Source organism: Pholis gunnellus (genome assembly GCF_910591455.1).
Source record: "Pholis gunnellus genome assembly, chromosome: 10".
Classification (NCBI taxonomy): domain Eukaryota; kingdom Metazoa; phylum Chordata; class Actinopteri; order Perciformes; family Pholidae; genus Pholis; species Pholis gunnellus.
Genome location: NC_136537.1, coordinates 855,567 through 927,655, shown reverse-complemented (window position 1 = coordinate 927,655; position 72,089 = coordinate 855,567).

Sequence of the window (72,089 nt, the reverse complement as noted above, 5' to 3'; positions counted from 1 at the left end):
CAACTTTTCATTTGAAGAAGAATAAATGTTTAATTTATAAAATGAAACACATGCTCAGTGTTCAATTATTTTTTAACATTAAAATATCTGAAGAACTGTCTCTATGGTAAATACGATGATATATCAGCCTGTCTAGTGTGGACACGTGGGCCACAGCAGAGTGCATATGTTGGTCTTCCTGCGAGTGTGTGTGAGAAGGAACAAACAATGTAAATAGGTGCGATGGCAATGATAAATTCTTGTCATAATCTGGGCTTACCTCGGGGTCGACTTTCTTCTTCCTCCAGATAGAGAAACTCTGTGGAGTTCCTTATCACACAGCCAGAGATAACAGGGCTCCAGTACAAAGCAATGATCCTGTCTGTTTGCTGACAAGTGAAGCAGCTTCAATCCTGGTGGAGGAATCCCACCTTGTTCTGGGACTGAGAGCAGACGATAGAGACAATATAGAGAGTATATACAGAGCTCATTTACATGAAGAGTTTGACAGATGAGGAGAGAACGGCGAATACACCCAACTTTGAGTCAAAGCAGCGAGCAGGGATTCACTGCATCTACTGTACCTGCACATCCTTCTCATCCTCTAACTCTATCTTACTCTCCCATCAGTTCACAGACAATAGCGTCAAATAATGAAGTCGTTTGCAGCAAGCAGCAGCCTTTTCTCTACATCCATGTTTGCTTTGTTTCTTCCGGTTTCATTTTCTCACAACTTATTTCTCAGCAGCTTCACACTGGCACAAGAACGACTTTGAACTGCAACATTACACGATAGGATTAACGTTTGCACAAATACATTTAACAAAAGATATATTTAGGCCAGAGTATTGTGTTTTGGTAAAAAAAACAACAACCTGACTGACATTGATTTCAACAAATGATTGTTTTTCATGAGAAATTACGTTGTCAGTTGTTATTAACAGTGACCTTCAGGTTACATAAAAACATGAAAGTCTCTATCTAGAGCCAGAAGACCTGCTGCCTTTGTAGATAGGACTCAGGCCAAGTCCACACTACTCCGTTAAAAACGATCTCCGTCCACACAGCGTTTCAGCATCGTTTTCGAATTGATCTCCGTCCACACTAAATCTACACCTGAAAACGAATATGACGTGACTCTTCATGTGTGGGCATGCGTGTGGTGGGTGTCGATGTACACAGGAAGTAGATTGGTTGCTTAGTTAAAAAAAATACTAAATATACTAAATAAAAAAATAGTAATAAAGTAGTCTTTAATAATGAAAGGTCGTGTTTGATACTTAAGATCTTCACTAAAATCTTCCTCTGTAAACTCAAACAGACGGTTTGTGGAAAGTTTTATTTTTCAGGCTTAACGTTAGTGACAGAGCTGCAGGTCTTGCTCTATATCTCTCTCATATATCAAATTCACTTTAAAATCAACACTTACACATAAAAGTTTATTAGATTATGGGTCCATAAGTGGTCAACACACGTCTCTCACTCGTTCCCTCTGTTTCATTGTTGTCTGTTCTCACTCGTAGCTCTGCTGGTGGCCTAATCGCTCCAATAACAGCTGCTTCCTCCGTAATAATGCAGACTTTACTGCTAGTAAAGACAACACAGTCAGCCTCGCCTGTAATCAGTTGTCCATGTTGAATTAACCTGGTAGTCGATCGGTAATCAATGTTGCTGTTTATGATTTCCGGGAAACGGTCACGTGATAGGGGCGTGACGAATCAGGGAAGGACACGTCGTGACTGCTAAGAACCAATCAAAGAGCGAACGCGGGTGTGCGCGTCATCGTTTCCAAACTTATCCGTTTTCGACCGTCCACACGAATACGCAACCCCTGTGTTTTCAAACTCCTCCGTTTTCAGTGCTCGAAAACACCGGCGTAGTGTGGACGCTCAGTGTAAACGTAGCAGAACATGTGCGTTTTCAAATGGAAACGGAGTAGTGTGGACATGGCCTCATTCTAATCTATCGAAAACACAATTCAAGTGATTATACACTAAAGAAGAATTATGCATATATTCCATTTCTAACAATATATCCCCCGGAATCCTACACTGTGGAAAACATTTCTTTTTTGCAATTTAATATTTTGTATCTTCATTTTGTCTTTATACACTGTAAATTGTAATACGTTGACTTTACTTAAATCAAATGAGGAAACGCCTCACAATCTTCAAGTGAAGTTACTCATTCATTTTAAGTTGTTAAAGCTGAAAATAACTCTGCTTGCAGTAAACCTGAGCTTACTCACAAACATGAATACGGTTGACCATAAAATGTCAGTTCAGAAATCTTAAAGATCTGAGTTATGTTAAGTCAGCAGTCAAAAAATATCAGTTAACACTTTCATGTAAGCTGAACTACAAAGTGTAAGCTGTTGAAACAAAGAGAGAACAATTATTAAGGGAAAACTGAAAGAGTTTATTTGTTTTGTAAGACATGAAGAAACAAAAGTATTTTTGAGTTTTGGTTCTTTTTTCAAGCATGTTGTCAAAGTTACACTCAAATGCTCGACATACTGTCAAATTACTATGTAAACCATTGAAAAGAAAATGCATTTAGTTGGGATGCAGATTATTCTTCAATATAATGTACTATTGTTAGTCTTTTTTAACAATATCAGTTATATAACATTAAATATAACTTATAAAGATACACGTTCATCAAACTGTCACTGAAAACATTTGAGGCGAGAAAGAGGCGATGCAGAAACATCGCCTTGTGTTAAAGACCTCTGCTCTGATTTGTGGTTTTCTTCGGGCAGGTGGAATTTTGTAAATGCTTTTAGGAGCACTAAAAGCAGGCAGAGGAGACAGAATATCTGTCTCATGTACGACTGTCAGCATATAGGGACAGAAGATATGACAGTTATTTTTATTAAAGCTACCATAAAAAGTTGCAGCTGCATGAGTGAATGTAACAGTCTGAACAAGGCTGGACTTCAAGTGTACTTCTATTTACTGGGGTCGGTACAGATTGGCCAGCTGACTGTGAGGAGTGTTCACATTTGAAAGAAAATGATTAGATCAAAGCGTAAACACCAGTAGTATATAGGGCCTCCCTCCGCGCGTGCACGTGGGGGCCCCGTATCAGATTGCGCGTGCACGTGAACATGCGTGCGTGTAGGTAATTTTGTTCTCGAATTTACATAATTGGGGTGAAAACTGAACTTTTTGGCGCATGCATGATAGTGCATGTGTCCGTATATGTGTGAATAGGTATGTGTGTGTGTGTGTGTGTGTGTGTGTGTGAAATGTATTGCATATAAATTGGGGGATGTGCCCCCTGCATTAGTCACAGGCCTAAAAACTGAACTTTTTGCGCATACATGAGAGAACAGGTGCCCGTAGGTGTGTGCGTGTGTGTGCATGTGTGTGTGTGTGTGTGCCAACAGTACACTGTCGCGCTACCCTAGTCAACAGGGAACTTGTGTTTCTGGTTTTAAAAATACTAAAATGGAATAGCAAATTTACTTTTAAGGTCTTTAACCAGTATATTACTTCAAATGTGCTTTTGAATTTTTTAAAGAAATTGCCAAGAGGGGACTTGCATCTTTGAGCGATGTCTTCCTATCAAAGAGGGGACTTCACTATATAGTGGAGCTGCATGCACCTATTATTTCACCTAAGGAGTCTTTTTTTAACCACAAAAACTGTTTCTTTCAAAAATGGATAGTTAAACTTTAATGTTATTAGTATTTAGACATTTCTCTGTGATACCAATATTATAAAAATAATCATGGCAACTTTAAATGAGAATTATGTTTTAACTACAATCAGAAGTAAATTGGATGCATGCACTTATATCACAGACTGCAGTATTAGTAACACATTTACTTTATCTAATCTTTAACCATATAAAACTTTTTGAAGTTACATTTTAAAGGTTGATCACAAGTGTACATTACGTGTAATTTTCTCCATGGGGAATTCATATTCTGCTGGGGAATTGTTAGTCATTTTTATGTTTGGAATGGTAAATTATGCCCTTTAAAGGGGTTCCCTTCCTCCTGTGGATTAGATTTCATTTTGTAATGGCTTTTAATAACCCAAACGTAGGCAGATTTTATGATCTCAAAGTGTCAAATCAGCATGAATGTATGTTAACACCTTAGTGTTCAGCTACAGTACCATTTTACATGAGTGACAGAGGATTAGAGGTGACATAAAGTTGTCTTCTTAACCATGACATGAGAAGCTTCAAATCAATTTTACTCTGCTGTCTGTGTCCCGACTAAAATTTGATCATATAAAACATTTTGAAGTTACATTTAAAAATTGATCACAAGAGGAAGTGTAATTTTCTTCGTAGAGAATTCATATTCTGCTGTGGAATTGTGGGTCATTTTTCTGACCTGTTTGGAATGGTAAATTATGAATTCATAAATTAATTTATGAATATAGCAAGGTCAGATTAAACATACTGATTCACTCTTTTTTTAATACGGATAATTTGCTGTGCTAATTTGCTTCTTATTCATCCATAATTGCATATCGATGTTGCTTCTGTCAGTCTTAACTGTGCAAGAGGGGACCTACTAGTCAAATCTAAATCGTGTATATTATAAATGCTCTGGACAACACACATGTGGATACAATCTTGCATTGCTGGAATTTATCTTGCAGAGAAAAAATATTCTATATTGATGTGAATCAATTAATTGTCAGAAATGTTTCCATAACATGTACAGTTTAAATGAAATAGGAGTTAACATTCTAATGACGGAGTTTTTATTTTATTTATTCATTATTTGTCAGTTGCGATGGATAAAGACTGTGTATGCATACACACAGACATGCATTCAGTTACCAGCAGTCTGCAAGCATTCTTGCCTATTTCAAAATGTCTGTGTGCAAGTAAACGATTCAATAAAGGTTCTCTGGCAAATTATTTGTTGCTATCCGCAGAGACAGAGCAGTAACCATTATCTTTACGAAAGCAAAAGGTGATCAAACGCAGTTTTTTTGTCAAACTGTGTCACATGACAACACAAAGATTGTCTGTTTCTGTACTAGTGTAGGAGTGTGAGCGTCACTCCATACCATTTAACAGTGGACCAGTGTCATTATGTTCAGGTTAAGAGGGGACTTCAGTCATTCTGTACCAGCCAAGCGGGAACCATTGTTTCTGTTTTAGAGCACAGAACTCCATACATAAAGTCCTCTTTAAAGGTCTGCATCTTGTTGTGCTGGTTCTGAGAGAGGCTGTTGGTAACTCCATCATTACACTGAATAGTTCAATGCCCATTTCCATACAAGTTAAACTGTACATGCTGTAGAAGCATTTCAGTTGAAAAAAATAGGATGTAAATACCCATAATGACCAACTTCTGCTGAGGATCAATGTGAAATGAATGTAGCATTGGTTGTGTGACTTCTACTTCATGCAAACGCTATTAGATAGCCTAAAATATGTTACACCATCTCTATTCTCCAATAAATATCAATCTTTATGACATAGATTGTAGCCGACAGAAAAATAATTTGAGCATTTTTTTGACTATTTCAAAATGTCTACATGCAGGTAAATTATTCACTTGAGGTCCTCTGACAAATTATTTATTTATTTCTGTACCAGTGTCATTTTGTCCAGGCAAAGAGGGGACTTTATTTTTTCTATTTTGGAGCACAAAGTACAAAACAAAACATGAAGTCCTCTTTTCCTCTGCATTTTGTTATGCTGGTTCTGAACGAGGCTGTAGGTAAGTGTATTGAAGGACAGATGATAGCAGCTTGTAAGGCTGTAAGGGCAGGAAACAGTAATTATCATATTCAAAGCCAGATTTATATTGGCTGAATGTAAGTAACTGCCCATTCACAACAATGGCTTATCATTCTGATTTCAAACCCTGGGCAATAGCATTTAAAAATATATAATTTCCCTTCGGAGTTAAATGAACATCGTCACTTAAAAATAGCTCAGATTTGTCAAACACTATGTTTGGATGCTGTACTGTCCTCCCATTACTTATTTTTGTCTAGGATGAACAACATGAAGTGTTGACTTGACTTTTCTGAAAAAAAAAGAAATATAATAACTGGTGACTAAGGCTGCCAATAACTGTAAGTGTACATTTTTTTTAACTTAATTTGTATGGATTGTATGGATAACTTCATCATCACCATCTTGTAGAAATTGTTCTCTCAAAAATTGCAAAAACTGTAACTTCAAAAAGGCACCTGAGACTTTTGAATAGATATACAGTCAGGGCCATAAGTATTTGGACCATGACACAATTTTTCTAATTTTGACTCTTTACAGACTCCAATGGATTTGAAATGAAGCAGTCAATATGTGGTTGAAGGGTAGACTTTCAGCTTTAATTCAATGGATACATTTAAAATATCACATGAACCTATTAGCAATTACGACCATTCTTATACAGTACGCCACATTTTCAGAGGCTCAAAAGTAATTGCACAATTGTCTGACAAACGGTTTCATGGCCAGCTGTGGTCGGTTCTGTCACTATTTCATGACAAATGTTGCAAAGCATATTTACACTATTAATAAGGGTGAAAGAAGTCCTCACCACTGAGTTAAATGATTAAATCCCTGAGTGGCATGTAACAAAATGTGAAAATATTAATATATAGATATATCATAAGTGTTTATATACAAGTGATATATAAGTTTATATATGTAATGTATGAGGTATTATGCCATCACAGGGACTAACATTAAGAGCCAGTAAAAAGTTACAACGGGCCAGTGACGTTAAATGACATTACAATCAGCCAGTTGCTAAACCTCAAAAAGTAAAATAAAAATGTCATTTAAATCATGTTACAGACGTTGCTTCACTCGCCGATACTTCAGTCTGCTCTGCCTGTATCTGTCTCTCTAGTTTAGCGGTGGCTGGTTTGAACTCGGAGATGCAAGTGACGGCTAACGCTAGCTAACATTAGCTGCCCTTTTCTCAGTCAAACAGGCTAGTTTAGTCAAATACTGTCCTCCCGTACTGCTCGGCTGGTCCGAGATGCACGGTTAAGTGACGTTAGCTAACGTTAGTTAGCTAAACCGCGGTATTCAAATACTGGCCTCCTGTGCTTATTGGCTGGTCCAGGAGTAGCGCTCGATGTTTCTGCATTAAGCTTGCCGTCACTCGCATCTCTGTGGCATTTCTTTAGTTTTTTTTTTTGTTGCATGTCATTCTGGTCATTGTGTGTAAACCCGGTATTTCTGCACAGTTCCAGATAAAGATCAGGCTACACTATTTGTTCTGAGGTAACACCCCCAAACTTCAGGCAACAGGTTTTGTCACGCTAAGTAAGTTATTCAAGACATGTATACCGTGGCAAATAAAAAAGCACGTTATTGTTAGAACCTGCATGGTAAATCCTAAATAGCTAGTAATTTACAGTGGTGTGAGACACACGTGAGCTTTATAAATGAAATGTTCAGATATGCCACTAACAAACTGTTTATGTCAGTCCATTATACCAATGATTCCTAACCTGGGTGTCAGGACATCACAGGTTGTTGCAAGGGAATCACAAGGTGTTGTGGGAAGAGTGCTAAAGTAAGAAATATCAAAGAACAGCACAAAAAAATATTGTTTGAAGAAAAGAAAAGACAAACAATGATGAATAGTAATTGGAATATGGCATAGCATTTGCATCAATCTATCTCTAAGAAGCTGGTTTTTAGTGTTGGTGTAGCCTTCCTGAAAAGGTAGCCAACCAGAAAAATATTTTTGCACTCATTTAAAGGTTAAGAACTAAACATTATATAATTCGTTTTTATAAAGAAGAAAAATTTGTGGGGAAAAATGTGGTTGTAATAGCATTCATAACGGAGTCTTTCCTTTTCACATTTTCTTTTCTTTTTTTTCCATAGGGCTACTTGATCACAACTGCGGCTTTGGGCATTTATCGCGAATGAGGTGGACTTGCAAACTTTGTACTTTTTTCTATGGAAATCGTAAGAGAATCATTGAACATTACCAAAGTAGCCACAGACATTACAGAATAAATAGTCCATTACCCTGCATATACAAAGATTGTGCACAGTATTTCAGATCGAAAAGATCTCTGCAGGTCCACTTGATAGATCATGGGGTCATAGAAGGGGGTAGTGGACTTGTTGGCTTTTCAAGTAAAATGCTTATTGTGTGACTTTAAAGAGGCAGTTGGCCTAAAGCAATATATTGCTCATCTTGGGACGCATCTGAGGAATAGGGAAACGGTTACTTGTCCTTTTAGTCAGTGTTCTTTCAAATAAAATATTTACTATAGTTTTACATCACATAAATGTTGTTTTCAACCCCTTTCTACTTTAAAAGACTTTAAGACAGAGATAACGGTCCAAGAATGTGAAATTAAGGAATTGTCAGAATGTGCAATAGCTGAATCGCATTCAGATATGCCTGACAATGTTTTGAATGTCTTACTTGAGGTTAATTCTGATAATGAACCAGAGCACTATGACACCACTGAAAAAATTCAGGAAAGGCTTGCGTCGTTACTTATGCGAATGCAAGCAGTCTTGCATGTTTCCAAATTAGCAACTCAGGAAATAGTCAGGGAGTTTCATGACATTGGTGTATTGATTGGTGAACTAAACAGGTATACAGTAAAAAATGTACTAAGGCAGCACATTTGTAACATTGATGAAAACACTATAGCTTTAGTAACAGATGCCTTACACAGCCTCAGTCCACTTAGCTCCATTTCCCAGAGTGGGTGTCTTGGGTCAGACCAAAAAAAAAAGGTTGTCCTATTTCAAAGAAAAAATTGGTGTCATAGACCCCAGTTGAATATGTTTTGGATTTGCCATCAAAGAAAACCATTGTTTATGTCCCTGTTCTAAAAACTCGGCAAGGATTGTTAAATAGGGGTGATATTATTGACAAAGTTTTAGAACAAGCAAATACAGGATCACAACATGATCATTACAACACTTCATTTGATGGGTCATATTTCAAGGAGAACCCCACTTCTGTCTGGGGAAGAGCAAAGTATTTCTTTAGCTTTATATATTGATGACTTTGAAGTCTGTAACCCTTGAGGCCCCTCAAGGAAAAAACATAAACTGTGTGCAATATACTGGGTAATAACAAATGTCCCTGTTAAGTACAGGTCATCATTGTCAAGCATATACCTTGCGTACTCCTCCGCGAATCGCCACCTTACCGTGGTGGAGGAGTTTGAGTGGCTCAGTGATCCTGGGAGCTATGTTGTCCGGGGCAGTAGCCCCTGGTAGGGTCTCCCAAGGCAAACAGGTCTCAGGGGAGAGCCCAGACTAAGAGCGGTTCAAAACAACCCTGATGATAAGCAGCCCACGGACTTCAGCCACCTCGCCCGGACCAGGGAAACCGGGGCACCCTCCCGGAGCCAGACCCAGGAGGGGAGCTCGTCGGCGAGCGTCTGGTGGCCGGGCCTTCGCCCATGGGGCCCGGTCGGGCTCAGCCCGAAGAAACAACATGGAGCAGCCACCCTGTGGACCCACCACCCGCAGGGACAAGCATCGGGGTCGGGTGCAATGCAGACCGGGCGGCAGGTCAGGCCGGAGGCCTGGGCGAGCCGATCGCCGGCAGCATAGACTAGCTCTAGGGACGTGGAACGTCACCTCGCTAGCGGGGAAAGAGCCGGAGCTGGTGCAGGAGGTGGAGCGATACCAGCTAGATATAGTTGGACTCACCTCCACACACAGTACTGGCTCTGGAACCAAGCTCCTGGAGAGGGGTTGGACTTTGTCCTTTTCCGGAGTTGCCCAAGGTGAGAGGCGCCGGGCGGGAGTGGGGATACTCACGAGCCCCCGGCTGAGCGCCGCTGTGTTGGAGTTCTCCCCGGAGAACGAGAGGGTCGCCTCCATGCGCCTACGGGTTGCGGGGAGCAAGGCTCTGACTGTGGTTTGTGCTTATGCACCAAACAGCAGTTCAGAGTATCCGGCCTTCTTGGAGTCGGTGGGAGGGGTCCCGGAAAGGGCACCGCCTGCCGACTCCATAGTTCTCCTGGGGGACTTCAACGCTCACGTGGGCAATGACGGAGAAACCTGGCGGGGGGTGATTGGGAGGAACGGCTTGCCCGATCTGAACCCGAGTGGTGTCTTGTTATTGGACTTCTGTGCTAGCTACGGTTTGGCCATAACGAACACCATGTTCGAACATAAGGTGGTTCATAAGTGTACCTGGTACCAGAACACCTTAGGCCGGAGATCAATGATCGACTTTGTAATCGTATCATCTGATCTGCGGCCGTATGTCTTGGACACTCGGGTGAAGAGAGGAGCAGAGCTGTCAACTGATCACCACCTGGTGGTGAGTTGGATCAGATGGCAGGGGAACCGGTTGGAAAGACCCGGCAAGCCCAAACGTATAGTGAGGGTGAACTGGGAACGTCTGGCGGAGGACCCTGTCCGGGAGGTCTTTAACTCCCACCTCCGGAAGAACTTCTCACACATCCCGAGGGAGGCTGGGAACATGGAATCCGAATGGACCATGTTCAAAGCCTCTATTGTGGACGCGGCCGCTAGGAGCTGTGGCCGGAAGGTCATCGGTGCCTGTCGTGGCGGCAACCCGAGAACCCGGTGGTGGACACCGGAGGTGAGGGAAGCCGTCAAGCTGAAGAAGGAGGCCTTCAGGGCCTGTTTGGCCCAGGGGTCTCCTGAAGCAGCTGAGAGGTACCGGCAGGCCAGAAGGACTGCAGCTGCGGTGGTCGCGGGTGCTAAAACTCGGGCATGGGAGGAGTTCGGGGAGGCCATGGAGAAGGACTTTCGGTTGGCCTCAAAGAGGTTCTGGCAAACCATCCGACGCCTCAGGAAGGGAAAGCAGGGCCTACCCCAGGCTGTTCTCAGCAGGGGGGGGGAACTGTTGACCCGGACGGGGGACATTGTCGGGCGGTGGAAAGAACACTTTGAGGAACTCCTAAACCCGACCAACATGTCCTCTGCAGAGGAGGCAGCGCCTGAAGACCTGGGGGGCTCACCCATATCCCTGGCAGAGGTCGCTAAGGTAGTCAAAAAGCTCCTTGGTGGCAAGGCGCCGGGGGTGGATGAGATCCGACCTGAGATGCTGAAGGCGCTGGACACTGTTGGGCTGTCTTGGCTGACACGCCTCTTCAGTGTCGCATGGGGGTCGGGATCAGTGCCCATGGACTGGCAGACCGGGGTGGTGGTTCCCATTTTCAAAAAGGGGGCCGGGGAGTGTGCTCGAATTATCGGGGTATCACACTACTCAGCCTCCCGGGGAAAGCTTATGCCAGGGTGCTGGAAAGGAGGCTCCGACCGTTTGTCGAACCTCGGATTCAAGAGGAGCAGTGCGGATTCCGTCCCGGCCGTGGAACAGTGGACCAGCTCTTTACCCTCGCAAGACTACTGGAGGGGTTCTGGGAGTTTGCCCAACCAGTCTACATGTGTTTTGTGGACTTGGAGAAGGCTTTCGACCGGGTCCCTCGGGGGTTCTTGTGGGGGGTGCTGCGGGAGTATGGGGTGCCGGACCCGTTACAACGGGCGATCCGGTCTCTGTACGACTGCAGTAGGAGCTGTGTCCGCATTCTCGGCAATAAGTCAGACACGTTCCCGGTGGGTGTTGGCCTCCGCCAGGGCTGCCCTTTGTCACCGGTCCTGTTCGTGACTTTCATGGACAGGATTTCTAGGCGCAGCCGGGCGGTGGAGAACGTCAGGTTCGGGGGTCTCGGGATCACCTCTCTACTATATGCAGACGATGTGGTCCTGTTGGCCTCCTCGGATCGTGACCTCCAGCATTCATTGGGGCGGTTTGCAGCTGAGTGTGAAGCGGCGGGGATGAGAGTTAGCACCTCCAAATCCGAGGCCATGGTGCTCTGCCGGAAACCGGTGGATTGCTCCCTCCAGGTGGGGACGGAGTGCCTACCTCAAGTGAAGGAGTTTAAGTATCTCGGGGTCTTGTTCACGAGTGAGGGTAAGATGGAGCGGGAGATCGACAGGCGGATCGGTGCGGCTGCAGCAGTAAAGCAGGCGCTGCACCGGACCGTCTTGGTGAAGAGAGAGCTGAGCCGGAAGGCAAAGCTCTCCATTTACTGGTCGGTCTACGTTCCTACCCTCACCTATGGTCACGAACTTTGGGTCGTGACCGAAAGGACAAGGTCGTGGGTACAAGTGGCCGAAATGAGTTTCCTCCGTAGGGTGGCCGGGCTCAGCCTTAGAGATAGGGTAAGGAGCTCGGACATCAGGAGGGAACTTGGAGTCGAGCCGCTACTCCTTCGCATCGAAAGGAGTCAGCTGAGGTGGTTCGGGCATCTGATTAGGATGCCTCCTGGACGCCTCCCACTGGAGGTTTTCCGGGCACGTCCAACTGGGAGGAGACCCCGGGGAAGACCCAGAACATGCTGGAGGGATTATATCTCCCAGCTGGCCTGGGAACGCCTCGGGATCCCCCAGTATGAGCTGGAAAATGTTGCGGGCGAGAGGGAAGTCTGGGTCAGCCTGCTTGGCCTGCTGCCACCGCGACCCGACCCCGGATAAGCGGAGGAAAATGAATGAAAAAAAAAATGAAATACCTTGCTGTCTTGTGTAAATGTGTTGATGCTAAGACATTTGGATATAAGAGAATTATAGAACCACTTTTGAAAGATCTCCAACTGCTTGAAAACCAAGGGATTTACATTAGTAGGATGGGAACCAGTGTTAGGGGTACAGTGTTGTATGTATCATCTGATAATTTGGGGGCACATTCATTTGCTGGTTTTCAGGAGTCTTTTAATGTTGACAAGTTTTGTCGGTTTTGTTTGGCCAGTCGTAGTGATATTCAGAGTTGTTCTGTACAAAGTCATTCATTTTTATTGAGAACCAAAGAGTCCTTTAATGAGAACCTTTCCAGGCTCAAGGACAATGACAAATTGACAAATGTTGACGGACTGAAAAGGGACTGTGTTTTGAACGCACATACTTTCACTGTATAACAGGGTTTCCGCATGACTTTTTGCATGATCCTTTTGAAGGTATTGTTCCTTTGGAGCTCTCTTTGTGTTTGAAAAGATTTATTAGAAAGAATTACTTCACATGAGATTATTTGAACACTGCCATACAGCGATTCCCCTATACATTTTATGACAGAACTAACTGTCCACAGAAACTTCCAGAAAAAGTACTTGTGAGTCAAACTATTGGAGGCAACGGCCATGAAAACTGGACTCTGTTGAGGTTGCTACCTCTGCTAATAGTTAATGTTGTACCTGAAAATGATGATGCATGGGCTGTAATTCTGGAACTTAAAGACATTGTGGAGCTTTTGGCGTCATCCACCTTTACAGATGAAAGCTTGTGTTACCTTGATGCCAAAATAACTGATCACAGGAAACTTTTACAGGATGTGTTTCCTGACCTGAAACTCAAACCTAAACACCATTTTCTGGAACACTGCCCTCATTTGATCCGCTGCTTTGGGCCACTTGTTGAGTTTTGGACAATACGTTTTGAAGCTAAACATAGCTTTTTCAAGAAAGTGGTTTGTGATGTAAATAATTTCAAAAACATTCTCTTGACTCTGTCCCTCAGCCACCAGCTTATGTTGGCATACTACTTGGACACACCCAGCCTATTTAAACCAACAGTGGAAGTAACAGGAGTATCAAATATTTCCCTAGACATTCTGACCTCCTCTGTCAAGCAAGTGATTGAGAAGAAATGTAGAACTCTAAGCAGTGTATCGCTGGCCACAACCACATACATACATGGAACAAAAATACACCAAGGGACTGTTTGTGTCAATTGGAAACACAAGTGGACTCCTGGATTTTTGTAAAATTGTCCATGTGTTGCTTGTATGCAACAAGCTATTTTTTGTTGTTGAACCTTTCTCAGCTTGCTATGTGGAGCACCTCAGATGTTGCGAAGTCTGCACAAAAAAAAAATGAGTCCAATGAGGGTGACTGACTCTGTCATCCCAAGGACAATTTCCTACCGGTCACTCCCCTGCACATCCCTTCATATTTAAATACACTTGTCACTTTCACATTACACTTACATTGCACTTGTTTAAAGGACTGTTATCTGTTTGTCTGTGCACTTTATTTTATATTCTATTGTACATTTTAATGTGTTTCTATTTCTTGCACTGTGTTGATTGTTTAATGTTATTGTCTAATGTTATGCACCACCCACCATGACAAATTCCTTGTATGTGAAACATACATTGGCAATAAACTGTTCTGATTCTGATTAGTTAGGTACTCTGAAGCCACAGGGCACCAACCCAACTCTGTAGACAACAAAGGACTGGCACAGATTCACACCCCTCACCCACTCCAAACCACTCAATTTCTCAGAGACAGCATTCCCCACCTTTCAACCTTAAAAGTTAGGAGCTGTGAAGCACAAGTATGCTCACTCCACTTCTTCAGTGTTGAGGATTTTTCATGTCCACATCATGAATTGAAGACCCATGAAAACATTTGCATCTCTTCCTAAAAAGCTGTGTAACCATGTAATAAAGTCACATTGCGTACAGTATGGCTTTATTACATAGGCCATGCACAAGGTCATTGTATGAAATGTACACAGAGAGATGAACAAATTATAAATTCCCCTTGGGATGGTTACGTCAATTCAGATTGTTGGTACAACTATTTTGTAAAAATACTGATTGTTTCATATACATTCACAAAGTCACCCCAAGTTATCATGCTTTTCATCACTTATTGTATAAATTATCATTTTAAATCAACTTGTCATAGGTCAAGACAGTGTATCATGTCTAATATATTCTTAGATAATTTAAAAAAAAAATGTGAACCAGAAGGCTGAAATGAACTGCACATTTGTGTCTCAATAGCACTCAATCACTGTGTAGATAGCTGCTCAGGATTGTGTATCCATGTTGGGCTCCTCACAGAAGGTTCAGGGGAGTTTTGGTGCCTTTTGGAAGTGTTGGCCACTTTGACATGTTTTGCAGGACGAAAACCAACTGTGAGACTTTTCTACTTCTACTCTTACTCGAGAGGTAAGTTGTTGTAGGGTATTTACAATTCAATTTGTTGGTAACACTATTTAAAAAAAATACTGATTGATGCATATCCTAAACTAAGTTATCATGCTTTTACACACTTCATTTATATACAATCATTTGTAATACATGTATTATAGGACAAGAAAGTGTATCATGTGTAATATATTCTTAAATGTTTCACAGAAAAACTATAATTGAGGATATATGACGATAATATAACTATAATTATAACTATATTATAACTGTTACATGTTGCCATGAAAGGTGCAGCCCAACAATAGTTTAAAGACATAGTTTGACACTGTGGTAAATGCACCTATTAGCTTTCTTGTCAGGGGTTAGATATGAAAACCAATGCCACTCTCATATTTGTAGACTCCAAACCAGCAGGTGTCAGGATCCCTGTTGGACCGTGTGGGTTAACCTCTGTTTTCCCCCAATCTCCTCTCCTCATTTGGCTGTCATTTCCCTGTGTGTTGTGTTGTGCCATGTGCTCGGGGATTTTTCCTCTGCCTCCAGTCACTCCCATGGCCACACCCCTGACTGGTGCACGGCTGCACCCACTCAGCCAATTACCTCTCGCAGGCTGACACACCAGACTCTAATTACACTAATCCTTTCCCCTGCCACTATAATAACCCTGGTCCTGCAGTCTGGGGTTGTCAGTTCGTCCCGTCTTTCACCCGCTTCAACCCCGTATCGCCTGCTGTCTCGAGCGTCCGCTCTCCGGTGTCCTACGGTCCGGGAATCCCCCGTGCCCCTGTTGTGTCCCAACAGTTCTTCTCGCGGACGCTCTGCCTGCCTACGGTGTCTGCTGATCCGGGAATCCCCCGTGTCCTCCGGTGTCGTGCAACGGGACACACACCGTCAATCTGCCTGCCCTCCGGTGTCGGACCACAGGTACCACACCGTCGATCCGGCCTGCACGCTGTGTCGGACCACGGGCTCCACACAGCCTTTCTTGTCTGTAATCAGCTGTGTTAAATAAAGACTGTTTTCCTGACTCTATCTCCTGTGGTCTTGCAATTGAGTCCTAGTCCTTGCATTCCCGTGACAGCAGGCTGATGAAGTAAATCAAAACAAAACCAAAAAGTATGATGGCTCTGCTCTGGTGGCCTAGGTGTTTAATAACTGTGGACAGAGCCAGGTTAGCTGTGTCCACATGCTTCCACTCTTTATATTCAGCTAAGATTAGGCTGTTGTTGTGTATAGAGATTGACCTAATCATGTGACTCTCAGCAAGAAAGTTTTACATGATGAATACTCTGCTAAAATACATCGTGTACAGAGTTATGTTTGATTATGTAGATTTAGATACAGTAATTGTTTCCAAAGCAAGCCTTTTCTTAATCCAAACCCTTAAAGTAACAATGCATATCGTCATCAAGTGTTATAATTGCTGAGATTATTAGTGTTGGTTGTTAATTGTATGTGGTGACAGTTGCAACATTTATTAAACTTGTATCATACTGATTTAATTAATTCCCTTTCATAATGTATTAACCAGGTTATGGGGTAATTGCCAGCGAAACCCTTGAGCAGGGAGAATTCTAGCTTGAGTGTGTTGGAATACACATCACTGGATTGGAAGGAGAGGCCCTGTTCAAAGAAGACTCTGATGCAGATCCAGCATTTCTGTATTTCTACTCCTTTCGGGGACAGACTCTGGTAAGTACAATTGCATGAATGTTCTAACTATATATATATATATATATATATATATATATATATATATATATATATATATACATACATATATATACACTTCAACTTCATTTAATATTATTTCTAAACTTTAATACAAGTAATTTCCCTATGCAGTGTTGATGGCAGTAAGAACATGGAGGATTCATCAATGATGATCACATCAAGCCAAACAGCAAAATTTAAATAGTATGTAGTGCAGTGAAGTTACTCTTTGTTTTTGTTTTTTTATCATCTGTTTTAATCATATCATATATACAGATACTCATAAACATAATATTATTTGACATTAATACAGAATGACTCCGTTATACTGACTGTAATTCAGATTGTCGTGCTTATGTGACCAACAGATTCAGGATGAACAGAAAAGCCCACACCTGTGTGCATTACCGATCACACAAATAAACCCAGGAGAAGAAATTGTCTATTACTACGGAGACCCTAACAGCCAATGGAGACATGTATTTATATCTATATATTAGAGCTGTGAAAAATAACGCGTTATGATTAAATTACAGGATTAATTCGTTATTTTTTTTTAATGCATTTAACGTATGCGCAGAATGAGCTTCCAATATACCACAATTGACCGTTCGCCCCCTTAGTTACTGTTGCTACGTCGACAAAACTCCCAGGACTGTCAACCCAAAAGCATGGCGAGGACGGGGACCAGCGCTATATCTGTCAGTGTCAGTGATACTTTTTGGAGTAATATCTCCGCGATATTCTCCGGATCAAGGCAAAAGGGACTGCAATATGCAGTGGAAGGATATATCCAAAACATTAAGATCACGAAGGTGACACAACAATAATCGAAGCAAAAGCATACAGGTCTCAATCAAAACATCTCTAATGCAGTCAGACGTTAGCTGCTATCCAAACAAACACATGTAATTGTCTCATGTTTGTCCTTTCTGGTGTTGAAGATATGTCCCATCAGCGTTGCCGTAGAGAGGGGGCAATTCCCGCCTCTAGGAAAAGGGGCGTGAACGGGAAGACGTTATCGTTTCACCGTAGCACTACCAGCCTAAAGTACCATCTCAACGCGACGCATGCGTTGGTCGGTGAGGGGAGTTTAAGTGGAATGCGCCAAACCACCCTCACTGAACAACGTAGTTCCCTCACTAAGTCTGCCTGTGACAAGTTGACTAGCACAGTTGCCAAATGGATTGCAAAAAGCTGTAGACCGATTAATATTGTTGAGGACGAGGGGAAGTTTTGCGAGTGGCAACGGGGGACTCGAGCATCAAAGCACCGCAAAGACGCACAATAATGACAAAAGTCGGTAATATGTGATTAATCATGATTAATCCACAGAAACCTGTGATTAATTTGATTAAAATTTGTAATCATTTCACAGCCCTACTATATATTAATATTTTCACATTTTGTTACATGCCACTCAGGGATTTAATCATTTAACTCAGTGGTGAGGACTTCTTTCACCCTTATTAATAGTGTAAATATGCTTTGCAACATTTGTCATGAAATAGTGACAGAACCGACCACAGCTGGCCATGAAACCGTTTGTCAGACAATTGTGCAATTACTTTTGAGCCTCTGAAAATGTGGCGTACTGTATAAGAATGGTCGTAATTGCTAATAGGTTCATGTGATATTTTAAATGTATCCATTGAATTAAAGCTGAAAGTCTACCCTTCAACCACATATTGACTGCTTCATTTCAAATCCATTGGAGTCTGTAAAGAGTCAAAATTAGAAAAATTGTGTCATGGTCCAAATACTTATGGCCCTGACTGTATATCTATTCAAAAGTCTCAGGTGCCATTTTGAAGTTACAGTTTTTGCAATTTTTGAGAGAACAATTTCTACAAGATGGTGATGATGAAGTTATCCATACAATCCATACAAATTAAGTTAAAAAAAATGTACACTTACAGTTATTGGCAGCCTTAGTCACCAGTTATTATATTTCTTTTTTTTTCAGAAAAGTCAAGTCAACACTTCATGTTGTTCATCCTAGACAAAAATAAGTAATGGGAGGACAGTACAGCATCCAAACATAGTGTTTGACAAATCTGAGCTATTTTTAAGTGACGATGTTCATTTAACTCCGAAGGGAAATTATATATTTTTAAATGCTATTGCCCAGGGTTTGAAATCAGAATGATAAGCCATTGTTGTGAATGGGCAGTTACTTACATTCAGCCAATATAAATCTGGCTTTGAATATGATAATTACTGTTTCCTGCCCTTACAGCCTTACAAGCTGCTATCATCTGTCCTTCAATACACTTACCTACAGCCTCGTTCAGAACCAGCATAACAAAATGCAGAGGAAAAGAGGACTTCATGTTTTGTTTTGTACTTTGTGCTCCAAAATAGAAAAAATAAAGTCCCCTCTTTGCCTGGACAAAATGACACTGGTACAGAAATAAATAAATAATTTGTCAGAGGACCTCAAGTGAATAATTTACCTGCATGTAGACATTTTGAAATAGTCAAAAAAATGCTCAAATTATTTTTCTGTCGGCTACAATCTATGTCATAAAGATTGATATTTATTGGAGAATAGAGATGGTGTAACATATTTTAGGCTATCTAATAGCGTTTGCATGAAGTAGAAGTCACACAACCAATGCTACATTCATTTCACATTGATCCTCAGCAGAAGTTGGTCATTATGGGTATTTACATCCTATTTTTTTCAACTGAAATGCTTCTACAGCATGTACAGTTTAACTTGTATGGAAATGGGCATTGAACTATTCAGTGTAATGATGGAGTTACCAACAGCCTCTCTCAGAACCAGCACAACAAGATGCAGACCTTTAAAGAGGACTTTATGTATGGAGTTCTGTGCTCTAAAACAGAAACAATGGTTCCCGCTTGGCTGGTACAGAATGACTGAAGTCCCCTCTTAACCTGAACATAATGACACTGGTCCACTGTTAAATGGTATGGAGTGACGCTCACACTCCTACACTAGTACAGAAACAGACAATCTTTGTGTTGTCATGTGACACAGTTTGACAAAAAAACTGCGTTTGATCACCTTTTGCTTTCGTAAAGATAATGGTTACTGCTCTGTCTCTGCGGATAGCAACAAATAATTTGCCAGAGAACCTTTATTGAATCGTTTACTTGCACACAGACATTTTGAAATAGGCAAGAATGCTTGCAGACTGCTGGTAACTGAATGCATGTCTGTGTGTATGCATACACAGTCTTTATCCATCGCAACTGACAAATAATGAATAAATAAAATAAAAACTCCGTCATTAGAATGTTAACTCCTATTTCATTTAAACTGTACATGTTATGGAAACATTTCTGACAATTAATTGATTCACATCAATATAGAATATTTTTTCTCTGCAAGATAAATTCCAGCAATGCAAGATTGTATCCACATGTGTGTTGTCCAGAGCATTTATAATATACACGATTTAGATTTGACTAGTAGGTCCCCTCTTGCACAGTTAAGACTGACAGAAGCAACATCGATATGCAATTATGGATGAATAAGAAGCAAATTAGCACAGCAAATTATCCGTATTAAAAAAAGAGTGAATCAGTATGTTTAATCTGACCTTGCTATATTCATAAATTAATTTATGAATTCATAATTTACCATTCCAAACAGGTCAGAAAAATGACCCACAATTCCACAGCAGAATATGAATTCTCTACGAAGAAAATTACACTTCCTCTTGTGATCAATTTTTAAATGTAACTTCAAAATGTTTTATATGATCAAATTTTAGTCGGGACACAGACAGCAGAGTAAAATTGATTTGAAGCTTCTCATGTCATGGTTAAGAAGACAACTTTATGTCACCTCTAATCCTCTGTCACTCATGTAAAATGGTACTGTAGCTGAACACTAAGGTGTTAACATACATTCATGCTGATTTGACACTTTGAGATCATAAAATCTGCCTACGTTTGGGTTATTAAAAGCCATTACAAAATGAAATCTAATCCACAGGAGGAAGGGAACCCCTTTAAAGGGCATAATTTACCATTCCAAACATAAAAATGACTAACAATTCCCCAGCAGAATATGAATTCCCCATGGAGAAAATTACACGTAATGTACACTTGTGATCAACCTTTAAAATGTAACTTCAAAAAGTTTTATATGGTTAAAGATTAGATAAAGTAAATGTGTTACTAATACTGCAGTCTGTGATATAAGTGCATGCATCCAATTTACTTCTGATTGTAGTTAAAACATAATTCTCATTTAAAGTTGCCATGATTATTTTTATAATATTGGTATCACAGAGAAATGTCTAAATACTAATAACATTAAAGTTTAACTATCCATTTTTGAAAGAAACAGTTTTTGTGGTTAAAAAAAGACTCCTTAGGTGAAATAATAGGTGCATGCAGCTCCACTATATAGTGAAGTCCCCTCTTTGATAGGAAGACATCGCTCAAAGATGCAAGTCCCCTCTTGGCAATTTCTTTAAAAAATTCAAAAGCACATTTGAAGTAATATACTGGTTAAAGACCTTAAAAGTAAATTTGCTATTCCATTTTAGTATTTTTAAAACCAGAAACACAAGTTCCCTGTTGACTAGGGTAGCGCGACAGTGTACTGTTGGCACACACACACACACACACATGCACACACACACACACGCACACACCTACGGGCACCTGTTCTCTCATGTATGCGCAAAAAGTTCAGTTTTTAGGCCTGTGACTAATGCAGGGGGCACATCCCCCAATTTATATGCAATACATTTCACACACACCTATTCACACATATACGGACACATGCACTCTCATGCATGCGCCAAAAAGTTCCGTTTTCACCCCAATTATGCAAATTCGAGAACAAAATTAATTAAAAAAATAAAAATGTGCACGCGACACACGCACGCATGTTCACGTGCACGCGCAATCTGATACGGGGCCCCCACGTGCACGCGCGGAGGGAGCCCCTATATACTACTAACACCTAACCAGTTAAAACAAACTCAGGGCTGTTAGGTCAGTTAGTCTGTTTTGTTTTTTTTTGGGCTGGTGTGAAAGCTGTGAATTGAACCCTGATCCAGACACAACCGAACCAAGATCACCAGAAAGGGTGGGTCTTGGTCTGGTCTAAGCGGACTCTGGTGAGTTTGTTTGTGGTGTGAAACAACCACAGGACTTTTTCATGAACGCAATTATGGGATTTTGGCATGATTTCAAAAAGCTAAATTATAAATCCATCTTCTGTCAGTTCAGGAAGCCATCTACAATTTGATCATTACGAGGCCATATACATGCCCTATTTATGCAAATCATTTGGTAACCATGGTAACACATATGCGCAGGTATTTTCCTTGAATAACATAAAAAATAAAAAGCTGCTAAAACTGCTGCGCTTGTATCCGACTCAGTTCATGAAACCCATTCAAGAATGTGTAACAGTAATCCTACAGTAATCTTTCTGGATCATTACTGTACAGACGCCTAATGCACGTGTCTCTGCGCTCCGCCACCTTCACACCAGTCATCTGGGAGAGCGTAAAGGGACTTTGTACAGTCCTCTCTACCTGTTAGTCATTACTCATAAGATGCAGGTCACTTGTAGTCTAATACTAATAATGCTCATAATCAGTTATTTCTTCATAAATATCCACAACAGAAGCAATACAGTGCTGCATAAACTTCTGTCAGACACTGGAACTGGATTTCCCCTCGTGAGTCCTGATGATGCAAAGTGACAATCACCAAAACCGTCAAATAAACAAGTTGTCCTCTTGGTTCATATGTAAAAAGTCTGTGTGAATAGGAACCGGACCAGAATTGAAATGCAACAATGTATCTTTCGTCAAGACCAAAATGAACCCAACTACACAATTGGAAAGTGTCAGCCATCTACCTACCTAACTACCTACTTATACCTACCTACTTACTTACCAATCTACTTATCTACTTACACACTTACCTACCTATCTACCTACTTACCTACCTACTTAACTACCTACCTACTTACCAACATACCTACCTACTTAACTACCTACCAACCTACCTACCTATTTAACTACCTACCTACCAACCAACCTATTTAACGACCTACCTACCAACCTACCTACCTATTTAACTACCTACCAACCTACTTAACTACCTACCTACCAACCAACCTATTTAACGACCTACCTACCAACCTACCTACCTATTTAACTACCTACCAACCTACTTAACTACCTACCTACCAACCAACCTATTTAACGACCTACCTACCAACCTACCAACCTATTTAACGACCTACCTACCTACCTACCTACCAACCAACCAACCTATTTAACAACCTACCTACCTATTTAACTACCTACCAACCAACCTATTTAACGACCTACCTACCTACCTATTTAACTACCTACCTACCTACCAACCTATTTAACGACCTACCTACCTACCTACCTACCTATTTAACTACCTACCTACCTACCAACCTATTTAACGACCTACCTACCAACCTATTTAACGACCTACCTACCAACCTACCTATTTAACTACCTACCAACCAACCTATTTAACGACCTACCTACCAACCTACCTACATATTTAACTACCTACCTACCAACCAACCTATTTAACGACCTACCTACCTATTTAACTACCTACCAACCAACCTATTTAACGACCTACCTACCTACCTATTTAACTACCTACCTACCTACCAACCTATTTAACGACCTACCTACCAACCTACCTACCTATTTAACTACCTACCTACCAACCAACCTATTTAACTACCTACCAACCAACCTATTTAACGACCTACCTACCTACCTACCTATTTAACTACCTACCTACCTACCAACCTATTTAACGACCTACCTACCAAACTACCTACCTATTTAACTACCTACCTACCTATTTAACTACCTACCAACCAACCTATTTAACTACCTACCTACCAACCAACCTATTTAACGACCTACCTACCTATTTAACTACCTACCAACCAACCTATTTAACGACCTACCTACCTACCTATTTAACGACCTACCTACCAACCAACCTATTTAACAACCTACCTACCTATTTAACTACCTACCAACCAACCTATTTAACGACCTACCTACCTATTTAACTACCTACCTACCTACCAACCTATTTAACGACCTACCTACCTACCAACCTACCTATTTAACTACCTACCAACCAACCTATTTAACGACCTACCTACCAACCTACCTACATATTTAACTACCTACCTACAAACCAACCTATTTAACGACCTACCTACCTATTTAACTACCTACCAACCAACTTATTTAACGACCTACCTACCTACCTATTTAACTACCTACCTACCTATTTAACGACCTACCTACCTACCAACCTATTTAACGACCTACCTACCAACCTACCTACCTATATAACTACCTACCTACCAACCAACCTATTTAACTACCTACCAACCAACCTATTTAACGACCTACCTACCTACCTATTTAACTACCTACCTACCTACCTACCTATTTAACAACCTATCTACCTATTTAACGACCTACCTACCTACCAACCTATTTAACGACCTACCTACCAACCTACCTACCTATATAACTACCTACCTACCAACCAACCTATTTAACTACCTACCAACCAACCTATTTAACGACCTACCTACCTACCTATTTAACTACCTACCTACCTACCAACCTATTTAACGACCTACCTACCAAACTACCTACCTATTTAACTACCTACCAACCAACCTATTTAACGACCTACCTACCTATTTAACTACCTACCAACCAACCTATTTAACGACCTACCTACCAACCTACCTACCTATTTAACGACCTACCTACCAACCAACCTATTTAACGACCTACCTACCTATTTAACTACCTACCAACCAACCTATTTAACGACCTACCTACCAACCAACCTATTTAACGACCTACCTACCTACCTATTTAACTACCTACCAACCTACCTACCTATTTAACGACTTACCTAACTACCTACCTACCTATTTAACGACTTACCTAACTACCTACCTACTTACATACCTACTTCCCAACCTACCTATTTAAAGACCTACCTACCTACCTATTTAACGACTTACCTAACTACCTACCTACTTACATACCTACTTCCCAACCTACCTATTTAACGACCTACCTACCTACCTATTTAACGACTTACCTAACTACCTACCTACTTACCTACCTACCTACTTACCAACCTACCTATTTAACGACCTACCCAACTACCTACCAACCTATTTAACGACCTACCTACCTACCTATTTAACGACTTACCTAACTACCTACCTACTTACCTACCTACAGTGGGTACGGAAAGTATTCAGACCCCTTTAAAGGTTTCACTCTTTGTTTCATTGCAGCCATTTGCTAAAATCAAAAAAGTTCATTTTATTTCTCATTAATGTACACTCAGCACCCCATCTTGACAGAAAAAAACAGAAATGTAGAAATTTTTGCAAATGTATTAAAAAAGAAAAACTGAAATATCACATGGTCATAAGTATTCAGACCCTTTGCTCAGTATTGAGTAGAAGCACCCTTTTGAGCTAGTACAGCCATGAGTCTTCTTGGGAATGATGCAACACGTTTTTCACACCTGGATTTGGGGATCCTCTGCCATTCTTCCTTGCAGATCCTCTCCAGTTCCGTCAGGTTGGATGGTGAACGTTGGTGGACAGTCTCTCCAGAGATGCTCAATTGGGTTTAGGTCAGGGCTCTGGCTGGGCCAGTCAAGAATGGTCACAGAGTTGTTCCGAAGCCACTCCTTTGTTATTTTAGCTGTGTGCTTAGGGTCATTGTCTTGTTGGAAGGTGAACCTTCGGCCCAGTCTGAGGTCCAGAGCACTCTGGAAGAGGTTTTCTTCCAGGATATCTCTGTACTTGGCCGCATTCATCTTTCCTTCAATTGCAACCAGTCGTCCTGTCTCTGCAGCTGAAAAACACCCCCATAGCATGATGCTGTCACCACCATGTTTCACTGTTGGGATTGTATTGGGCAGGTGATGAGCAGTGCCTGGTTTTCTCCACACATACCGCTTAGAATTAACGCCAAAAAGTTCAATCTTGGTCTCATCAGACCAGAGAATCTTATTTCTCATAGTCTGGGAGTCCTTCATGTGTTTTTTGGCAAACTCTATGCAGGCTTTCATATGTCTTAGGGCCACTCTGCCATAAAGCCCCGACTGGTGGAGGGCTGCAGTGATAGTTGACTTTGTGGAACTTTCTCTCATCTCCCTACTGCATCTCTGGAGCTCAGCCACAGTGATCTTTGGGTTCTTCTTTACCTCTCTCACCAAGGCTCTTCTCCCACGATTGCTCAGTTTGGCTGGACGGCCAGGTCTAGGAAGACTTCTGGTCGTCCCAAACTTCTTCCATTTAAGGATTATGGAGGCCACTGTGCTCTTAGGAACCTTGAGTGCTGCAGAAATTCTTTTGTAACCTTGGCCAGATCTGTGCCTTGCCACAATTCTGTCTCTGAGCTCCTTGGGCAGTTCCTTCGACCTCATGATTCTCATTTGCTCTGACATGCACTGTGAGCTGTAAGGTCTTATATAGACAGGTGTGTGCCTTTCCTAATCAAGTCCAATCAGTTTAATTAAACACAGCTGGACTCCAATGAAGGAGTAGAACCATCTCAAGGAGGATCAGAAGAAATGGACAGCATGTGAGTTAAATATGAGTGTCACAGCAAAGGGTCTGAATACTTATGACCATGTGATATTTCAGTTTTTCTTTTTTAATAAATTTGCAAAAATTTCTACATTTCTGTTTTTTTCTGTCAAGATTGGGGTGCTGAGTGTACATTAATGAGAAATAAAATGAACTTTTTTGATTTTAGCAAATGGCTGCAATGAAACAAATCGTGAAGAATTTAAAGGGGTCTGAATACTTTCCGTACCCACTGTACCTATTTAACGACTTACCTAACTACCTACCTACCTACTTACCAACCTACCTATTTAACGACCTACCCAACTACCTACCAACCTACCTATTTAATGACCTACCTAACTACCTACCAACCTATTTAACGACCTACCTACCTATTTAACGACTTACCTAACTACCTACCTACTTACCTACCTACCTACTTACCAACCTACCTATTTAACGACCTACCCAACTACCTACCTACCAACCTACCTATTTAACGACCTACCCAACTACCTACCTACCCACTTACCTATTTAATGACCTACCTAACTAGCTACCTACCTACCTACCTATTTAACGACTTACCTACCTACCTATTTAACGACTTACCTAACTACCTACCTACTTACCAACCTACCTATTAAACGACCTACCCAACTACCTACCTACCCACTTACCTATTTAATGACCTACCTAACTAGCTACCTACCTACCTATTTAACGACTTACCTACCTACCTATTTAACGACTTACCTACCTACCTAGTTAACGACTTACCTAACTACCTACCTAATTAACGACCTACCCAACTACCTACCTACCAACCAACCTACCTATTTAATGACCTACCTAACTAGCTACCTACCTACTTACCAACCTACCTACCTATTTAACGACTTACCTAACTACCTACCTACTTACCAACCTACCTACTTACCAACCTACCTATTTAACGACCTACCCAACTACCTACCTACCAACCTACCTATTTAACGACCTACCTACTTACTTACCTAACTACCTACCTATTTAATGACCTACCTAACTACCTACCTACTTACCTACCTACCAAGCTACCTACCTACTTAACGACCTACCTAACTACTTACCTGCCTACCTACTTACTTATCTACCTACCAACCTACCTACTCAACTACCTACTTACCAAACTACCTAACTACCTATCTCCCTTTCTACTTCCTCAGTGTAATACACATCCATACATCAATAGATACAGGTAGATCTACTTTTAACCCTCAGTAACATATATTATTTTGTGTGTCAGGTGCTAATGTGACTGTGTGTGTGTGTCAGTGAGCTAGATAGGTGTGAAACAGGAGCATGTAAACTGCCGTATGTCAGGTACAAACACCTCTGTGCATGTGTGGGCTTGTACAGCGATTTAGTGTTCTTACTGTGTTTGTTTATGGGTGTGTGTGTGTGTATGTGTTGCAGTGGTCGGACCGTTTGTGCCTCCACCACTTCAAAGGAACCGTATCTTCAGAAGTGCCTCACAGACAAATGAATTATTGAGACCATTTGAAGACGTTTGCCATTGAGCGTTTTGTTCTGCTGTGGAACTCCCTGCCTTTCAGGAAGTGGAGGATGTGTTCTTCCCTTTAGATCAAGGTTGTCGCTTCCTCTTCTTACATACACACACACACACACACATATACACATGCCGTGTGTTCTTTGCGTCCTGCCTTAAATTTGAAAACTCACTTCTGCCTGTTTCAAGTTGGCCCTCCCTCTCCCGGCTCCTCTCATTTTTGCTGTAGAGTCCCTTTGCTGTGTTTTTCTAAGGGCGCTGAGTTCCAAAGATTTAATGTTTAAACAGAGAATAAAGAAAAAAAAGAAACACCTCTACACCCTCACTCACTCATTCATGTGAGTAAAAAAGGATTTGGGGTATTACTAAATGTGTTGGCAGAGTGGAGAGTGAGAAGCTACCGGCTTCAGAGAGACTGTCAAAAATTAGATTTGATTGGATTCCTCTATTTCTCTTATTGAACTTCAGCTCCTTGTGTGGATCATATGGTGTGTTGCTGTAGTCCAAAGGCAGCAGAAGCTACATAAATTTTTTTTTTAAACGAAGAAACTAAAAATAACAAAAAACTCTGATGTTTTTAACAATTCAAGCTTCAGGCAATAAGTATCTGTTTATTTCCTCAATGCTCAGACTTACATAGACATCTATACCGGAGGTTGGTGTAAATCCTCTAAATGTCTAATTTTCGTTCATATTGTAAAACCAGGAATGTGCACAAGGCCGGATTCAAATTGCTTGAGCAACAGCCCATTTGCCTCTCCTCCGTGGCCCCGGTATACACTCCTCTGTCCCTGAATGATGTTAGTGGAGCTAAAACGCTGTGATGTGTAAAAAAAAAGTTTGTGGAATGACTCATTTTACTATCAATGAAAACCAAACGCACATAACGTCACCTTGGAAAAAGAGAGACAGGCAGCATCAGATGATGGAAAGGTGAACGATGCATGCGCTACACAGCATGAACTTTATCTGAAAATTGTGTGTGTGTGTGTGTGTGAGTAGAAGAAAACATTTTTAACAACAACATTTTTAACCACTGTTAATTTACATTTTTAACCACTGTTAATTTACAGTGGTGGAAGAAGTACTCATACCTCTACTTAAAAGTGTAAAACATACAAGTGTTACAAATTACAAGTAAAAGTCCTGCATTCATGTACTTTGAATGTAAATAAGATGCCAGAGTGAATCAAAAAGATTGATTATACAAAATAAATAAAAAACGAAGTCTATTGTCCAGAAGTCCTAAACATCTATATATATTTCTTGGTCTTAATAATTCAAAAGACACATTCGTTGGAGATGGATGTTCTTTTTTCAGATTAGGGCAACAGCTCCTGTAAATGTCTGTATATGTCCCTGTTTAAAACATAAGCCTAAATAAGAACGAATTCTGCCCAAAGCTGAATCTATTTGAGGACGCTGATTGGCTAAATTGTATGTCACACATTTATATCTTTAATCAGCAATTGGCTAAACTGCTTCATAGACCCGCCTCCTGTGGGCAGAAACTCCAGCGTCCCTAAAGTGGAGGAAAAGCATATATTTTGCGCAGATATCATATTTTACAAATATTACTGGGTGTATTCCATATTTCAAAAACACAAATATTGACAATTTTTATAATTTATTTGAATTTTTTGTGGCTCAAGGGGGCGCCCTCTATTGGCCAGCCCCACTGCTTACGGGCCTGTGGGTCTCGTGCCACAGGCTGCGCCCATGTTGACGGGTTAGAGCAGTGGTTCTCAAACTTTTTCTGTCACGCCCCACGTTGGAGGAAGAAAAATGTTCATGCCCCACCGCCCCAACACAATTATAACAACATGGTCCATGTTGAACTTTTATTGAAATAACATTTTGTGACGCCATATGCTCACACATACCAGGAGAATTTTATTTTAAATATGAGCTTTAAAATGTAGCATTCTGGTGTACTCTGAGAAGAACATTAAGTGATAAAACATTTACTTTAAGCAAAAAAAGAATTTATTATTCAGTTATTAATCAGTATTTCAGCTCTATTATTATTAACCTTTAAAAGTTTTAGTCATATAAAAACAAAGATATCAAGAGTAGCGAGAACCATCGCCTGTACAAATAAAGTGATTAGTTTTCATTACTGTATGTCTTCATATTAACTTCTACTGTTACTGTACAGCTGTTAGGATTGTGGCCAATATTCTATTTGCAATTAATATGCATTCAATCCAGTTAAATTATTTAAATGAAAATGATAATCTACTCTGGCTAAGGTAGCTTATCAAGAGTAAAATAATAGCTGTGATTTAACTGCACGTGGGACTGTTGGGACTGTTGGTCCACTGGCTGTGGTCATCACAGTGAACAGTGTCTGCAGTGTGATGAGAGGACACGTGAGCCCTTGTTGCTGTTCTTTATCTCCTTGGAGCAGAGGCTGCATTTAGCATACTTATCAATATATTTAAAACACTGTGACAACAGGAAGCTGTACTCACGTCCGTTTAGACCTCCACCTTTATCCAGGCCCAGCTCCTTCACATCTCAGCCCTGCGTCAATGAATACTATTCTGCATTTCCCCTCGCGCCCCACCTGCAATACCGCCGCGCCCCACAGTTTGAGAACCACTAGGTTAGAGCTTCCACAACGTCTGCATTAGCAGTGCGGCTCAGGTGCATGGCTGCATGGCAGTTTCTTCTAGAGAATCAAGGTCTCGTCCATTTTTTTCTGCAAAAATAGAAAGTGAAAAGACCATCAAACTCTTTTGACAGTATATCATACCAGCAACGTTACTACACTTCCAATGTCTATATATGTAGAACATGTCACAGGCATTGCATTTAAGCATTTCCTGTTTTCATCTCAAAATAAAAGCCCCTCTACCATCTTTTTGTGGATAGAATCTCTTCATTTGTTAACACAAGACTTTCATTCTGAAATATGACTTGCACTGCTCCCTTAATTAATAGTGTACTGTCCATTAATTGTAGATTGCGAATGGATCTTGACCTTTTCCTGTGTAAAATACATGTGAATTACATTTATATAATGAAATGAACCATTCTGCCCATTATGAAAGACAAACTCTATACAAAGAGGGGTGACGGCAGCAGAGTGCAGCAGCAGCAACTCTGTCAGTGTGGACACCACAGGCGTGACAGAAGCAGTTTATCCGTCCTGCGCTGCACACAGGGAGTGTTAAGCAGGAGACAGCAGCCATCTTACAGAAGCTGACTTGCACTGTAAGGAACTCTGTCTGCTCGAGGCCACCTGGTGGCTGTATCAAAGCACTTACACCAACGAGCCCTAAATCGTAAATTACGAATTTAAACTCCAATTCTATAAATATAGGCGTAGCCCTCTAAGAGCTGTCACGATTGGGTTTATCCCCACATACATGCGCAGTTGTGAAGATCATTTTGTGGCCCTGTGCCGTTCACATGCCTCTCTTTCATTTGCACTTGCAACATAAAACAGCTGTGCATATCCATAGTTCTCAATTAAACCAGCTTTTCTTCATCTGCTGTAAGTGGACCCAGAGGGGCCCACAGCTTAGGATTTGCCTTTACTCATACAAATCATACAATACGAAACTAATGTTCTAAATGCATGGGAAGCTCATCATGCAAAGTGCTCACATGTTGATGCTGTATTCCTCTTTCGTTTCGTTGGCTGAGACTCAACGCTCTCAATCACACAAAGCTATACTGGATTAACACCAATAAAGACTCCTCTCAATGGAATCTGTCATCAACAACTGCTGGTATGCTGGATGACCGAAAACTGAAACTCAGTGCAGATGGAGGACACATGCTCTTCTCACACCTTTGGAGCTCCATTTAGGTGAACCCTGTGGGGCAGTGCAGATTGCAGCCAAGTACACTCTCTACCCTCCCCATGCATCAGGGCCACTTCTGGTGATGTGGTTGCCAGGTTCATCTGATACACATATGGTGTAGTTGGATATAGGATGGGGTCGGACAGAATACATTGTGATGCATTATAGGTGGGCTTGTTAGAGGCTACACTAATCATGGGCAATCACATTGTTCTATTGTGGAAAATGTACAGTCATAAACTAAATATATCAATATATGCAAATGCCAGTGGGCATCTGTTTCAGTGCTGATGTTAAGACTTGTAGAAGCCCAGTAGCTGCGAACAGGTGCTCAGCTGTACAGTAGAGCAGAGCATGGTGACATGTGGAGGCGTGTGCTGTGATTCAGGTTGAGCAGTACAGAACACAGTGCACTGTAGTAGCACAGGTGTTTAATGAGAGCTAATGGCCCCCCCATTACTTTTTACCTTAGTGATAATGGTTTGGGTGAACCACCGACAATACATCCACAGATGTTGAGAAGCATCTACACAAGCAAGCTGTGACCCAAATTCACACACACACACACAAACCTACACAGGCTGAAGCCCATTAAAGAGCCTGACAGGCAGAGTTATGGCGGCTTCACTCACTCATTTGATGTGACAGTGTTGCTTGTTTATGAGCGCTTAGGGAAAATTTACTGGCCTTCCTCTCCTTCCATCATACAGTCACCAGCAGGCCCAGCATCAGCATTCAAAGAAACACTCCCATAGGTTATAAATATATACAGTAGACATCAGTGCGACGCTGTGCAGCGTCAACCACTATCTTTTCCTGACCTGAACTTAGTAGTTTTTTGCCTAAGCCTGACTTCCTGTGGACAAGGAAGTTTATGTTGAAAATATACTTTGCATGTAACAAGCATATTTTTTAATATAAATGTTCCGACACATGTAAAAATTTGCCATCAGCCAGCTCCGAGCCTGACACAGTCGATAAACTCCTGGCTCCGAAAGTCAAAGACTGGTACATGATCGTCCCAGTCACTAGCCCAGCTTTCCCCATATTCCTAATCAGTCTTATCGGCGTCGCTACTAGAAAATATTTTGGAAAAAAGAGACTAATCATAGACTTCCCATCCCCACACAGCTCTACTGTCCAAAGCATCAATAGCCTAATTCCCAGCCCAGACTACTTCATACAGTACATCACAATTGATCACACCACATCCCTCATCAGCCTGGCAGGTCAAGGAGCCTGCTTGTCTAAGGCAGACATCACCGGCGCCTTCAATACTTCCCATCCACCCTGACTACTGTCACTCTTTCGGTGTCCTTTGGATTCCCTCCTGTCAGTCAACTGGCACCAAACTTCTACTACTCCTACTTTTGCTGTTAGGCCACTTCAACTACGCCATCCGCAACATCCCCCAAAGTTGATCTCTGTTGTCATACCTCCTTTCAGTTGCTGCCTCCATTTCGAATCTCCATGACCACTTCACACTTAACAAAGCATGCAAAATGGAGCTACAATTGTGGCACCAGTTCCTCTCCTCGTGGAATGGCATCTTCTTTTACAATGACCAAGACAAGCCGAAAGACATCTAGCTATTCACAGACGCAGCCCCCTCCATTGGGTTCTTTGGCTTCTACGCCAGTACTGGTTCTCAGCCGAATGGCCACCCAAAATTTCATCCCTCACTCCTTCTTCCAGTCTCCAAAATGTATCATGTAGTTAAAGCAACCATTCTTTGGGGGCACGAATGATCCAAAAAGACCATCGCAATATCTTCAGACAGCAGCGCCATGGTAGAAATCATTAACAAAAGACGGTGACATTGTCTAGATATATTGCAGTCCATGCGGAGGCTCACCTTGGTCATCATCCGAGCCTTCCACATCCCAGCTTACAAAAACTCCATGGCTGACTCACTTTCATCCCCTCATCCCACAACCTCCATCCTTTCATCCCCCACCTCCTTCCTCTTCCTAAATCCATCCCTCTCACTTCAACATGCAATAATCCATTTGAAACCCATATCGAGGTAGGATAATGGTGATGTTTGTGCACCACTCAAGGACCACACAAACTAAAGTGCAGAGAACGTCTCTCAAGGAGAACTCATCACCACCACAAATAACACAAAACAGCCTTGGGAGCATTAACAAGAAGAAATAACAACATTCCTTGTTTTCCACACACTGTGTGTGTATATGTGTGAGTGTTTGTGTGTGTCATCGTGGCCCCTGCCGATCCCTCTTAATGTCTGCATTCAGTTCTTACTTCAATTAATTTCCCTATGTTTTTGTTATAATGGCTTCAATTGTTGCTTCTCAAATCAAATTGGATTAGAAAATCATTCATCGATGAAAGAGTGTGTATTTTGTCACAAAGAAAATCACAAAAAATGAAGATGTGCAATTTGAACAAAAGCCTTAATTTCCTGAGGATAAAACCAGTTTGAGAAAAAAAATGTAATGAATCGCAAAAGATGTTCTTGTAGACCTGGATGAGAGGCCAGAGTTCACCATCAGAAGCTAAAGCAGCCTTCGTTTACTCTCTGTGTGACTTCAATTCCTCGAGGGTAGCTGCACAAAAAAGCTTGTTGTTTTGCTGAAAGCTGCTGGGAAGTGCATACACACACATACACATGCATTTACCGAAAAGGTTAGCTGTGACATGTTCTTTGGCATTTTCGAGGCAATAAAACCCCATCAAGGAAACACAGCCATGTGTGACCAACATAGCAGCCCCACTGCTGCCCTACACACTGCTGCAGAGCACCAACAGCTGAAGGCTTCCTGAGGTGTCAGGGCAAAAACTCACGCCAGCAGAAAAAATAGAAAGAAAAACAGGCAACTAGAAGGCTAGGTGTGTTTTCATTACATTACAGTTTATTTAGGAGACGCTTTTATTTATAAGTGTATTCAACATCGGTATTCAAGAGAACTACTAGTCACCAGAAGTCATAAGTGCATCTCCTTTGTTAAACAAGCATCTAAGAGCATAAACCAGAGCAAACGTACAGTGCAGAAACAAACAAATACAATAAGTGTGTTACGTGTCTTGTGTTTGTGCTCTCCATCTGCTTACCCTCAGTGTCCTCTCGGGTGCCACCTTCTGTCCCGGATGCCAGCTGCAGCAACTGATTGGACGCAGCTGCGTTCAATCACGATCAGCAGTGTATAAAAGGAGAGGGGCTCCTGAAGGCTGCTGTGTTTTACTCTTCTCTTCACCGTGGGAGGATGGCAGAGTTTGATATGGAGGAGTTTGTGGTGAATCCTTCTCTCACTCTGTTCGAGAAGTGTAAGAAGAGTGAGCTACGGGAAATAGCCGCGTATTATAGTGTTCCTGTTTCGATTACCCTTTCGAAAGGGGAACTCAAGGCAGTGATTGTTAACACCTTGTGTGGTAAGGGTGTTCTCAGGCTACCGGGGCCGGTAGAGACCGAGCAGCCTTTCACTCCGGCTGCGCAGAGCGGTAGGGCGGAAGCGAAGCCGCACACATTGCCCCAGTTTGATCCGTTCTTTTCGGGATCAACTCCTGGTTCGGGAGTTGAGGCTCGGGTAAAGATGCGCCTCGCTCGTCTCCGGGTGGAAAAGGAAGAGCGAGAGTTTGAGCTACGGAGGGAGTTAGAATTCCGCAAGTTGGAGGCAGATACACGGCAGTTAGGATGCGTGAGTTAGAGCTGCGTTTTGTTCCTGCTCGCACCTCGGCAGATATACAGGTAACGCCAGGGTCAACTGCTGCCTTCGATGTCACTAAACATATTTCTTTGGTCCCTGTATTTCGTGAGTCTGAGGTGGAATCCTATTTTGGTGCGTTTGAGCGTATTGCTGCGGCTTTACATTGGCCAGAAGACGTGTGGGCAATACTGTTACAGTGTAAGCTATGTGGAAAAGCTCAGGAGGCTTGCTCGTCCCTGTCCGTGGAAGATAGTCTGGTCTATGAGAAGGTCAAGAGTGCCATTCTGCGAGCCTATGAGCTAGTGCCAGAGGCTTATAGACAGCGGTTCCGGAACCTTAGGAAGTCTTACAACCAGTCATTCACTTACTTTGCGCGGGATAAAAAGACGCTGTTCGACCGATGGTGTAAGGCCAGTAAGGCTGACAACCTAGCCTCCGTGTGTGAGCTCCTGATGCTGGAGGAATTTAAAAATTGTGTCCCTGAGCGTACAGTGGTGTATTTGAACGAACAAAAAGTGGCCACCCTGCAGCAGGCTGCTACGCTGGCGGACGAATTCGCTCTTACTCATAAGCATGTGTTTTTGTTTTCGAGGCGCAATGCTCAAGAGTGTGAGTATTCGCAGGAACGTAGTGGCACATATGTGTCACGTGGGAACGTTTCTCGGTTGGCTCCTAAAGCTGAGAGACTGTTTTTATTGTCATGACCCTGGTCACTTCATCGTGGACTGTACAGCCTGGAAACGGAAGCCGCCTGGGGCAACATCCGGACAGCAGCCGCAGGGAGTCGGGTTACTGACGACGGTGACTCCCATTGGCCAGGTTGCCTCTCCAAGAGGGCCTGATAAGTGTTTTAAACCCTTTATCTTAGAAGGATGTGTGTCGCTCACAGGAGAGGCAGAGGACCAGCGCCCGGTGACGGTGCTACGCGACACTGGTGGGTCGCAGTCCTTTATTCTTGCAAGTGCTCTGCCTTTTAGTGACGAGTCTGCCTGCGATGAGAGTACGGTGGTGAGAGGAATAGACATGGGTTTCATTCCGGCACCTCTCCACCGGGTCTATGTGAAGACCAAACTAATAAGTGGTTCCTTCCCAGTGGCGGTCCGCTCGTGTTTTCCGGTGGATGGTGTGGATCTCATCATGGGGAACGATGTGGCGGAAGGAAAGGTGTTCATTGACCCTGAGACTGATGAGTCACTGGTGGCTTCTGTGCTGTCTGGAGATAGGTCTCTCCCTGTTGGTGAGTCGGGGAATGGCACCTCGAAGGTTCCTACAGGTGGAGCAAAGTCCACTACTGATCCAGCAGTGGACTTGCCATTGACCGGTGAAGCGCTCATCAGCGCCCAAGGAAGTGGTCCAGCCTTGGCAAAGTGTTTCGCCGCGGTGGGGGAAGGCACCAGTGGGTGCAGAACGAAGCAGTCTTTTCTTCTAGAGAATGGTGGGTTGCTGCGGAAGTGGGTCGCACGAACAGTTGGATCTGTCTGGGGGATGTTGTCTGTTTGTCTCCTTCTGTGTGTTGTCCTAGGTCTCTGTTGTGGTGATTATGTGACTGAATGTAGGGTGGGGGTTGGTTGTGGCCAAACAAGTGTTTGGTTTTATGGGAGGGGGTGTTACGTGTCTTGTGTTTGTGCTCTCCATCTGCTTACCCTCAGTGTCCTCTCGGGTGCCACCTTCTGTCCCGGATGCCAGCTGCAGCAACTGATTGGACGCAGCTGCATTCAATCACGATCAGCAGTGTATAAAAGGAGAGGGGCTCCTGAAGGACAACCCCTTGGGTCAAAACCACGGCAGTGAAGCTGTGTGGACGCGTGTGGCTGTGGATCAGTGGATCACCCCTGATACAGCAGTGTGGGCTGTTGTTGGCCATATAGTGGTCTAGGGTCGCTTTCTTGTTGTAAGGAAGTTGTTTTCATTTACTGCCGTGTAAGCAGTTAACCGTTTTCTTTAATAAACCTTCCTTTGTTAAACGCTCATCAGTTGCTCAGTCTCTCTTTCCCCGGAAAATTAACATCGTTACTCCCCGCATCCCCTAGATGCCAAAAGGGGAACGTAACAAAGTGCAACAAACTAACACAAATACAATAAGTGCAGAAACAAACTAATATGAATAAAATGAGTGCTAAGTGGAAGTCTCAGGGTAGCACTTCTTCAGGTGGGTTTTCACCCTGCGCCGAAAGATGGGCAGCGACTCTGCTGTCCTGAGGTCAGTGGGGAGTTCATTCCACCACTGTGGGGCCAGGACAGAGAAAAGCCGTTACCGGGTCGATCGGCCGCAGGGACCTCTGAGCGACGGGGCAACCAATCGCCCCGAGGCAGCAGAGCAAAGTGGTCGACCATTGCTGTATTGTGTGCCAGAACACTTAATTCACACTAAAAGCGGTGTATGCAGGTAATCGGCTTGAAGTCGTTGTATAAGATACGTCATACAATCTTACCAAAAACAACATTAAACTCAGCAAGCTCTCTGCCTGTATAGCAGCGGCTGAGTTACATCGCGGTACAGCAGTGTGTGTACTGGTAGTTACGTCCACTGTTAGCTGTTAGCAGTTAGCCAAACCCATCATCCAAATAATAAAGGTGAGCAAAGTGTTACCCCCCTACTGTAGGCGCAGAGTAGCAGTTGGGGGTTGGGTACGCACTCAGCTGTGTTATCACTAGCGGCCCTGAGGAGTCAGCAGGCAGCCAATAGCAGTATTAAACAGGCAATAAAAGCTGTTTTGAGACAGTGTGAGTCACCGCAACGATAGGTCCTTGAGCATACAGTCAATACTGGACACCCACATTATTACGCAGTTTGCTGCAGCCAATTGAGAGTGGACAGACTCAGCGGTGCACAGTCAGTCACTCACCTACTCACTCACGGAGCCATGCGCACAGGCGACCAATCGCATAATCTTCCTGAGATAATAAACCAGAAGAAGTGGACAAAAAGTATTTGTACTTGGCAACAACTTCACTTGTACTGCTCCAAATATACTGAAATCATGTTGGGGTGATCAGTGAACAGCAGATAGCATGTGCGCCAAACAAGACAGTCCTCTTAGAATGGAAGCCAAGGAGTTGATGGAGCAAAATATCTGACACCAGTAAAGTCCCCCTCTTGTCAACAGAACACTCGCTCACTGCTGATAAGGACCTCTTTTAATCTAGATATAAAGGAACATCCATTTTTAAAGCAACTTTGGTGGGGTGAAATAAGCCAGAACAGATATTATATTGGTATGTCCAAATGAGACTACATTCACTGTTTGCTAGTCTGTCCAAGCAAATGAACACACATGTTAGTTATTTTAGACTCTGATTATATTTTTAACAAGGTCAAAAAACAGCATTATCTTCATCCAAGTGACGTAGCTAAAATTAGATAATTTTAACTCTTTTAACTGAAATGCTAATACATGCTTTTATAACAGTCCGCTTACATTAATACAACTCTCTTTTCACTGGTCTCTCTAAAGAGGCTTAAGAAAGATTACAGGTAATTCAGAACGCTGCTGCCAAGGAGTTTTACCAATTCACAAAAACACATTACCCTTCAGCTTGCACTACTGTAACTTTAAGAATTGATTTTAAAGTCGTTATACTTATAACGTTACATAATCTAGCGCCTTCATTTATCAATGATGACTGCCTTTTATTTTAGGTCCCACCTAGAACTTTCACACAACTGCCACTCTTTTAGAAGTTTCTAAAGTGTCCCACAATAAATATGATAAGGCTGCTTTCTGTTAATGAGGTAATGAATAAAGAAAATATATATATACTGTATATTTTTAAATGTTGCTTTTAATTCCTGTTAACTTTAAATGGTATCAGTGTTTTTTGCATTGCAATTTTACAGAGATATTGTTCTGCTGTTTTGTTAAGCACTTTGGGCTTTGAATTGTGCTATACAAAATAAAGTTATTAATATTATTTTTGTAGGCTCTGTCTTTATTATCTCTGCTAGCCGTAAGCGTGCGGGGAGATCATGCGTTCAGTTGCGTGTGTGCGTGTAGGGCTAGCTGTCTATCCGCAGTTAATAATCTCTCATACTACTGGACCATAACCATACCATCGCCATAATACTGTTGGTGCTCATTTCTGACTGTAAGATCAGGGACCTCTTGTGGTTGCAGTGATTCATAATTTATTAGACCTATTTTATTGACTATTTTACATTATCTTTGACTTCTGACTCCTAACTCCTCTTAGGCCGCAAGTGATCAACACATTATTCCGTTTGGATTCTAGTTTCTACCATGGTTCCTTCAGATTTCCACGCCTAGGTAAGGCAGCTGCAGCTCTCTTGTTTCTATTATTTCTGATCACATTGTACACATCCCAGTATAGAGCAACAAACGGTAGATCAGATGATCAGACAGAGGCCATAAGGCAACAATGTATCCAGATTAACGAAACCATCTCATTTGGTGGTAACACTGAAGGTGAGAGCACCTAAAATGTCAGCAACAGAGTTGAGGACTTCAGTCGCCTGAGCTAACATGCTGATATTTAACAGATATTTCACTGTTAATGTGCACCAGTTTGCACTGATGTGCAGTTACTAGTTTACATGTTCACTGGCCAGTGTGTAAACCCTGAGCCATTCAGAAACCACTGAGCAATACGTGCTCCTCTTGTGGCTCGACTTTGGCTTCCAAAGCTTTGACAGTGCTGACATGACTCAGTGGGAGCATCAGTGAACTTCAGTAATAAATGGCAAACCGAGCAATGATAAATCATACCAAGGCTGTTTTGTTAAAAACTGCTTGTGCCTAAATCAAAATAAATCAGTTTTATATCTCTTAATATCAATATAAAGTAAAGGAATGCATGTTTGTTAAAGCTGATCCCGATTTACTATTTAGTAGAACATTTATCAGTTCAATCCTACCTATAATCAGCTGAGTTTTAATAATTAAGGTTCCATCCTCATATTATTCTCTCATATGTCTTCACCAATGATATTGACATATTTCATAGTGTTCTGAAGAAAGTAGTTCTCAGAAACGGATTACAGTGTTGATTATCCTGGAAGAAGATATTCCGGTTACACTTTTTTCTTTAGTTTTTCTTTGTTGTAATTCCTGCAGATATTCCATATAGCTTTATCGCGTGGAAGTAGAATCTCAGACACAGGTATCTCAAAACCCAGACAAATACATTTAAGACTGTCTGCATGTTTAGATACCACTATAGAAAAAATGTAGGTATACATATACGTATGCATATGTTTTTTTACCCTTTGGATTAACCCTTTAAAATCTCTGCTCCAAACCTGAAAATGTAAACACTATGGATGAATCTACAAACAAATAAACCAAAGCACAGACAGCAGTACATTCTTCCCTTAAGCCCAAAGAGGAGAAAAGGGAGAAACAGTAGACATTGATAAACGTTCTCTCAGACCAGACTATTGCTCAAGGATAAACTCACTGGTACCTACAGCCTTGAGTCCATGCAACTTCCATCAGCCAAAGCTATTTAACACCCAAGGCTAAGTCACTGCAAACAGAAGCACACCTTCAATTTCATGACTTTTCTTGAAGCAGTTTACAGTCAGCCACTCTGTAGCAGGCCCTGAAAGCATAACAGTCACAGGTAGATGGACATTTCATTTGAACTCTAGAAATAGAAGTCAAAAACCACACATTAATACTTAAATATAACCCAGAGATAATGTTTGAGAAGGGTCCGTGCACAAAGTGTAATTATTTGCCATTGTTCATGTTGTATAATGAACAATAGTAGTTTAGGAGTATTACCTCATGTCATTGGTCTGCTTGTGTTCATGCAAATGTATCCTGATCCGTGTGAGTTCGTTGTTCGTTAGCGGATGCTGCCTGAACGCGGTTAACTCTTTCCTTGTGTTATTGTATCATTGAATGAACGTCCAATGCAATTCCACGCACCAAAACACCAGCTTGTTCCATTAACCAACTTGAATAATGAAAAAATGTAGTAAAGGAAGTTGAGAACTTAAAACAAAAAACGCTCGCCTTCAAAGTAAAAGTTGCAGGTTTTCCAAACATGTTTGCTCCAGCGATTTATTTAAGGAGAGCTAAATTAAAGAAACAAACAATTATTATAAATAATGAACATAATATATAACTGTGATAAAGTCACATTTCTGCCACTTTTCCACAATTGAACGTGAATAAACTGCAAATGGGCACAAATACTGAACTATTTGTAAGTAATGATTTATTATATTATCTATTCATTATATTATATTATTTATTTAAATAAAGGCTTCTCAAACTATTTGGGTGAATGTTACATGCTGTAGTGTTGAGACGTGATTAGTCTGACTATATATCTGAAAGAGTTGATTTACCCTGAATTCTGACTTCATTGCTGGCTCTGTTGTCATGACAATGACATTACTAAGCTATCCCATGTAGAATCCATTACGTTTATTTACTGTTTACACTTTTAACTATTCTACATCAAATAAAATGAATGAATAAATAAAAATACTTTTGCAGGATTACCCTCTGGGCTGTGTACAGAGTGCTTCAACATCGTAACAATCAATTTCAAGCATACTCTTCATTAAAAGTTCATTAAAGTTTTTTTAATGAAACCCAGAACCTGTTTATTAACTGCAGTGTATTGACCATTTTAAATGGCTCTATAGCATGGAACTTGCTGTGCTTTGACAAGCTTTGACACAAGCATTTAGGGACAAATACTGAGGCCAGTAATAAAGTCGAGGTTCAAGGTAAATCAACTCTTTTTACAGTCAGACTCATCAAACGTCTCGAGACAACTTTTATGAAAACTCGCACTTGTCTTGGTCTTGGCTATTGAGAAGAAGTTGTGCCTGGCTGCTGATTTGGGAACAGTTGTACGGAACGTTCTACAAACATGAACCATGAAAAAAGTATGGTCCTCAAACCTAAATTCTATAAATAGATTGGTATGATATTAAAAGATAGATCAATATTATTTATTGATATAATAGTTCTGTCCATCCTAACTCCTTAATTAATATATTAGCATTTGACACTATTACCTATTATGGTCTTCAACAAGACTCGGTATTGACTTGGTTTCAACCGTTCTTGACTTGGACTCGACTGGACCTGGTCTTGGACTTGATTACATTGGTCTTGGCTACAGCTCTGCATGGAACTGTAATTATACTCATTAAAAATGGGGACAGGTGACTGTAGCCTCAGAGAGCTCACCAGACAATTCAAAAGAATCAGGTTCAAATTTCACTTAAGAAACTAAAAATCTGTAAAACCTATAATGACTAAAATGCAGCTAAAAGTAATCTTTGTCAAAGGCTGAGAACAGAACTTCAAATGAAAGCCAATCCCTTTTACTTGCTACATGTTTTTGACAAATAAACGCAGGTCTCAGTTAGACTCCCTGTAACCTCTGTCATTAAGGACATGCTCCACACATTTAGATCGGGTTGATCCTCCACAATTCAATTTATCAGAAACCATGAGCACCAAAGTTTTATTTATTAAGATTTACCGGCATTGAGACTTCCGGTGGAGAAGGATATGGAGTAGACGCACGCGTTGCACTCTCCCGTAACTTTTTCAATTATCACTCTTTTTATACCCAAAAAGTAAATTAACAGCTTGCGCAAAGGCGGGTACTGTCCTTCTGCATCATAACCAGTGTTGAGGCTGAAACTGGTGGAGGAAGCGCAAGGCCGCTGCTGTGTTTACTTCTTTCTGCGCAGGCGCATCATAAAGTAACTCGATCCGGTCCAAATTCAAAACAGTATTTAATTAAACAATGACGACTGTAAACTGATGATGACAATTACAATCTATAATACACTATCGATAGTATGCATCTCGAGAGCAGAGACCACGTGCAACTCCCCTCACAGGCCCGACCAAGTCGGATCCTGCAAAGCGAACTACCATGGCCTGGCGCACGTCCTCGCAAACAGTCCTTTTATGTCCTTTGATGGTCGTAAAGTGTCCGAAATCTGTCGTAAAACACAAAGGCCGTCTTCTGGGGTCAGTGATTGGCTTCCAATCGCTCTGACGCCTCCTTCATCGATCCACTGCTCATCTCAATGGCTAGACCCCTTGTGACATCACCTCTGACATCACCTCTGACCTGGGACCGCATGGTCTTACCCAGGAGTGCTCTCTGTTTTATGGCCGTCTGCTTCCCTTCAGTTGTCTCCGGTTCTCCTCCTCCTTCCTTGGCCATTTGTCCAGCACCTCTGTGTCCCCTTTGATGTCTCTGCCTCATGGCTCAGAACCCCCATAACGATGTGACTGTACTTTGGTTCAATACTTCCAATGATTATGTTAAAAGACTCCTACAAGTAAACTTATTGCAAACATATAATATCTTCTATAAGTAAACATCCTGTAAACCTATATTACATTCCATAAGTAAATATATTGTGACTCTTAACATAATTTACATTCTCATCATTGTGACAATTTCATTCACCACTAGGGGTGCTATAAATTCTACTAAATAATGCTTTTAATTCTTAAATTCTCCACAAATCCCCCCTAATTCGCTGTTCACAGCGAATTAATCAATTCCCTGGAATAACACAATCCCTCACAATTGAACATTAAACAGTTGTATCCATCAATGCATCATCAACTCATAACTGGTTGCTCTGTATATCTGTTTCACTAATTGTCAATCAATCTCTGCAGGAATCCACTTGAACATCTGCATTAACAATTCTTGAGGCTAATACATTCAAAAGCATTTCTAACAGTTCTCGTGTAGCATTTCTAAAATAAGTACAAGCTGTGTAGGGAAAAGGATCATTCTTTACACAGGTGTCATGATGTGTAAGCAGAATAGGTGTTACAATTTACATGCTGAAAAACAGTAGACAACACATTGTGCCTCTAAGGCCACATAGTTCCAGGTGTTTCATCGTCGTCCAACGGTGGTGAATTTGCTTTTCACTCGTGTCAATTTAGTGATACATCAAAATTATAACCTGCACTGTACAGTTACCAAAATAAAAGTATAAGATTCAATCTCCTTCCATGTCCTATCTTCTATATTCCTAAAGTCCTATCACTGAGTTAGAAGACTTGGATTTTAGCCCTAATTTGATTCAAAGGTTGCGATTTTTCATGACGTTACCAAATACAAAATGTGGATCTATCTTTACAACAAAATCAAAAATTACAGACAAAATTCCAAAATAACATTACATATCCCCCCTTTGCCACGCTATCTCTGCTGTAAACTAATTTAGCATAACAATGGAAGCGATCATGTGGCAATTGTCTAGGCTTATTCATTCACAATTTTATAATAATTGAATATCACAAGTAAGGAATATTTCTGCAGGCACACTTAAGGCACAATTCTACAGGCATCAGCTGCAGAAATTCCTGTTCAAGAGAAACAAATCTGTTATGCATCTCCATCTTTATTACTGTTGTTTATCAAGATCCTTTGTGCTTCTGAAGTCAGTGTTCACAGCATTCCTCGGCCTCGTAAAAGAACACTTGTTGAATCTCCCCCTCTTACAACTCAGATTGTGTGGGAGACAGAGAAACAGAGACACAGCAGTACTTTTTGTCCAATACACTAATTTTAACCATTATAACATAACCTTTCCACTTCTCTAAGTCATACTTCTTCTAACCTTTCATCTAGTTCACGTAACATATGTGCTGTGCAGTGAACTGAATCAGCCTGCATGTGACATTCCAAACATCTTTACCTTAATAGTTAACGTGACTTGTTTTAACTTTCCAAATCCTTCAATTTCATTTGAATACATCTGATATGAGTGGTGTTTGTCTAGTTTCTAATGTGTGTGTTAAATGTACGAGTTTGTCATCTAAAGAATCTAAAGTTAACTCACCCAGTGTTGTATTTCGTGCATCACCATCACTAGGGGTCCACTCCGCTTGCCTGCTGCACCCCCCCAGTCTGATCGCTGATTGTCGATCCCTTCACCCACTGTCATGTTGTTCATGGAGGATGAGCAGCCTCTTCTTTGATGTTCAAGCTGCCACTTTTATGGCACCCAAAGGCTTCAGTTGGTGTGTGTCAAAGTCTCAAAGTCTCTGCCCCCCCCTTTCAGCTTCCTCTCATGGCCTGATACCTTATCAGCTGAGCATCCTTGCATCTGTGCTGACGAAACTTCTCTGTCCATGTCACACAATTCTCCTGTGTGATGTTTTCCAGGCTCATGGATGGCGGAAAGTCTTCGGTCAGGGCTGACACTGTAGATCTTGAATGAGTCTCGTTCATCTTCTTCATCCTCGGCATGTTGAGTGGTGTCGTCCATGTTGTTTGTGGGTGAGGAGCATACGGCAGCGAAGTGGAATCCCAGATCAGGATTCACTCGACCATGTACCTCGACTAAAAAACAAACAAAACAAAAACTACCCAAAGTTCAGCTGTAAATGTTAGAATACGTCTTCACTAATCTGTAGTTGGCTACAATGTTGCGAGATAAAATTAAAAATGACAATCCAATTAACTCACCCTTTGTGTGTGTGTGTGTCTCACCACTGCATTCGTCTCTCTCCACCTATGCTTTCCAGTCTGCTTTAACGGTTTACATTTCTTTCTTTCCCTCTTGGACATCAATTTACTTCTATCTGCTTCACCTTTTTCTCTGCTCCAAGCACACTCAAAGTTGATCACAATTTTCCTTAGGCAAAAACTGCCTTTTCAAGGAACCCCAATTTGCTTCCCTTCCAATTATTTGATTATCGAAACATTATTATGAATATTACCAAAAATATTCTATGTCCCAATTCAGTGCACTTTTAAAACCCCATTTGACTCAAAAAACAAACAAACAAAATAAAACAAAACCCAAAACAAAACAAAACCCCAAAATGAACAAAACCCAAAACAAACAAACCAATTTTTTATCAGAGTCAATTTTCCAAATTTCAGTATCTCAAAGAAATCTGATTTCTGGCTTTAAATTAATTAAGCACCCCCCTTGGTACTCCTAAGTCATCTTGGCAAACTTGGCTATAAAATGAGCCTCTCGCCGAAGTTGATGTAAACATTATGCAGGCTAGGAGCGTTCAATAAACTCTCTACTCCGTCTACCCTCGAATCTCTATTCTGACTGTAGCCCTGACTGAGTGAAAAATTAAGTATTTTCCTATTTTTCATTACAATTAAAAATTGTAAAATTAAAAATTATGAAAATTAAAATTCTGAATTAAAATATAAAATAAAAAATTACAACTGCTGGAATCAAAGTCTAAATCAACTATGCAAGTTGAAATATTGAATCAAAGTTAACAATTGTAGAATAAAATTGAATTAAAACTGAAAGTCAAAATATTGGATTAAAGCTAAACGTACCATCTGAAGTTAAATTATTGAATTGAAACTAATTTCCAATCGAACAAGTACATGTAAAATTATCTACGGTAGTCTAAAATGCTGTGTTGATGCTAAGCAACAATTGAAGTCACTATGCAAGTTAAAAGATTATAGAGTCAAAAACAATGAATGCTACAAGTTTGTCATCAAAAACTTACTTTTGTAATTGATCTACCAATCTACTGGGTGGCGTATTGTAGTTAACTATTTTGCAGTTCTAAACAGATTTCATCTCTAGGTTTTCTGGGTAATGGAGTTTTCTGTAATCATCATGCAATTACTCATCCAAACCGCTAGTTGTGCAGAGTTCTCTTCTTCTTCTATGGTTTTTCAACCGGATGTGACCGGAAACAGCTTGTAGCTAATGCTAGCAGCTACCTCGCTTCGTCTTCTAACGAAACAAGCTAAGCTAACTGGCGAAAACGTTACACAAAGCACCATAGTTTGAACTCAATAACGTGCCGAATTCACACACTATATTTCTGCTAGACCGTGCTTTGACTTCTCCACATGCACCGGTTATTTTATAATCTCCTCGTTTATCCAACTATCTATAGTAAGCACCGGAGCAGGCCTTTAGCTCCAGGCTTCAAACAATTCATTCACACCGTACGTTACCCTTTCTTACAACACAACTTTCAACAACACTACAACATTTATCACAAAATACAGCTGTTACAAAACAAAATGCACAATTCGCCCCATTCATTACCTATTACCAACCCCCAAATTAGATTCCCCTGAACTCAGTCATTATAGCGCTTTTAAGCGATTGAGCCTCAATCCAAAGTGCAAAATCCTTTAGCGAACTGGTCCCTAGAACTCAGTTATTATTGCGCTTTCGAGCGGCTAGCCTCCGTCCAGATAGCTAGCCCTCTGGCGAACTGTTCGTCTTAATCCCCTAGAACTCAGTTATTATAGCGCTTTTTAAGCGATTAGCCTCCATCCAGAGTGCAAAATCCTTTAGCGAACTGGTCGTTTTAATTCCCTAGAACGCGTTATTATAGCGCTTTCGAGCGGCTAGCCTCCATCCAGAGTGCTAGCCCTCTGGCGAACCGTTCGTTTCGGCTTCTTAAGCTCGTATACAATTTGTACCCTTCCCGTTAGAGTCGTCGTTTCATCAATCACACGACGCCAACGTGAGACAATGAAACAGCCGTCGCTAATTCCACGTAATTCACTCGCAATACGTGCTACAACTCAATTCACTCGACACTCAGAGCCGCTTATGCCACTCGTATTAGCCCGTAGCTATCTTAGCTTCTTCAAAGCTTGCGTTCTCTTGACGCTCCGTTCTCTTGACGGACCGTACTCTTGACGGACCTCACCGGTAGGATTTCGCAACAATATCTAGAGCCCAAAGCTCATAGCGTTAACAACACTAGTTAAATAAGTATTTCAGATTGCAAATGCACCTCATACAGTATTACAGTCACTCTAAATTTCTACTTTACCGGCTTGCGTTCCTCCTCGTGTCCAGCATTCAGGAGACATCAATCGTGGGACACTTTCGCCTAAGTTTCCTAGTCTACCTATGCAGATTTTTATTAAAACGGCTCTGCGTACCTTTAGTTCGTGCGCACTTCGAAAGTGTCCACCGATCCACGTCTCCTCAGCCTTCTCAGAATCCTCTTTGCCCCACGTTGGGCGCCAAATTGTTGAGGCTGAAACTGGTGGAGGAAGCGCAAGGCCGCTGCTGTGTTTACTTCTTTCTGCGCAGGCGCATCATAAAGTAACTCGATCCGGTCCAAATTCAAAACAGTATTTAATTAAACAATGACGACTGTAAACTGATGATGACAATTACAATCTATAATACACTATCGATAGTATGCATCTCGAGAGCAGAGACCACGTGCAACTCCCCTCACAGGCCCGACCAAGTCGGATCCTGCAAAGCGAACTACCATGGCCTGGCGCACGTCCTCGCAAACAGTCCTTTTATGTCCTTTGATGGTCGGAAAGTGTCCGAAATCTGTCGTAAAACACAAAGGCCGTCTTCTGGGGTCAGTGATTGGCTTCCAATCGCTCTGACGCCTCCTTCATCGATCCACTGCTCATCTCAATGGCTAGACCCCTTGTGACATCACCTCTGACATCACCTCTGACCTGGGACCGCATGGTCTTACCCAGGAGTGCTCTCTGTTTTATGGCCGTCTGCTTCCCTTCAGTTGTCTCCGGTTCTCCTCCTCCTTCCTTGGCCATTTGTCCAGCACCTCTGTGTCCCCTTTGATGTCTCTGCCTCATGGCTCAGAACCCACATACCTATGTGACTGTACTTTGGTTCAACACTTCCAATGATTATGTTAAAAGACTCCTACAAGTAAACTTATTGCAAACATATAATATCTTCTATAAGTAAACATCCTGTAAACCTATATTACATTCCATAAGTAAATATATTGTGACTCTTAACATAATTTACATTCTCATCATTGTGACAATTTCATTCACCACTAGGGGTGCTATAAATTCTACTAAATAATGCTTTTAATTCTTAAATTCTCCACACCAGCAGAACTAAACTGAACAAGAAGGAAGATGCTACAAAAGACGAGCCGGCGCCCCAAGCTAGTCAGGTTAGCATGTCTGACCTGACTAGCCTGCTGGAGGAACACCGCAAGTCCATATCATCGGCCCTCTCTACCGAACTCAAGACTGCATTCGCATCTCTCGAAACCAAACTAGATGTGATCCAAGCCACAGTGACTGAAAATGGCGAGCGAATCGCAAGTCTTGAGACCAACGCCAACTTAAACGAGGATCGCTTTCAGGCCCTCGAAACCTCGTGCTCTACGCTGACCGAGCTATGTGCTAAGCTCAAAGCTAAAAATACCGACTTGGAGGGACGAAGCCGACGAAACAACCTCAGAATTATCGGGCTGCCGGAATCCATTGAGGGTCCCAGACCCACAAACTTCTTTTCCGATGCCCTGGTGGAAATACTCGGCGACAAAGTGCTTGAGACCCCCCCAGAATTGGACCGGGCCCACCGCACATTTGCAGCTACACCACGTCAAGGAGACAGACCCAGACCGGTGATTGTGTGCTTTCATCGACATCAAACCAAGGACCTGGTGATCCGAGAAGCCTGAAAGCGAAGGAACGACCTCAAATACAAGGACACTCCAGTACGCATCTATGAGGACTACTGCCCTGACGTCCTGGAACAGCGTGCGGCCTACCGCGACATCATGGCGAAGCTATACAACTTGGGCCTGCGACCAGCTCTGCTGTACCCGGCAAGACTTCAAATTACTGGCAAAGAAGGTAACAAGAGACGTTTCTCATCAGCCGAAGAAGCCAGCACCTTTGTCAGAACACGACTGGACTCATAATGGTGGTAAAAACCCGCCAAAACGATGCGCAGACCTCGGTTCGCTGGAGCAGCTGGTTAGACGGTGAAAGTTAGCGTTGCTACACTCACCCAAGCCCGGTTATGGCGGTAAGAGTTTTTTTATTATAACTGTGTTCGGTACTTAGAGGCAAGCTGTCCTCCGAACTTAAGCTCTGACTTTTGCACTGTTATTACTTTACACTGTTGTTATTAAATCGCTAAACACTGTAGCACCTCATGACACTTTGAAACTTTCATTTTTTTTTTTTTCTAAATATACCAATACTTTGCTTACAATCTATGCCTGCACTTGATAAGGGTAACACTGTGAACTATGGGAATTGCGACCAAGAGACAGGTAGTATTATAAAAACAGGAAGCCTTAGAGGATCTGGGAATTGTTATTGTTCCCTTACTTTATTTTATGAGTGTTATTTTTTTTTATTATTATTTTTTATTTGCGTCTCCCTCCCCTCCCCCACGGGCGTCTCCGTCACACAATTGTGTCATGACCCATGTGTAGCACCATGACATCTACAAACAGAGGCTGTCGTCTTGTCTCATGGAACGTTAAGGGAGTCAATGGCGCTGTCAAAAGAGGACAGGTGTTGTCACACATTCAACAGCTTAAAGGGGACATTATCTTTCTTCAAGAAACTCATCTTAAACCTTCCGATATTTCGCGCATCAGGAGACCGTGGATGAATCTCATATTTCACTCCAAGTTTTCAAATAGATCAAGAGGGGCAGCTATTATTATCGGTAAAAATGTAACATTTGAACTTTCAAAATTAGTCGAAGACCCTAATGGTCGCTTTGTAGCAGTCTCAGGTAAGCTATTTAATACCCCTGTGATATTAGCAAGTATTTATGCCCCTGTCTGGGACGACATTAGTTTCATCACTCACCTCTTCTCATCTCTCCCCGACATAGACAGCCATTACTTGATCCTGGGAGGTGACTTTAATCTTACTCAGGACCCCAATCTTGACAGATCTTTCTCCAGACCATACACCATCTCAAATTCTGCAACAGCACTGAAGACATTTACAGAACAACTTGGCCTCAGTGATCCATGGCGATCCGCTAATCCATCGGCAAGGGCCTTTTCCTTTTTCTCCCACGTTCATCACACGTACTCAAGAATTGACTTCTTCCTCATTGACAATAGACTTTTACACTGGACCAACTCCAGTACATACCATAGTATTGTGATCTCAGAACATGCCCCTACTTCAATTGACATATGTTTTCCTAATCATAGCTTTTTATCAAGACAGTGGAGGCTATCTCACAGTGCTTTCTAACATGCAATTTAAAAGACTCTTCTCAGAAGAAATTTCAAACTTTTTACAGATCAATGACACCCCCGACATCGCTAGAGGAGTTCTCTGGGAGGCATGTAAAGCGTACCTACGGGGCCAAGCTATCTCTTACACCTCATTCCTGAATAGATCACAATCCGCTAAGTTGGTAGAGATATCAGACCGACTTCAGGAGGTTGATGTGGAATATGCTAACACTCCTACCCCTGCACTTTACAATGAACGTCTCAAGCTCCAGGCTGAGTATGACCTCCTGTCAACAGCTAAGATCGAAAAGCAATTGCTACGCTCAAAGCAACATTATTTTGAAATGGGAGATAAGGCAGGTAAACATTTGGCTCACTAGACCAGGGCTTTGGCGCTGTCGAGACTGATCCCTAGGATTAAGTCCTCCTCAGGAAATGTGGTTACTGATCCTAAGATTGTGAATGATGTTTTTGTTGAGTTATTATTCAGATCTGTACTCATCAGACTGCCCACTTGAAGTGTGGAGGGGGCATAACCCTTTGGAATCTATCCCGTTCCCCAAAATCAGTGAGGACACACCTAATAATCTTGGAGTTCCAATCTTGACTACGGAAGTGCAAGAGGCAATTAAACTACTACAAAATGGCAAATCACCAGGCCCGGATGGGTTCATAGTAGAATTTTACAAAACATACTCCAACCTAGTCTCCCCACTGCTGACAAAAGTATATAATGAATCATTTACAAAAGGACGGCTACCCCCAACACTATCTGAAGCCACAATTTGTCTCCTACTGAAAAAAGAAAAAGACCCTCTATTATGCAACAACTTCAGGCCCATATCCCTTCTGAATGTTGACCAGAAGATTTTAGCTAAGGTTCTATCTACACGTCTGCAGAAAGCTCTACTATCTCTGATCTCTGCAGACCAAACAGGATTCATGGCAGGTCGGAGTTCCTCATTTAAAACTAGGCAGCTGCTTAACATAATCAGCTCCCCAAATCATGACACCCCTGAGGCAATATTATCTTTAGATGCTGAGAAGGCCTTCGACAGGGTCGAATGGAAGTATCTATACTATATTTTGGGAAGATTTGGCTTTAGCTCAGACTTTATAGCCTGGATCGAGTTGCTCTATAACTCAACGACTGCTTCCATTCTCACCAACGGTGTAAAATCCCGCCCTTTCACTTTATGCCGTGGCACCAGACAAGGTTGTCCACTCTCACCCCTTCTGTTCGCTTTGGCCATTGAGCCTTTAGCCATCTGGCTCCGGGGGGAAGGGGGATTCGAGGGTATTTCCAGGATGGGAATTACACACAAACTGTCACTTTATGCGGATGATCTCTTGTTATATGTCTCCAATCCTGCCTCGTCCCTTTCAGTTGTCAAAAATATTCTACTCGAATTCGGAAAATATTCAGGTTACAAATTAAACTTTCATAAAAGTGAACTTCTCCCCATAAATGCGTTAGCCAAGGCACTACCACAATCTCTCTTTCCATTCAAGGTGACCACGGAAGGATTTAGATACCTAGGGGTGGTCATTACACCATCATTTAAAGATCTCTTCGCCAAGAACTTTCGTCCTCTTGTTGACAGCTGTAAATCCGATATAACCCGCTGGTCCGCTCTCCCCCTGTCCCTCATTGGCCGCGTCAACCTCATAAAAATGGTAATTCTTCCCAAATTCCTATATCTGTTTCAACATATTCCAATCTTTATGAAAAAAACATTTTTTTGTCAACTAGATCAGACTATCTCTTCATTTCTGTGGGTTAATAAACCCCCTCGCATTAAGAAAGCAGTCTTACAACTTCCTAAAAAGTCAGGCGGTTTAGCTCTACCCAATTTCATCCAATATTACTGGGCCTGCAACATCGAAAAGCTACGTCACTGGATGGATGATGGGCTAAGAAATGGCCCCCTGTGGGCCCAAATGGAACTATCCTCTTCCAAGATCTCCCTTCAATCCCTCATCACGGCACGACTGCCACTCAAAACCCACGGGATCTCAAAAAATCCAATAGTTACTAACTCTCTCAACATCTGGATACAATTCCATAAACATTTTGGACTGGACAAACCTTCTACTTTGGCTCCAGTCTTTAGAAACCACTTATTCTCACCTTCTGTGTCTGACCCTACCTTTTGTATGTGGCGCGACAAAGGCTTACGTAAAATTAAAGACTTTTATAAAGATGGAGACTTTATTGATTTCGCAGGACTGTCATCTAGATTCGACCTGCCTACAGATTAGACACTTCATTAAATCCGAATATCCTCACTTTCCTAATCATCCCCCTGGATCTCTGATTGACTCCTTGCTTACTCTAGATCCTGCACGAAAACGCTCCATTTCAACTATCTATGGTCTTATTGACTCCCTTAACCCAGACCAGACATCTCATCTGAAACAGACCTGGGTAAGAGAAATTGGTAAGCCAATATCCGATAACCGTTGGGTTCGCATTCTGGCCTTATCCCACTCCTCCTCTATTTGTGCGAGACACGGGCTGCTGCAATGCAAGGTTTTGTTTCGTGTACACTACACAAATGCCCGTCTGGCTAAAATCTACCCGAATATGAATGACAGCTGCAATAGGTGCAAACAGTCACCTGCCAACCATACCCATATGTTTTGGTCGTGCCCAAATTTAAAAGATTTCTGGGATCAAATATTCAATACACTTGGGACAGTACTAGGTAGAAAACTTGACCCCGAACCCCTTACAGCATTATTTGGAACTCAGCCGCCTGAAGTACTTGATCTGCCGTCGACAGGACGACGCATCCTGGCCTTTACGACACTTTTAGCTAGACGCCTCATACTATTCAAGTGGAAACACGTTCTCCCGCCTTCACATAACAGTTGGTTAATAGAGATCTTAAATCATATAAAACTTGAAAAGATCAGATTCTCACTTCGAGACTCCAACGAATCCTTCGAAGAGACCTGGAAACCTTTCATAGACTATTTGAAAGATGCTGCAATCCAAAAAGTGGACTAACAGACGCCCCCCCTCCTTTCCTTTTGTCTTTTTATTTGTTTTCCTTGTCTTAATTTTATTATTATTACTTTTTTTTTTTGTTATTGGGGTTGTCATTCTGGGGTTCTTTTGTCTCTGGTTGTATCAATCTTTATACCATACCTCCTCAGAGTGATGTTTGTTTGTTCGTTGAATTTGTAATTTCTGTATTGAATGGCAGTTTGTCACAGTTAAACTACCTCCAAGAGAATCACAACTGAATGTAATATCCTGTATATCCCAACCTTCTGGGGGGTAGTCCTGTTTCTTCCTCTGTCTAAAGTATTTGTAAAATCAATAAAAAGATTTTAAAAGATTTACCGGCATTGTAAACAAGAGAGATACATTAAAAAGTGGTGACTACCTACCTTTTGAAGAAGTCATTAAGTCTGAATATGTATCCATTCCTCAATTATTTATAATCCTTTAGTCCACCGATCAAAATAAACAACTTCTTTTTTCAAAATAATGTATCCAAGTTGTGAATATTGTCAGCGCTCAGTGTCTGCTAACTTAGTTTGTCAGACAAAGACGTCACTTTAACTCGTATTGACAATATGTTCTCTTCTTCCTGCACACGTTGTTGGGTATGCTTGTCTTACCGTGCTATACAAAATAAGTGTCCCCACCTTTCTTTGTTTAGTTTTCATCCATTTTCCTTCTCAGTATTGACAAAAGGCTTATTGCTGACGGGCATGTGGGTTACAAGGGCTGAAGAGAGGCGTTGTGTCTGTATGCAGGGTCCCGTGAAAGGAGTCTTGTTAACAGTCTCGAGACTAGATCAAATTAATATGTAATTGATATACGTTTCAATAGCATCATTTGTGTTCAAGAGATATTGGTTAAAATAAACAAGAGAAAGAGTTTCAAGCGTGAAAGTAATCAAGGGTCTGTCCCATGTAGAGATGAAGCCACTACAAATAAACTGGACTACTAAATGAAGTTTTACTGTGAATTAAAAGCTGTCTAGGAATGATATGAAATTCACCAGAGAAACAGCACAGTCACACATACCATTTGTCTGTACAGTTCTGTACTAATGACTGAGGTCCATTTCTTTTCCAAAATGCCAGCATACTTCTTATCCAACTGTTCTGTACAGTGACTACAGGTTCAAAGACAAAAAGACAAGCAAGGTGTTTTAACTGAGCACTTAGAAGTGCTGTGTGGATTAACAGGACAGGAATGTATCAGGTTTACATGCCAGGCGAGAAGGCTAACCAGCATTTTCATATCCATATCCTGCTGTAAGGGAACTCATAATGTTTAGTGATGTCATAGATTACAAACCAGCAGAATAATGTAATGTAATGAAAAAAATGTGCCTAATATTTTCTCCTAGCCGCTGTTCAATGTTTTCTGAATTGAGGGAATACATTAAGCGGCCAAGCGTGAAACCCAAATGCAATATCGACTCCTGTCTGCAATTTGTCAAATCTGTAAAATATATGGCGGCGTGCAAATATCCAGCGCCACCATTTATGGGGGCTTTCATAAAACATATTCTTTGGTAATCGTGTTCTGCAGACAGCCTTATGTATTATTGAACAGTTCTCATTTTCATTCAAACAACCTGTAAGTCCTTCACGCACACACACACACAAACATAAACACACATGCACAGGCACACAAAAGCCCTTAAAACATTTTGCAAGGGAATTAGTCACCCTGTCCTTTGCAGCCAATTTTCCGCAGCTAGCAGTGGCATCTATCAAAGCAGAGCAGGTAAATGTGCACTTGCCAAGCAGTTTTATTGAGCCTTATTTAGTTGCCATTCTTACTGAGCTAACCAAACCCCCATACACACACAGTGAAACATGCACACACACACATACACCGTCACACACTAATTCACAATAACCAGCATGATGTGAGTGTGGCTGATTACATTATTACCTTCTTGTGGTTCAAAGACAGGCCAATTGTGTTTCCTTTGTCTCACTCTCAATGTCACTCTCACTGTTTTCTCCTTCAATCTGTCACCGATTTAGTTTCTATTTTGACTGAGACTGTTGAGCTGGACCTACAGTAGGGTGTGCTTTATACTAAGGACAAGGGGGATGTGTCCTCCCACCTTTACAGCCACTGTCCTGCTGCTGTTCTCTTAATCCTAAAAAAAAGGAAAAAGAATCCAGATAATATCATTAAGTTTAACCACATTCAACAGTAGACTCATACAAAGGAGCTGCAGAACTGTGGACCATTTTCTTGGAGTGAAGACAGTCGGGTAGCACTTTCTTAACCTTTCTTAGCTATGACAACAAGGCGCATGTACATGCTGCGGTTGGCAGCTCCCATGAATTTCATACAATTTTTTGTCTTCACTATGTTTTTTTGTGTTTTGTTTATTACTGGGGCACTTATAGCATATGACTGAATACACTCAATATCTGGAAAGGTGCAGTGGCCCTTGAGACGATCACCTTCCACAGCCGACCAACCAGCCACTAAACTGCCCCAGAGAGGAGAGGGAGGAGAGCCCAGATGAAAGCTAAGCTAACCCAGCTAGGACCTGAGGCTACTACCACTACCCAGCATGCTGCTGGCTGTCTGATGTTCGGTCACAGGAAAAAAAGCCTACATCTTTATGGAGACCTGACTCCATCGTGGCATCCCGGATCAAGCTGCACTCTACGGGCAGACAGCAGGACAGAGAGCAGGACTCTGGTGGACCAGAGGAGGTGGACTCTGTGTTCACATCATGGTGCTTGCATGGTGCTCAAACATAGTGGAAGTTGATGGACCATGTTTTCATCATGTTACGTTTTTAATGTGAAGATGTCGGCCATATTATCTGCCCAGAGAATTGTTTTTGTTGCAGCTCTTTACATTCCTGATGATGTAAATTTAAAAAATGCAATACAGGAATGAACTAATGTGTTCGTCAGGTTTTTCTTGTGTTGAAAATGGAACACAACTGCATTTAGTTGTGCATCCCTGTGTTGGATAATGACAATAAATGATATTGAATATTTGATAAATCTAGTGAAATCCTATTTCCTTTCATGAAGCCTAAACCCAAATCAAATGAATCCTACTAACAAGTATTATGTGTGTATCGAAGCCTAACATACATCATTCCACTGTGCTATAGAGCTCCATTAAATCACTTCCATGAGCCCCACTGTTGCACTGTGTGACATGTTCCACACAAACTGTAGTTTATTTGGTCTCGATCTCCTGCTGCCACAATAGTCACTAGAGCACCACATGTGGAAAATAGTCCCCAACAAAAGCACTGTTTCCTCCTGTTTGAGTGACGTGTGATGAAAACCACAATGTACTGAGCCTTTTCTTAAATATAAACTATACATTTGTGAGGTGTTTGTAAAGTCTTCAGCAGGACCCAGGCGAAAAAAAAGTGTACTTTTTTGTACTTAAAATATACTAACATTTTCAATAGTACACTTCAAATATACTTTCAAAGAATTCTACTTTCTGAAAATATAAAAAAAGTATACAAGTCAGTATTTTCAAAATTCAACTTTTAACACAATTTAAAATAATTGTACTGTAGTATACTTTCAAAAAATATATTATAAGAAAAATATACTTTAAGTGAAAGTTCTGTGCAATTACTTAAACATATTTCTTTGAACTTTGTTTTCAAATATATTTTTTGTATATTTCAAAATGTATGCTCTAAATTACCATTGAAACAATGAATTTAAAGCACATTTTATAAATACAGATTTTAAATATACCGAATTTTTTGTATATTTTAAGTAATATTTGAGTGTAATTGTTAAGTAAACTTATTCATGCTATTATTTCAATATATTAATTGTACTATTCTTTTGGAATGTGTTAAAATGTATTACTGTGATAATGCAACGAAAGCACATTTAAAAATATATATTTTGATATCTTGCCATTTTATAAAATATGATATAATTTTTATTATATTATAATATAATACAATATTATATTTTATATATGCGCAGAAAGCTTTCCTGTCTGCGCATGGGCAGAGTGCTAGAAATTCAAATTCTGAAGGCGGGAATTCTTTTCACTCTGGGCGATTTCAGTTGGAAGCTCCGGCATTGCCATCTGTCCACAGGTCTCAGTTTTCGGTAAGTAATCAATTTATAACCATATGTGTGTTATATTTGTTCTAAACAGAGTTGTCTTTACACTTTAAAACAGTGTTTGATAGAAACAAGCATTTAGCTGACACTATCAATTGTGTGTTTGCTACGTTAGCTAACAGCTAGCTTAGTTGTGTAGTAGCATAACGTGAAGGTGATATGTATGTTAACATTAAGGTAACATGACATTGCGCTCAAGTGGAATGCTAGGTGAATTCAATTGTAGTAGCTTTTAGACTGTTTTAGTAGCTTATGGACTTCACTAACATGCATGCAAATGTTAATGGACTATTTAATGAGTTGTAGCCAAGCTGATTGCCAACTGTATACTCCTAACTGGTTGCAAGTATGTTTTCAAATATTTTCAGTATGGTAGAATTAGACCAAGCTAACTGTGAAATCATGTTAGTAAATGGTGTTGAAGATGCTCTCAGACAGCATGGGGTTAATGTTACCGTCGCTCATAATATAACTAAACTGAACGGCAGCCATGACACGGTAACGTTAACGTTGTATTGCTGCAGCAAGCTGCCGGTAACGTTAACGTTATATTGCTGCAGCAAGCTGCCGGTCAGGCAACTCAATGACGCTGAGTGGCAGACAGAGCAACAGCAGCAGCTCACCATCATAGCTATGTCCCAATTCAGGGGCTGCATCCTTCGGAGGCTGCATTCGTAGACCGGTTACGTCACAGCGCGGCGACTAGGCTGTCCCAATTCGCGTTTTTGTTGAAGACTCCTTCGAATGCAGCCGACGAATGCAGCCTTCAGACCCCAGATTTGAAGCATACATCTGATGTATCCTTCGCGGCCCAGCACATCCCGAGATGCATTGCGTGCCGGTGAAGATTTTATTTGAACAAACATGGCGGCGACCGATGCGAGAGCTGGAAAAGCAGCAGTATTCACTTTTAAATGTAAGTATTGGGTTTCAACTCACTCTAATGTCACCGATACTAATGTTGAAGCAAAATAATAGATCGTATAACATCACATGTGTGTTAAAATGTTCCGTTAATTTACGTGACGTTGGTAACTGACAAGCTAACTAACGTTAGCCGCTGCGCTATTACCGGCTGCATCCGACCGTAGTTAAACCTTAAAGTAACTTTTAATAACTTTACTTTCAAACCTCAGAGGTTGAATAATATCTTACTGAGATTGTGATGATTTTACAGATGATTCATATTTCATATCATGAACATAAACAGACCAACGTGAGCTCAGGTAGATAGGTAGTGAACCTGAAATATCACCTTAAGTCCGGTAACGTTAAGATTAATTACACAAATACACTGAATTTGAGTATTTTGCTGATTTTTGTGTTACAGAGAGCAGGAGCTGAGGGGAGAACAATGGACAAACATTCAGCAACCGTAGCTTTGAACTGTCGAGGCTGGAACTTCACGAGAGGAGGTAGGCTGCAAACTTTCGCCGCTGCTGACTTCCAGCAACGGAGACTAATCAAAAACGAACTGGATCCAATTAAAAGTCAAAAATAGTAATTTAATAAAAAGATAGCAGATACAACTGCAACCACGAAGGTAAACAATGCAAACTGATGCACTCAATTGCAACCTAATGTTTTACAAATGCAATCTGAAATACACCATGCATGGTAATGTTCTCGAGAACAGAGTCCACGTGCAATTTCACTCACAGGTCCGACCTGGCCGGTTAGCTGAAAAACGAATATCGCCGAGAACTGAAGCTTTTTCTCTCCAACATTCTTTTTATGTTCTTTGATAGCCGGAAAGCGTCCGAAGCCTTGTCGCAAAACATAAAGGCCATCATCCGGGGTCAGTGATTGGTTTCCGATTGATCTGACCCCTCCTTCATCGATCCGCTGCTCATCTCAGTGGCTGGGCTCATTGTGACATCACCTCTGACCTGCGACCGCATGGTCCTACCCAGGAGTCCTCTCTGTTGTCTTACGGCAGTCTGCTTCTCATCAGTTGTCTCCGCTTCTCCTCCCCCGTCTCTGAAAAGCCTCGCCTTGAATTCCCTAACTTTCCCTGATGGCTATTCTTTACAGTGTTAATTCCTCCAGTGTTTATGCATTCATGATTTCAATACATTCAATGTGTCAATATACTGTAACATATAATATCCTTCATATAAACATATTACAAACATAATTCATTCTTCAGTAAATATTTTGTGACTCTTACATATTTTACATTTTATTATTGTGACACTTCTATTCACCACTAAAGGTGCTACAAATTCTACTACTAATACTTCTTAATACTGTAATTCTCCACAGAATTAAGACATTAGTCCATTTGTAATATCTGCATTTGACCATCCTGTACTTCAGGTTACAGTTACATTAGCTCATCATTATAAAGCTTCACTAATAAAACCAGTAGATCCTCCTCATGTGTTCATGTTGCTGTCACAGAGATGACAGTTGTGACGTCACCTTTTTATTTTATTAATTGAAATTGAAATAAGACATCCATGTAAAGGATTTCTGTGTGAATGTGTGTATATTCTGCTGTGTAAATTATAAAAAGTATGTGTTACTGCAAGTTAATAAACATGTTTGATGACATTTGTTTTGCTGCTGTTAATGTTAACTGTCTTGATTGATTTCCTCTGCCTTAGGATTGCAATATATGTATGTATGTATGTGTGTATGTGTGAATGAAATGAAATAAAGTAACAGATAAATACATTTAATTGCAAGAACTATAACTGATTGAAAATGAGTTATTTAACAGTAACTGATTTAATTAACTGATTAATTTAGAAAAACAATATTATGAGAAAGATCTATGAATTAATTATTGAATAACTGATTAAACACTAAACTAAAACCTTTCCAGTATATATACTGAAAAGGTGTTTAGTTTAATGTATTTACATGTATATATATATTTATAATCCTGCTGAGCAGGGATTATATATAGATATATATATATACACACACTATAAATGTATATATACTATAAATATATACACACACTATAAATGTGTATATATATATACTATAAATGTATATATAATCCTGTTGAGCAGGGATTTTAGGCAACGGGAGCAGCAAGAGGGGGCGGGGCGGGAACAGCTGTTGACGCAAACAGGAAGTCCTCTGTAGCGTAGGTCGTCTCATTTCGTAGACCGCACGGTCTAGCCTACGCGGTCCTCAAAGGACGCAGCCCACGTAGACCGCGAAGACTGGGTCCTCCGAAGGATGCAGCCCCTGAATTTGGACATAGATTTTGTGTAAGTCTTAAGTCTGAGTTCACCAGAAGCAGGCTTCAGTAAAGTGAAAGTAATCACCAGGTTGTGCTTTATGAGAATAACTATAAGTAAAAGTAGTAGGGTCATGTACGCAGAATTAAGATAATTAATTATTCCATTAAGGAAATGTATAATGAAGTCAGTGTATTTTTTAAGGTCACCATAGGTCCTATATATATTTTTTATATAGGTGTGATTTAGTCTCTGCTGCTGAATAGCTCTGCTGATTGCAGGGGGAGGATCTTGCACATCTCACGGATATAGTAAGTGCAGTTTCAGTTCTTGCTTCAGACTGTATTCATCTTTTGGAGCAACAACTGAACTTCTGACTCACCCAGAATCTGATAGGTATTTTATTCTTGCTTTAATTAAGTTGTCTTTATTGCTGTACTTAGGCCTGCCTCAGTTGTGATTGGACTGTGAGTTTCTGCCTGTCTGAGGAGGTGTGATTTAGTCTCTGCTGATTGCAGGGGGAGGAGCTTGCACATCTCACGGATATAGGAAGTGCAGTTTCAGTTCTTGCTTCAGACTGTCCACCTACTTCCTCCCTCCGCCCTGACGATTTCGCCAACTTCTTTGACAAGAAGGTAAACGATGTCAGATCCTCCTTCTCTCCACTCCCCTGTCCCTTTCCACCCTCTCCCTCTCTACCCTGTTCAGCTCTTCCCCCAACGGTCTCCCTCCCCTCTCCATGCCCCAGCTTAGCCTATCTTGCTCCCCTCTCTCCTAACGAGGTCCTCAAACTTGTTACATCTAACCACCCCACCACGTGCTCTCTTGATCCGATCCCCTCCCCTCTTCTTCAGTCTATTGCGACTGAACTCCTTCCTTTCCTCACCCACCTCATCAACACATCTCTCGTTTCAGGATGCTTTCCCATGGCTGCCAGAGTAACTCCTCTTCTGAAGAAACCATCACTTGACCCGTCTGACGTCAAGAACTTCAGACCGGTTTCTCTTCTACGCTTTCTATCCAAAACACTGGAACGTGCTGTCTTCAACCAACTGTCTTCCTATCTCCATCAGAACAGCCTCTTGGACCCCCACCAGTCCGGGTTCAAAGTGGGTCACTCGACTGAGACAGCCCTCCTTGCGGTGACGGAGTCCCTTCACGCCGCAAGAGCTAACTCTCTCTCCTCTGTCCTGATTCTCCTGGACCTGTCTGCAGCATTTGACACTGTGAACCACCAGATCCTCCTCTCCACCCTCAAGGGGATGGGCGTCTCAGGCTCTGCACTCTCCCCGTTTGCATCCTACCTGACAGGTCGATCCTACCAGGTGACATGGAGGGGGGCCGTGTCAGAACCACGCTTGCTGACTACGGGGGTTCCACAAGGTTCAGTCCTGGGCCCCCTTCTCTTCTCGCTCTACACAACATCTCTGGGTTCTGTTATTCGCTTGCATGACTTCTCTTACCATTGTTATGCCGATGACACCCAGCTGGTCTTGTCATTTCCTCCTGGTGACACTCAAGTGGAGGTACGCATAGCTGTGTGCTTGTCTGACATCTCGAAGTGGATGACGACACACCACCTCAAGCTCAACCTGGACAAAACCGAGCTACTGTTCCTCCCGGGAAAGGGTTGCCCGCACCGAGACCTGTCCATCACCATGGACGATACCGTGGTGACGCCAACTCGGACTGCGAGGAACCTGGGTGTGACCCTGGATGACCAACTGTTGTTCTCAGCAAACATCTCATCGGTTACGTAATCCTGTAGATTCCTGCTCTACAACATCAGGAGGATTTGCCCCTTCCTCACTGAGGAGACTGCGCAGGTGCTCATCCAGGCTCTTGTCATCTCCCGCCTGGAGTACTGCAACTCTCTACTTGCCGGAGCCACGGCGTCGGCCATCAGACCACTGGAGCTTGTCCAGAAAGCTGCAGCTCGTCTGGTGTTCGATCGCCCCAACTTCTCCCACACAACTTCCCTTCTCCGTGCTCTACACTGGCTACCTGTAAGAGCTCGCATCCAGTTTAAGACTCTGGTGCTAGCCTACAGGGCAGTGAAAGGTACAGCTCCTTCCTATCTCCAGGCCATGGTCAAGCCCTACACCCCCGCTCGACCACTTCGCTCTGCTACATCAGGGCGATTGGTTCCCCCGTCGCTCAGAGGTCCCTGCGGCCGATCGACCCGGTCACGGCTGTTTTCTGTCCTGGCCCCACAGTGGTGGAATGAACTTCCCACTGACGTCAGGACAGCAGAGTCACTGCCCATCTTTCGGCGCAGGGTGAAAACTCACCTCTTCAAGAAGTGCTACTCTGAGCCTTCCACTTAGCACTTATTTTATTCGTATTAGCTTGTTGCACTTATTTTATTCGTATTAGCTTATTGCACTTATTGTAATCGTATTAGTTCGTTGCACTTATTGTAATCGTATTAGTTCGTTGCACATATTGTAATCGTATTAGTTCGTTGCACTTATTGTATTGCGTGTTAGCTCGTTGCACTTATTGTATGTTTATTTCTGCACTGTACGTTTGCTCTGGTCTATGCTCTTAGATACTTGTTTAGCAAAGGAGATGCACTTATGACTTTTGGTGACTAGTAGTTCTCTTGAATACCGATGTTGAATATACTTATTGTAAGTCGCTTTGGATAAAAGCTTCTGCTAAATGACTGTAATGTAATGTAATGTACTATTAGCACAATATAAATATATTTATATTATAATGTTTATATATTTATAAAACAATCAAATATACTTAAAACACAAAAAAGTATAATTTAAGTTGGCTATAAGCATGTATATTAGTACATCCACAGTCATATACTTAAATTGTAATAAGTGTACAATAAGTTGTTCCAATTTAGTACTCAAAAATATACTAAATACACTTCGAATTGTCCACAACTACTACTTAATTACTACTTAAGTATATTAAGTACAAAATAAGTTGTTCCAAAATAGCACTCTTTAAGTATACTGATGGGCTTTGAGTATACTTAAGTATGCTAAGATTAAATATACTTTTCATACTTATTTTTCACCTGGGGATCCAATCAGCTTAAGGCTGAGAGCCACAGACAGGATAGAGAGGTCAGCAAGTTTTGTGAGCAAACTAACAAATTGTTACTCTTTTCTGTGCCTTATATTACTTGATACAAATCACCCACAAAAACAAACTGAACTGCCCCAAATTACGATGTGATATGTTTAAATCCTATCTGACATTTGATACATTATCATGAGCTCCCACCTGACCCACTTTGTCAACATTCCAAGTGTAAAGAAAGGTAGAGACATTTCCCTCTGAAGATCTATCAACCTCCGTCTGACATGCCAAAGAGCTCTTGATTAAATTACATTGAAATATTTGATAATCTATTATTGTGCAGGTCTAATTATTTGGGATGCACTATTGACCTAGTTTGTAATTGAATTCAAACTGCAACACGTTGTTGTGTTTATTAATTCATGAAGAACAGCCTGCTGCTAATGATTTGGTGCCTTGGAAATTAATTCCTCATTTCTCACTCCATCTCTCTCAAGGCCTCAGAGAGCCTCTCTTTCATGTAGTACATGTACGGTGCCGATCAGATCAAATATCTGTGGATAGTGAAGTACTTTAGCCAACAGGCTCCTTAAAGGGATAGTTTGGGTCTTTTGAAGTGTGGTTGTATGAGGTTCTTGTCCATAGTGACTGTATTGGAGAAACAGACAGGAGTACTAGCACAGGAGCAAAGCAATGTACTGCTCTGGACGTATTTTAGACACATAAAAGAGAGGCCCATCTAAAAAAAATCTCCTTTGGGGATTAATACATTTCATCCTATCCTATCCTTGTCTGGAGATGTTTTTTTACTACACTGTTTTCCTCCCTAAAAGCACCAGCTAAATTGCTCCTCAAATGTCATGTCTGTCTCCCTGTTAGATTTTAAGGTTTGTCTTATATCAGTGGAAATGTGACACAAACGAGGAAAGGTCAGGGGTCATTAAGGGAAAAGTAGTCCACACACTGAAAATTGCAGGCTTCCAAAAATAAATATAAAGATGGATGGACGGATAGGTTTTTATTAGTCCTTTGATCTGTTCAACAAATCATGAAAGCTCTCTACATATCATGTCATGAGGTCATAAGGTTCAGCATTAGTAGGTGCGTTATGCAATATCTAAAACACTGCACCATTAGATTTCCTTTTCTTATTATGCTGCTTATATGCCTTCAATGTCCACTTTGTTTGCCTGGGGTGAACAGAACCACACAAATTCATCCTCTGTGGACAGTGGGTATTCCTACCAGCCTGATTAGCACACTAAATGTTAGTTTTACGTCACTATTCAGATTGTTTGGAGCGTGGGCTATTTTGACATAAACAATCAGCAGTGGCGTGCGGTCCATTAAGGCTGTTGGGGCTCCGCCCTTCCTGCAATTCAAATTGTGAAATACACATTTTAATAAAAGAAAAACTTCAAAAAAACTTTTGTTATTGTGTGTGTGTGTGTGTATAGAGCTAGTTGTTACTCACATAAATCATAGTTAAAATGTGTGATGCCTACAGCACTAAAATAAAAAATCCTTTGAATTTACTTGATTTTAATGTGTACATCAGTCAACTGACATCATTTAGCTTTTTTCTCAATTAAATTATTAATCGTCAAACCAAAATATTTGATTAACATTAGTTTATTTAAAAAATCATGTTGATTCAACATATTTGTCATTTACCGTAATACCAATGTCAAAAAACTGATTTGCATTGACAAAAAAAGGCAACAAGATTATTGTACTATCAAATTGCTATATTTAGGCCTAAAACTTTGCAGAACATACAAACAATACTTAAAATATTGTTTGTATGTGAACTTTGAACTCACAAAGAAATCCAAAACGCAAAAACTGGACACTGTAATCCCTGCATCAACACTATTGGATCCAAACACAAAACATAATAATGCAAACCACACGACTGTTTTACAATAGATTCACAATTATTTAAATTCTGCATGAAGTGCAATGGATTCACAATAATGTCACCATGCAGTAACCATTTCCAGTTTCAATAGAAGCACATACATCAAACTTATCTTCTGAAAGGATTAAAAACAGCAACTATATTCAAAATAAAAAATACAAGATATTTTGAATTGTTCACTGAAGTAAACTAAACATAGCACAAAGTGAATAGGGCAAATTAGAGCTAGTGCTTTGACCTTGCATACACACTTCAGAATTCTTTCAACACTATTGAATATATTTCATTTGTGGAGGTGATCAATTACAATAATTTCAATTTTCAATGTAAGTGATTGAAATCAGCGCGAGAGAAACTAGTACATTCACCATTCTCTATGGTGAAGTCTATTTGATTAAAACATGTCCACAAAAGGAATATACATATATTATGTTGCATATACTAACCTGCTATTTCACTTTTTTTTGTGAATCCTTGTCTGTGTGCCGAGGGGCGTACTTTTCCCAGCCCGATGGTGTGTGTGTGTGTTTTTGGAATATGTTTGGATTTTCCCGGTGGTCCCTGATTGGTTGACACCCCACGGCAACCTGGGGCGGAAAATGTAATTCCCAAGAAATCTTGCCAGGTTGGGCAATTTTCTAAATCCTGCCTGGAAAACAAACGCCTATGAACACAAAACAAGACCCATTTGAATCGTGTAGAAAGAAACTTTATTTCAATTGTCATCTGCATACATGAAATATGACATTTGCATTTCACACATCCTAATCGTCAGAAGCAGTGGGCTGCTGTGGAGCGCCCAGGGATCAACTTGGGGTTCAGTGTCTCACTAAAGGGCACCTCCACATTGGATGGACATCAATGAGTGTTTTGTTAAAGATCACATGACTACACACAGTCCTTACTGATCGATTCAGTTCCAGTAAAACTGTAACTTTATTAATTTCCACACCTTTCCATTTTACGGTAACAGAAAGGCATCAGAAGAGATACATGAGCCACTGAACCTCCGACACAATAGAACCACATTACTGTAACAACTGGCGGGCTAGCTGTAAATACATTTAGAGACTCCATAAGTGTTGCCAGGTGCCTGTTGCTCCCCGGCTGCCTGCTGGGAGCGGTGCCAGTGAAAAACACTGAAGCAAATCAAACAAACACAGCTTAAATGTGAAAGTCTGTGAAATGTGAGGCACTAATTTGTCCTGTTTACTGTGATGGATCTGAGATGAAAGCAGCAAAAAACACTGTATCACTATAGATCAGGGCTCATGAGTGTGGGCACATACACACAGAAATACACACCATCATCAGCAGAGTTAGTCAACACCATCTGTGGTGTCTGTTTATTCCTCTCTTAGATAGAGTGCTCATCATTAGAAATCAGGATGACTGAAACCGTGTTGCTCAATAAAAAGCTAAATTGCAGGTAAGCTATCATTCAAACGCATGCGTGTGTGTCGTTCCATTTGTCTGGAAGTGTGTGTGTGTGTGTGTGTGTTGGTTTCCAAGATTAAACTGAGGCTGTTTCCAATCCAAACCACTGTGATAGAGGTGTGGGAATGTCTCCATTCTGAGATGCGTTGTGATCGACTCAGCATCGATGCAGTGACAGAACCTAATCAGGAGTTTGGTTTGGTTTCAGCTCAGTGTGAGTCTTCACGTTTAGTTACGATAATTAACTGTTGCACTAGTTTCTCTCCTCCCTCCGTGTTTCACTGAGGGTGGAGCGAGCAGAAACTCTGTGTGCACGCAGCTGAGAGACGGCACCCAGCAGTCTACTAGCTTGTCGCTCTCGCTACCAATAAATATTAGCTGCTCCGATTACTAATGTTGTGCTAAAAGAACCTGCATGCAGTCTGAAATACAGCCGTGGTGTTGTTAACCCTTTTGGGAGATGCAGTGACTTAAACCAAGTAACGCCAGGTTCACATTGGACTGTTGCTTGAGCAGTTATCTGGCTCTTCACACCATGAGTGCATTTCTCAGCGACGATCAACAAGCAATTCTGCTCCTCTGCTGTTTTCTATGGAACTTATCTCTGTCTGCTTGTGTTTGTATGTATGTGTATGTGTTTGTGTGTGTGTGCGCGTGTGTCTATTTGGACACAACTGAAAAATATGTGGAATAAGTACATCATTTAAAAACCACAATCACAAACAGCAGTGACACAGGGCTAATTTTAATAAATTTGGTGGATGTATTTTGAAATTTGATCATGTGGGAGGGGAATCGGGGGAATTGAAACTCCAGCAGGGAGTGAGATGAGAGAAGTCAAAAGCGTGGGATGGATATTCCAACAGAATATCATTTATATTGTTTATAATAGATTATCAGTGCGTATCTTGCCAGATTTGCTCACAGCAAGTGGAGAAAATCGACCAGATTCCAAAATAGCAACCTGGCAGTGGCTATCCATCAGTCAGACTTGAATCGTTAATCATTTTCATACATATGAAATGTCACACACTTCCCACAGTAATCCCCCCCCCCCCACACACACGCACACACACACACACACACAAAACAATTAGTGACAGTGTAATTCATAACACTCAATACTAACAGAAAAAATAAATAAAACGGAAGATAAATATAAATTTACGGTGAAACACCAGGAGTAGGATTTACAATAAATTAAGCTCAGAAAGCCAGACTAAAGAGTGGTAGTACAATACATAATTTAAAAAAAGACTAAAAAGATAAAATAATAATTTTATTAATAATGCTCAATGAAAAACCAGTATATAATGCCAACATTCTCTGCTGTCCTCAGGTCCTTAGGAGGGCTGATCCAGAGACGTGGACCATAGTAAAAAGGATACCTCACCATGGATTTTTGTTCTGACATAAATATACAATATATAAAGCTGTGTGTCATCAGCATAGCTGGAGACATCTGTGTCATGGCTCCTGGTGACGTTTTCAAGTGGCAGCATGTAAAGTTTAAAGTGAAGGACCTTGAATTGAACCTTGAACAACACCAAAAGTCATTGTATAGCCTTTAAAGGAACATTCCTTCATACTTACAAAAAATTCTCTATCTTTAAGATAAGATTTGAACCAATCAAAAACTTTACCAAAGAGACCAATGAGATTGTGAAGTCTCCCTAAAAGAATAGAGTGATCTACTGTATGAAAGGCTGCGGTTGAGTCAAGTAGTACTAACATTAAATATTTCATATCCATATTGGAACATTCATATTGGACCTGAGGTCACTTACAACCTGTACAATAAAATCACAAGAGGAGGGTTAAATGTCTGGAGTATCGAGTAAGAGATAACCAACTTCCTCAAAATGTCTTCAGATATATCCTGATGTATGAAACCACTGATGATAAAAAAGAAACAGAAATGATCAGAGATGCCGACAACCAGTGGTGGGCCGTCAGGGCTGGCCTAAGCAGAATCACAAAGTTGTAGCTATTTTATAATTTCATTATTTTTCATAAATACACTACATGTATTCTAATTTTTTTTTCCATTATCTTATTTTCTCATTGCACAGCTACTGTCTTCCTCAGTTGCTCTGCTTCCAGTGCAGCTTGTTTTAAGTAGAGATTTTATCCAATCAGATTTCACCTCTATGCTGTCTCTAAGTAAAAATCTGCCCAGAGGCCTTCAGAGTTACAAGTTAATCTCTTTACAGTTTAAGTAAATGGGGACAATATTGTTGATTTTCATAGTCTTCAACCAATCAGATCTTTAGTTTGACATGTTGGGTGTATTATTTGACATGTCAGAGCTTCTAGTGGCCTACAAGTACGTCAGCATTAACGTGCGGATCAGCATTAACATGTGGTGTGATTGGTCAGTGGGCTAGCGTGACTGTTGTGAAACTAGCTAGCAGAACTTTGTAGTATTAGAGTTCAAGTTTAAAGATATGAAAGATGTTTTTATGTGACATTACATTTTTTGCGTTTTTGTATGTTTGGCGGTGACAATCCCAATATCTGCTGCCTCTGTGGAGCGGACATTTTCATCCCTTAAAACGCATTAAAACGTATTCAAGAAATACAACTGGGGAGGCTCGACTGTCATCACTGTCTCCATGAATCGAGAAGGACTTCTTACTGGAACTGACCCTCACCGATGTTCTGCACGACCGCGTCATTAAACTCTTTGTTAACAAAGAAAGGATGATGGACTTTTTCTTTAAATAGTGAACAGCAGCTTTGGTAAGTTAACTGCTTTTGTGTTTTTAGATCTGCAGTAGCTGTACTACTGTGTTCATTTGTCTATGGTGTCGTTTTTATGATATGGTTATTATTGTTCCCTCTGAAGTGAATAATATTTGAATGATGCTCTTGAGTGTGCGGTGGAATGCGTGTTTTAGCACTGCAGTTTTGCTGGATTGTGCAGAGGCCTGTTGATTCGCGTTATCTGGGTTTTATGTTATTCTACGTGCTTTGTTGTCATATAAATATATGTGACTGTTTCTTGTGAGTTTGTTCTTGTCATTGTGTCATATGTTGATTTTGACTTTATGCATTGTCCATTAATGACGAAACATCCCATCGTGCGCATATTCATGCATCTGCACTCTGCAGTTAGTGTATTTATAGGTCTCATAGGTGTTGAGCTTCATGTAACATTTTATTTCACTTGTCAAATGTTGCAGTGTTATGTAAATATGAGGTTTTTACACAAAACAAATAATCACCCGTAGCTGTGGCATCATAATGAGGTTATTAGGAGGTGGTTCAACTGTAGTAGGACAGCACTGAAGGCCCAGGTATAAAACGCACGGCCCACCACTGCCAACAACTGACGAGATATTGGCAGATAAGCTTTGGGTTATTTCGAGGTCTAACTAAACTTGGTGTGAGTAATTAAGGAAAACTTCTGAAAAATAAAAAATAAAAGAAGAGCATCATTTGGTTGGCCTGTAAACTATCAAACACATCATAGGAGGGCTGCTAAAAAGAATAGAGTGATACCAAAAGATGTGTATTCACCAAATGTAATGTCTTTAAAGCTAAATGGGCTGAGAGGATGGTTGCACCTCTTTTACCTCCCTGGAGGAGAATGGAAAACTGTGGGGGTGAGGCTTCAATAAAGGAAGCTGGTCGATCCATATTAATCAGTGGTTAAAAAAATGCAATCAATACAATTATGTAAGAGTTCTAACATTCAAAAGTGCCATATTCAGGGTCACTGGATAGGTTTTCTTTCAGGATGGATTAGTAGCTGGTATTTTGTGTGTGCAGAGAAATCCAAGACTGTTTAAAATCATTGCATAAAAAGTTTGGTTTTATTTTTTGCCGCGATTATGACCGGATTTACTGAATAAGAGTCTGTGGTGCCACTATACTTGCTATCTGCATGGGGTGCTTGGCGAAGTATGAGGGGTAGAGAAGAAATTATGACCTAATAGTGATGGAAATGATGTTAGAAATAGTCTTTCTAATAATCGTGAAAACAGTAAAACCATGTTATTATCTCTTAAAATAATCATGATATAAAAATTACAAATCGTGACATCCATAGTTCGGATTTATCTGACTGCGTATTCATTCTAGAAAAAGTAACCACGTGCAGTGATTTAGAAAATTGAGGACATGCGTTGAAAGACATCGAGAATTGTTGTGCATTCGATTTGCTGACAGCT